We start from the raw sequence: 72089 nt of genomic DNA on the forward strand, positions 1-72089 counted from the left end.
CAAACATGAAATAGAGATTTTACATTCATTGATGTAATGAAGGGTTCATATTTGAAGAGAAACTGTTCATGTTTATAATCATTGTTAACAATCAACACATGGCAGGAACATCAAGCAAAGGAAATGGTGAAACAGGTGTCTTGTTGGAAGAATGAGATGAGAAGATGTGAGGAGGTGTGTCCGGTCCTGGTCATGGAACTCTTATTCAACCTGATGAACCACTTGGGGTGAGAAGGAAAGATGTAATTACACGGATTGTTCATGAGATTGGTTAATCATGTCAATAAGTTATACCAAGCAGATCCTCCCTTCGACTGGATCAACAAATATTAACATTTTAGACTCAATGAGGATCTCACATACCACAACCCAAACTCTTATTACTTCATCTTTTACCATGGTATCTTGAACAAAAGAACCCGAACGAAAGGGGGAGCACTCGGTGGAGTGCAAAACCTCCGCCGCCAACACTGCTGGGTCACTCAAGTGAACCTGATATCCTATTCATTCAATTTGACGTCAACAGTGCTCACAGAGTTATAGTTTGCAACTTTCCCTTTTACTTTTAACTTTTACATACTCAATTCATTCGTTATAACTCGATTCCTTGAGACAGAAATTGATTTTACGTGGGTATATCCACCTGAAGTTCCAAAATCAGCGGAAATTATAATTTTGGCATGTTTTTTGTTGGAAATCACTTTTAACATGGAGAAACGCATCGAAATTTTGTTGAAAAAAAAGTTGCAAAATTTTTTTCTCAAACAAATTTTTTTTGGGGGGGGGGGGGTTTGGAAATCACTTTAAACATGCAAAAATGCAAAAAAAAATTCAAATACTTTTTCAAAATGGCCACCATAGCGGCCATATTGGATTTTGAACCAAGTCCAAAATCTCATGGCATGATCCGTGGACCATACCTTATCCTCCCACCAAGTTTCGTCGAAATCCGTCGAGGAGTTTTTCGGTAATACTGTTCACAAACAAACAAACAAACAAACAAGCAGTCAGAGACTGGTACTTATGAAATCGTTAACTTGACCTCTCACCTTGTCTCATAAAAGCTGTCTGGAGAGAAGGGAGCGACGCAAACCAGAAGTTTCTACGATGATTCTGCACCAAACCATCAAAAATCATAACGTCGACCGAAGCAAAAATCTCCATTTCTCCACGTGAATTCACGGAATTATGTTTGACCTCACTGTGACCTTGACCTTTGACCGATTTTGACCAAAATCTAACCAGCACGAGCCATCACCCTCCTGAATCACGTGGTGTAATTTGACATTGGCAGCTTCTTCCGTTCTCGAGTTATCGTGCCGACAAACAAACAAACAAACAAACAGAAACGGAAGGCATCAATATATTTACGAAATCTTTAGATTTCGAAACTAACAAACATACAAACAGAAAGGGGTGAAAACAGTAACCTCCGATCTTCGATGGCGGAGGTTAAATATAAAGGAAAGACACAGCTCCTGTAACTGTTACAATAACTTTTACATTCCCCATGAAATGTGATGTTCCTCTGGGAGGAATCATCACCTGTTCTCACGGTGTCACAATGATGGTTTTGATTTCACAGAATCGGGAATAGAACCCAGAATAACAAACATCAATGTTGAGTGAGATACTAAACTACCTGTCTGACGGCTGTCTCCCATCAACGAGTGGTTCATGGATTGAGAGTACAAGGTGGGGTAGGAGGTAGAGGGGTGGGGGATAGGGGAGGGGTCGGGGGTTTATAGATCTGACACAATATTTCGTGCTGCAAATAATTAATGAACAAAACAAATACTGGGTCGAGCACATGGTTGGAAATCACACAGATTAGAGATTATATTGAGATATAATAAAGTTACTTAAACATTACATCTGACAAATGAACCCCATTGTTATTGTTACATTCCCGACAACGAATCGACATGTTGTTCATCACCACGTGTGATGTATCTTGAACGAGAGTGTGGATGGATGTTTCAACGATGTTTTCCTTCAATTAATTATTCTATACATTCAGGATAATTATCGTGTGGACGTCACAGTGTTACATCATTCAAAACCTTATCAAAGATTATCAATAAATATTTTTGTAGAGTTGGTGAAATTAAATACACATTGTGAGGAATCTCGGAAAACATTCATCACTCGACATTTGTGAACATTAAACCGGAACTGCACTAACCTCTTGGTGACCCATCATCTATCGACCTTCCTATCCACGGAAGAACCACCAACGGAATCTCCTGTGGAGAAACACCGATGGGGTGGAAATGTGAAGATGCAAGACATTGATTTGTGGAAAAGAAGTTGATGGGGGTTGGGGGGGTGGAGAGATGGTGGGGGTAAAGAGAGGGGGAGGGGGAGGGGTGGGGTGGGGGTGAAGATATGGTTTGGGTAAAGAGGGGGAGGGGTGGGCGTTTGGTGAAGAAAGGAAATGAAGATGACGTGTAATGAGGAGAGGAATGTAAAGATATTCATGGAGATATTGATTCTCATTTACTGTGAAATAGTTTGGACAAAAATTACTGAAAGAAAAAGTGAAATCTCGAATGTGTGAAAATGAGATTATCAGGAATGTCACGTTTATATTTACTTCGAAGGATTTTCACGTTTGTAAAGTGTTGAAGAAGAAGACACGTCAGGTCGTCCTCGCTGATCTGGTCCATCATGATCCTCTCCTGGTTCTGGTTCCTCCATCATGGTTGACGACACAACGAAGGCCAAAGAAAGGAGCATCGTACTCAATATCAGGAACTTCATGGTCCTGCAGCACATTCGAGTGGGTTTTGTGATGGAGGTGATCCAGAGATTATTACCCTCACCAAAGGAGAGGATGTTGCATTTGGGTCCTTTTGTCTGTCTGTCTGTCCGTCTGTCTGTCTGTCTGTCTGTCTGTCTTTCTGTCCGCACAGAACTTTCGTGTTTTTCTCCACAACCAGTTGTTGGATTGAGATGAAATTTTCGACATTGGTCCGACTATTCCGATACAATGTTTTAAAGATAATAACGACGTCGAAAGTCACGTGGTTTGGCAGCCATATTTTAAAAACGGAAACTCTGAAACTGCACAAAGGAAGAAATTGAAACTTGCCACACAGCAATTCTGATGAATGAGTGTGATTTTTGCGATGTCATCGGTGCTCTTGTTATGACGTCATAATTGCCTTCTTCTTCTTCTTCTTCTGCTGCGACAACCATTATCCCACTGTTTTTATGGAGTCAGCCACTTTGCCCGAGCCTTCATAACCGGCTGACCAGGCTTGATGGTTGACAAGTTATTGCTGGAATTTGGAAATTGTCCATGGTGCTGGGTGCTGGGGATAGCTCACCTACTCTTCACAAAGGACACCATGGAATGATAGAAGATTTGTCTCCCGACCATCACTATCTTTCTCTGTTTCACTTACTGCTCTCCAAATTCTACAAACTTAAACGCTTTCTTTGTCTTTCTTAATTCTTGCCATGAGGACTTGACATCCGAACATCCTCAAGCAGAATTTCTCAATATGGGAGACTTCAGTGGACAACACAGAGAATGGCTGAAATCTTCCCACATTTTAGTTGGGGGGGGGTGGGGGGAAATCTTCCCACATCGTCTTGACCACACTACCATTACCTTGGATTTGTTCTTCACTTCCAATCAGGTGCATTTCATCTATACAATTTCACTTCCGATTCGTTCTTCTAACCACAATCCTGTGAACATCCCTTTACTTTCCCCCACTTCTCATCCGAATACTCCGACGAAACGACAGTATTGGCATTTCAATAAAGCTGACTCGACTGGTTTACGAAACTTCTTTCTGACTTTCCCTGGAAAGACATCTCCCTCTCCTTGGGTGATGCCTCCATCTCTGCTGAATGTGTACCTGAGGTTATTGTTGCAGGAATGGAGGCTTATATCCCCTTCTCTTTCAAATCTATCTATCCGACCAATTCTGCTCTGCATCCATTCGTGTAAGGGATGTCGCATCTTGAACATGGAAAAACTCTTCTTCCTCTGACTCGTATTCAGCTTTCATATCCGCCAGAAATCATTGCAAACATGTTATTCGTGAGGTGAAGCATTCCTTTATTCAAACGAAATGTGACAACTTCTCATCTTCTTTCACTAATAGATCTTTCTGGTCCTGAGCTAAAAGTATCTCCACAACTTCTGTTGCTCTAACTTTCCTTCAGTTTTCCGTTCAGATGATGCTCTCGCTGTCTCTCCGACCAATAAAGCAACTCTTTTTGTTTCTCATTTCTCCTCCAAATCCACACTGGATGACTCGAACCTTCCATCTCCCTCTGCTGATCCCCTCATCAATCCAATGTCCCTCCCCATAATCTCTTTTCACGTAGTCAAAAAAATACATCTCTCTCTCTGGATATCAGCAAAGCCGACGGGCAAGATGACATTCCTCCCTGTGTCTCAAATGAATATGCTACAGAAGTTGCACCCCGTGCTTGCTCGTTATTTCGTTTTTGTGTAAAAACCCAAACTTTTCCTCTTTCCTAGAAACATGCCTCAGTACAACCTATTTTAAAGAAAGGTGATCGTTCAAACCCTTCCGACTACAGTCCGATTGCTCTGATTTCCACTGTTTCCAAAGTCCATGAATGTCTTCTCCATTCCCATTTTCTCAAGAATCTTGAATCTCACAGTCTTCCATCTGACCACCAATACGACTTTCGCAAGGCAATGTATACAGGTGATATCCTTTCTGACATTACGAATGTCGGGGCCTCTTTTCGAGATGATGAGGAATCCTTTGTTGTCGGCCTTGATATCTCAAAATCCATTGACAGAGTTTGGCATCGGGACCTGATTTCCAAGCTTCCCTCTTTCACCTTTCCTCCTTCACTCTGCTCTCTCACATCGAGCTTTCTCTCCGACCACTCTGTCTCTGTGATTGTTGATGGTTCATCATCTCCCCCTTCCCCATCAACAGCGGTGCAACTCAGGGTTCCTTCTGTCCCTAACACTTTTCCTTCTTTTTGTCAATGACCTTCTTTCTTCCACAAATAACCAAATGCACTCGTATGCTGACGACTAAACATGACATTCCTCAATGTCTTTTACATGTGCCCCATATTCCCACACTCGATCGACATCTCGTTTCATCACAGCCACCTCTTTAAATTCGGATTTGGACAAGATCCCAGTGGGGCAAATGTAATCAAGTTAAGTTTATTGTTTAAAAAACTCAATCTCTCTCTCTCTCTCTCTCTCTCTCTCTCTCTCTCTCTCTCTCTCTCTCTCTCTCTCTCTCTCTCTCTCTCTCTCTCTCTCTCTCTCTCTCTCTCTCTCTCTCTCTCTCTCTCTCTCTCTCTCTCTCGCTCTCCCACTCTCTGTCTCTGTCTCTCTCTCTCTCTCTCTCTCTCTAAAACTCCTCTCAACTCTCCAATCTCCCTTGAAACCTCCAAAATTACACCATGTGATGAAATAAACCTCCCAGGTATGACTCAAACATCATGAGCCTGGTGTTGGCGCAGTGGTTAGGGCAGCGGCTTGGGATCCAAGAGGTCCTGAGTTCAAGCCCCGTTGGGCCACTGAATTAATACACCAGGGGGTTGACTAAGCCTTTCATCCTTCCGAGGCCGGCGAAATGAGTACCAGTGTACTGGGCCGGTGTATACCCCGGTTAAAATAGGTGTACCAGATCCCTGTGTCGTAAGAGGCGACCAGGGTTGCGTCAGGAAGGGCATCCGGTGTAAAAGATGTGCCAAATCACTATGCAGATCATACGGATGATCCGCTGTGGCGACCCCGAACGGGAGCAGCCGAAAGAAGAAGAAGAAGAGTATTACTCAAACATCATATTTACTCCTGCCTTCTTTGGCCTTACTCTTCTCCTCCTGCCTGGCTGCTCCACCTTCAACATCCTTCTCCCGATATACTCTGCTTCCCTCCTGTGCACATGTCCAAACCATCTCAATCTCGCCTCTCTCACTTTATCTCCAAACCGTCCTAACTGCGCGGTCCCCCTCATATACTCATTCCTTATCCTGTCCATCCTTGTCACTTCCAACGAGATTCGCAGCATCTTTAACTCTGCCACCTCCAGCTCCACTTCCTGTCTTTTTGTTTGCACCACCACCTCCAAACCATACAACATAGCTGGTCTCACTACCGTCTTATATACTTTCGCCTTCACTCTTGCAGCTACCCTTCTGTCTCAAATCACTCCTGCAACTCTTCTCCAACCACTCCATCCTGCCTGCACTCTCTTTTTCACTTCTCTCCCACACTCTCCGTTACTTTGGACAGTTGATCCCAAGTATTTAAACCCATCCACCTTCCCCACCTCAACTCCTTGCAACCGCACCATACCACCACCCTCCCTCTCATTTACGCACATGTACTCCGTCTTACTCCGACTGACTATCATTCCCCTTCTGTCCAGTGTGTACCTCCACCTCTCGAGGCTCGCCTCAGCCTGCTCCCTACGCTCCCTGCAGATCATGATGTCATCCACGAACATCATAGTCCATGGGGACTCCAGTCTGATCTCGTCCGTCAACCTGTCCATCACCATTGCAAACAGAAAGGCCTCAGAGTCGATCCTTGGTGCAGTCCCACTTTTACCTTAAACCGGTCCGTCATTCCTACCGCACACCTCACCGCTGTCACACTGTCCTCATACATATCCTGCACGATCCTCACATACTTCTCCACCACTCCCGACTTCCTCCTACAATGCCACATCTCCTCTCTTGGCACCCTATCATAAGCTTTCTCTAAATCCACAAACACACAATGTAACTCCTTCTCTCCTTCCCAAAACTTCTCCATCAACATTCTCAAATCAAACGTCGCATCAGTGGTGCTCTTTCCTGGCATAAACCCATATTGCTGCTCACAGATCGTCACCTCTCCTCTCAACCAAGCTTCCACTACTCTTTCCCACAACTTCATGGTGTGGCTTAACAACTTTATCCCTCTGTAATTTCCACAGCTCTGCACAGCACCCTTATTCTTGAAAATCGGAACCAGTACACTTCATCTCCACTCCTCCGGCATCCTCTCACTTTCCAAGACTTTATTAAATAATCTGGTTAACAACCCCACTGCCATCTCTCCTAAGCACTTCCATGCCTCCACTGGTATACCATCTGGGCCAACCGCCTTTCCACTTTTCATCGTCTTCATAGCAGACCTCACTTCATCCTTACTGATCCACCCCACTTCCAGATTCACTATCTCCACCTCTTCCAACCTTCTCTCTCTCATTTTCTTCATTCATCAGCTCCTCAAAGTACGCCATCCACCTTCTCAACTCAACTTCTCCTCGCTCGTCAGCACATTCCCATTTGCGTCCTTTATCACCCTAACCTGCAGCACATCCTTCCCAGCTCGGTCCCTCTGTCTTGCCAATCTATATGAATCCTTTTCCCCTTCTTTTGTATCCAACTTCTCATAAAGCTCATCATATGCTTTTTCATTGGCCTTTGCCACCTCTCTTTTTGCCTTTCGCCGCCACTCCTTGTACTCCTGCCTACTTTCTTCATCTCTCTGACTATCCCATTTCTTTTTTGCCAACCCCTTCTTCCTCATACTTTCCTGTACTTCCTCATTCCACCACCAACTCTCCTTATCATCCTTTCTCTGTCCAGATGTATCACCAAGTACCTTCCTAGCTATCTCACTCACAACTCCTGCTGTCGTTGCCCAATCATCCCACCCATCTTTACCACCATCCAACGCCTGTCTCACCTCCTCCCTAAATTTCATGCAACAGTCTTCCTCCTTCAGCTTCCACCATCTGGTCCTTGGTTCAGCCCTCACTCTCTTCCTCAACCTCACCTCTAAAGTCATCCTACAGACCACCAATCGATGCTGTCGAGCTACACTCTCCCCTGCCACCACCTTACAGTCACTAATCTCTTTCAGGTTGCATCTCCTGCTTAAGATGTAATCCACCTGTGTGCACTTTCCTCCACTCTTGTATGTCACCCTGTGTTCCTCATTCTTCTTGAAATACGTATTTACCACTGCCATTTCCATTCTTTTTGCAAACTGTACCACCATTTGCCCTTCCACATTTCTCTAGTTGAGACCGTACCTACCCATCACCTCATCATCCTCTTTATTCCCTTCCCCAACATGCCCATTGAAATCTGCTCCAATCACCACTCTTTCATCCTTGGATACACTCTCCAGCACTTCATCTAACTCACTCCAGAAATCTTCTTTATACTCCATCTCACACCCCATATGTGGGGCATATGCACTGATGACATTCATCATCACCCCTTCAATTTCCAACTTCACACTCATCACTCGGTCAGACACTCTCCTCACTTCCAATACCCTCTTGACATAATCTTCCTTCAGGATTACCCCGACACCATTTCTCCTCCCATCCACACCATGGTAGAACAGTTTGAAACAACCTCCAATGCTCCTCGCCTTACTCCCCATCCACTTGGTCTCTTGTACACACAGAATGTCCACCTTTCTTCTCTCCATCATATCAGCCAACTCTCGCCAGTCGTCGTCCCAACATTCAGAGTTCCAACTCTCACCTGCACACTTCTACCCTTCCCCCTCTCCCACTCCCTCCGGACTCGCCTTCTCCGTCTCCTTCCCCTCCTTCGCCCAGCAGTAGCACAATTTCCACTGGTACCCTGCTGACCACCGGTACCGGTGGCGGTCGTTGGTAACCCGGGCCTCGACCGATCCGGTATGGAAATTCGTTTTGTTGTCCGCATAATGATTTGGCATAGGTTTTTACACCGCATGCCCTTCCTGACGCAACCCTGGTCGCCTCTTATGACACACAGGGATATGGTACACCTATTCTAGCCAGGGCATACACTTGAATATAACCCCTCATCTCACACCTCATTGCTTGTATATAACCCTTCATCTCACCGCTCATCGCTTGTGTATAACCCTTCATCTCACACCTCCTTGCTTGTATATAACTCTTCATCTCACCGCTCATTGCTTGTATATAACCCTTCATATCACCGCTCAATGCTTGTATATAACCCCTCATCTCACCCCTCATCACTTGTATATAACCATTCATATCACCACTCATTGCTTGTATATAACCCTTCATATCACCGCTCAATGTTTGCATATCACCCTTAATCTCAATGCTCATCGCTTGCATTTCAGCCCTGTGGCTTTTTGCTCATCGCGTCCATTGTATCGTTCATCGGGTGCAGTCAGTTGCTGATTCAGTTGCCCATCATATCCATTCTGCTGCTCTATTTGCATACATTTTGTCAACTCAACAAATCAATTTGCACTTAAAACTGGGCCTTCATAAGCACCATATCGAATTGTAGTGGCTATGCTGGCTGCTACCCTGCTGGATTATTTCAACGGGTGCCGCATTTTCCAGTGGCTAAGGGTGGGCGTTGTGCCCCTCCTTCATAAAAGCACCTTCTCAGTGCCCTCAATCATTGCTTCGTTTGGGTCCTGGGTCATTGATGCAACATTTGCATCCTCTATATCATTCATATAACCCACCAGGATCTGCCTCCGTTGGTCCGCCATTGTCCATACCAATATGTTTAAATATAATTTTGACAAACGGCTTGTAATTTAGAGCTGCGTGGAGCACACCTCAGGTCCAATTCCAAACTACTGACACCAAACTGTTGCGGACCTGGGGTCGCGGAGGTACTCCGAAGGTGGGGGTATCCCTGGTTCTCCCCGGACTCACCGGGAATGGCAGGTTATCGCACCCGAAATACTTCGTGTCACGGCGTGTTGCAAAACGACTGCAAACGCCATGTAGTTTGAATACGTGATAGGATTCTCCATGTGACACCGTTCACCTAAGAACACATGATCTCCCTATTGGGGAATCACATCCTTGGAAATTATGCTTTTGTTATCTTTATTGGATTGTGATTAATGCGGCTGAGCTTTCTGATAATTAGTGGGGAATTATAACCTCCCGACAAATCAACATATGGACCTTCCTGGACAAATGGAAGAAAGTACAACCACGGGCAGATTGGAAATATAACAATAACAAGGCAAATGTGTCCAAGAGCCGCATCCTAAAGGTTTTGTCTTCACCAGAAGAAGAAGAATATAAGTTGTCCGAAGGACTATTTTGAAGCATCTTGTTTTGGATGAAAGATTCATTTTCGAAGGTCAAAACATCCGCATTTTTATCACAACAACAATAACAACAACTTCCGATATTTCATCACGTGCCTTGATGGAGCCAATAGCGAGACCCGTCATGGAGGCATGACGAGAAAATAGTGTATTTCCGAAATTACAATGCATTCATTGGAATCATCTTTAAATCATAACGTGAACTTTTCGAAACTTTAAAGCAAATGTCCGAATATATTTAAAAGTTCATGAAAGACGCTCTCAAAAAGGAACCCTCAATGCTAGGATGTGTAGCGGTGTTTAGTATTTAAGGAGATCCGGATCCTGGATATAAAAGAGCCGTGTGCTGAATCCTACAAGTTTTGTCTTCACCAGAAGAACAAGAAGAAGAACAAGAAGAAGAACAAGAAGAAGAACAAGAAGAAGAACAAGAAGAAGAACAAGAAGAAGAACAAGAAGAAGAACAAGAAGAAGAACAAGAAGAAGAACAAGAACAACAAGCTCTCTTCGAGCCAGCGTTCGCAACACGAGACGTGGCGAAAAATATATTTACAATGAGCGATGAGGTGTACTGGAGGGAGGGAGGAACTTAAAAGTTTTCATGGTGTCAAAGGGAAACTGGGGCAGTGAAAGGGGGAATGCAATTCAAAGAGTGTAAGCAAGGTGTGTATATATCTAAAAAGGGAAAACAAATGTATAAGTTGTAGACTTAACTTATGCCTTATCTACCGGTTAACAAATGCTGGTGTACTTAGCACACTTTGAACGCCAGGACAGTAAAACAAGTACGCCTTGTGATGACGGCTGTCACGGAATACGTCATCACGCGCTGATGTCTGTTCTCTAAACTGGTTGACAGGTGATGCTAACTACCCAGCCGAACACATTTAATTAAACAACAACCCCGATAGGGAAGTGCTATTCTTATTGTTCCTCACGGAGATAACTATTGTAAAAGTCCACATACGAGCGATCGTTGTATGTAAACATTTGCGGGTTTGTGCAAATGCGCGAACTATCGCGTGGCAGTCCAATTTCCGGTCTACTTCCGCTTTGCGTGGAGATAAAGTGTGGCAGAATATTGGGTCGCCAAAATAGGTGACCCTTATTGTCAGTAATTCTGTCTGTTTGTTCGTTTGTTATCAGCATAATTGGTCGTAAACGTGGGCCGATTTTGACCAAACTCGGGTTGGAGGTACATCTTATGACCTAGTGCTTTGGAAATTGTGATGGTTCCTTGGGACGCTTTGGTTCCCTTGCAACAACCGAAAAAACCTTCAAAATCGGTACCATTCACGCGAAATCAATTCCAAAAGCCATTATCCCACGTGGGGTTATGAAATTTTAAAGGAATGATCTACAGGTGATGCCCTATCAAATATATTCCGGTTTTTGTGATACATGGAATACTTTACCCACAGCGCCCCCTACAATTAGGGTATGTGTGAAAATTGGCGAAAATTGAAGGCCCCCAAGCGACCAGGTGAATGCATCGATTCGAATGAAACTTTGCAGGTTCATGGTATTCATCGAGTACTACAACTTTGCCTCAGGACATATTGACCGATTTCGCTTAGGTCAGGGGTCAAAGGTCAATAAGAGCAAAAATCGATAATATGCGAGAGCTGGAGGTGCCTTCGCACCAAATGCTACTCCTCCTAGGGTTATGGACAGATGGTCATGAAAATTCACACTAATCGTCTGGAATACATTATGCATAAATGATCGAGCCGGATTTTCGATTTAGATCTTTGTTCACCCACAGCACCCCCTCGAACTTTGGGGATTTCCAATTTCAAACCGCATTTTCGGTACTTTTCATTCAAATTGATACCGAGTTGTTAACAGCAGATGGAACTGGATGAGATTTGATATGCATAATCTTAAGGTGATTCCCTATCCGCTGTATGACATCCATTTTGCTCTATATCTTATAGTTTCCAAATGGCAACCCTCTCAACTTGGGTGTCCGAGGGCCATTGAGCATTCCTGCTGAAACTTCAAAGTACACTAGCTCCAAGATGATGGAACCGAATCGAATGAAACTTTACATGCTTATAGACAGTAACGAGTACTACAACTTTGCTCGTTTGCATCATGACCTCTTTCGAATAGTTCAGGGGTCAAAGGTCAATAAGTGCATTTTTTGGTCAAAATGTCTTTTCAAGTCCCCTGACCGGCAAAACGGCTCAACCGATCCAAACAAATTTTTGCACGTGAATACTCCCCGATGAGTCATACAAGTGTGCTCATTTGCGTAATGACCTATCTCCAATAGGTCAGCGGTCAAAGTGTCGCAATAATAACAGTCCTGCTCGGCGACCCATTGCCACCAACCGGCTTGTTTGAATATTGTTTCCTTCAAATTTATTCGATTTTGAATCTGATCATTCCAAATGGAAACTCCTTCGATCTATTTTCTATCCCCGTCGACCACCGATCGGGCGAGATATGAGGAAAAGTTGAAAGTTTGCGTGGGTGAAGTGGAGATTGTTCTGCCTGATCCTTATTCCATTCCGACCAGTAGGTGGATATGTAATCCAAGGCAGCTTCCCCCGCTCCAGTACTCTAGCATATATAATTACCTCATTCGAACACCAGGACCATTCATGGGAGAAGTGCTATAGGCCTATAAATCACTGGATGCCTGTATTTATTTCATTTCTGGCCATGTTCATGAGGTGCTCCAGAATGAAATACCCGCAGTTAGTGCTGTTGTTTTCATTAAGGGATTGGTTGTACCCAGACAGCGCGTGACCGACAAACCAAATGAACCATGGCCTTTGCCTCGATAAAACACATGACTATGTCATAGTGGCCCATTGCAATTGTATGGCAGGTTTGGGCGAGTGCCGGAGCCACGTGGCTGCAATCCTTTTGGCAATCGAAGTCGTCACGTGTAGTGGGGTTTATTCAGATGAAGACTGTACGAGTGTGAAGTGCATATGGAGCAAGTACTATAAAAAGGACGTAGTTCCATCCAGGGCTGAAGATCTGGATCTGAGTCATCCCCATCACGGTTTTACATCACATAAAAAAGGTTGAGGAAGAGAAAGGGTCCCCGAATTAAGGAAAGAAACAAACGAGAATCCTAATCCTGAAACTTGTCAGATGAATTTTTGCACTTGATTTTTCTCAATTCACTTTTTATCCTGTCTTTTCAAATAACCACCTACCTACCTGATATGAAAAATCCCTTCCTGAGTTTGGAAGGTGTGGCCCTGCCTGGAAGTGGAACCGGACCCCAGGCCTACTCTCGACCCGTCACCCACGTTCCACGCGACACGCACGACACAGACAAGACACGTCTCTTGTTTGTTGATATTCATTCAACAAAGTGGTGAATTACCACATTGATTCAAGAGTATAATGCTTTTGCAGTTAATCTGACGAAAGCATATTCTTTCGCATAATATTCAGTGCATTACAAGAACATCTTACCTTTCTGTCCTCGAATATCGACATATTTCGAGAGAAACTCGCCCACAAATCCTTCCTTCTGTGCATGTGTACCGGATGTCAGAGTTTTACCTGGCTCACAACTTCCGGATTGTGTGACGTCATGGCGATTGCTCATATTCAGTGAGGTGGCCGAGGATCTTCTGATAAAGGATATAATTAAATAAAGTCGTTCGTTATCTTCAAAAGGAATGTTTTAATAAAACCCAAACACAATAAACGACCACGAGATGGAGCAGTGGAGTCATCTCCCACCGAACACCCGGAATTTAGGTCATTACCCTTGGATAACTCCAAAGGTCACGGTTCCCTCAGCGGACCGTGGACGCCAATACCTCGACTGCGTGGGGTTGGGTTAATTGCCGAATTTCAACACACCTCAGTTCCCACGCAGTCCAGCTACCGGGGAAACCACACCCTCGATGGGCTCTGTCAAACTGGGTCACTTATGACCTCGGTTCAGTATAACCGAGCGGAATTTGCAGAGTCCGTCGGACCCAAATGAACAATTTATGGCCCGAACAGCCTTAACCAGTTCTCAATACTCACGTTGCTTGGCCAATGAAGGAAAGCACAGAAACATTTAACAGGGAATTTATTTTGCAATAATAATCGGGGAGGAAAGCACACAAAGAGCTGAGTTAAACAAACTGAAAGCAAAGCGGGCATGTATTCTAGTTATCAACACATACTTATTGAAATAACTAAGCTTACGGACTGCTGTCTGTCTGTGTGCAAATGGCTTCCACATCCGCAACACTACCCCCTCCGGTTTTTACAGACTCGTCCTGAGTCGTCAAATTCTCGTGTGGAATGCATGTGTTGGTTTTTTCCCCGAGTACGTTTTACCTACGGATCCCTGAGTGCGACATTTGTATACATGTCCCAAAAATAAATAACCTGGTGCACAACGTAACTAAACTATCAGACTCACACGGACGACTTAACTAAAATTTCCAGCGCCAAGACAGACACACAGGTGGGTCAAGAACTTATTTACATTTTTAACTACTACTTACACTAACCATGGCCCAGGACCTGTGATCTGTGGAAGGAAAAAGTCACAGTATAGTCAATCGTGCAAAATACGCAGAGGTGGGCACATGGACTGCACAATTGCACTCCCAACGGTGCAGCCGCCTTCAGGGCAGTCCCTGAAAACACCTGAATATCGATGGTCCTGGCACACATGGCTAAGATGGTGACACAGGGGCAAATGCAACAAGGGCAGCAGGCATGGGGTCAAGGCAAAGGCAGGCAAGTGAGGCATGGCAAGGCAAGTGAGGACCAGCAGCTGCAGCACAACAGGCCGGGATATTAAGCTGGCCGGCCTCTGGTATGGTCCCGTGAGGTTGTGTGGAGGGAGTGCGGTGGTGACAGCCGCTCCGAAAACAGGCTCGGAACCACCCTACCGTCTCCCCCCCAACCTATCGCCTTTGCCTGTCTTTGTCCATACCCACTCCCTTAGTTTGCAACAAGAAAACAAATTTAGACCTCTTTTTATTTTTTATTACTATTTTTTTTCCATTTATGATTGCTGTAACTAACCCTCCTACTGTCTTTGTCTGGCTAACTTATCCTGTCAACCTGGCCAACTCCCAACCCCGAAGATCCTTTTTAGAGGGGAATAAGGGAGAGACTCGTGTCCTGCCTCGAGGCCCAACAAAGCCTCAAAATAGCCTCCTCATAGTCCAGCAATCTTTTCCGGGTGGGTCCAGCGGCCTTCAGAGAGCGAAGCGATGGATGGCGTGAAGGGGTACATTTCCTATCTATCCCAGCATTTATTACACCTTAAAATATCCCCGGAGCTTTTCAACCTGGCTGTCTCTTTAGACTATTGGTTCCAGAAAGCATGATTCCTTTCGCCTGTGTTGGTGTTCCTTATAAATTTGGGCCTGGCCCTCAAATTTTCTTTCATGCCCTTGCACAATTTTGTGGCTGGGCAACGTGGCTCACTTGGCAGGCATTCCCCTTGGTGAGGTACCTTCATGAAAAAATCGTTACTCGGCGGACAAAAGTACCATTTTCTCACCAAAGAACCGCATCAACTTAAGAACTATGAAAAAGTCATGCTCCAAAAAAATATTCGCTTGCCGGAAGGGTCTTTTATGACGTCATTATGTTTAATTACATAATAATACAAACAAATCAGGAAAATATGATCACAGAATGCTATGGTTAGATTTTAAGCTGCTGCAGTTATTTTCTCCAGGTCAAGGAATATGCTGTTAATCATTGCTCGTAATAAAAAAACTGACCAATTAGGTGCTATGACGTCATCATCTCTGTATGAAAAATCTTGGTGATGATACAACACAATATTCTCGTGAAACAGATGAGACAAATAATAAAAGTGTGCTATTACAATATCTATTGCACCTCACATTGGAAGTCTGGTATTACCATAAGGATACATTAATATGTGAATAATGTAAAACTGTGTGGGCTACTCAGGAAGCACTTTCTTTATAACTGTTTTTTTTTTAATTAAAAATTTCATTGCAGTAGCTTTATTTACTTCATTGCAATGGCGATGGAGGAAAATGTCTTAAATATCACATCATAGCATTTTATGGTCCAATTTTGATACTGACTTAGTTTTACATGGTAAATAACACTGGGCTGCATTTGAAATGTATTTTTTTTCAGAGGGCAAGGTTTTCTCAACGGTTGTTATATGTCTTTTGCATGATCAATTCAGAAATGTATCTAATTTCGCTCAATCAGGTCAAGTTTTTATGCTGTCTCAATTTTTGGGAAAAAAATAATCAAAATATTTGTTTTTTTAAATTGCATTTTTTAAATTCAAAATCAGACTTCCATTGACAGAAAATGTACAAACTATACATATAATGACACAGAATGCTTTGAATGATGGAACACTATGACGTACACACGATAATTTACCTGCATGTGTCGAATAATTGAAGGAAAACATCTCTGAAACAAGCATCCACACTCTTGTTCAAGATGGATCACATGAGGTGATGAACAACATGTCGATTCGCTGTCGGGAATGTGACAATTCCAATTGGGCTCATTTGTCAAATGTAACTTTTAAGTAACTTCATTATATCTCAACATAATCTCCGACCTGTGTGATTACCAACCATGTGCTCCACACAGTATTTGTCATGTTCATTAATTATTTACAACACGAATAAATGTGTCAGTGATCAGAGTGTGGGGTGTGACACCCACCTTGTATCTTATACTGTTAATATTTGTTGATCCAGTCGAAGGGAGGAGCTGCTTGGTATAACTTATTTAAATGATCAACCGATCTCATCAACAATCCATATAATTCCATATTTACTTCTCATCCCAAGGAGTGCACCACTCAAAACAGAACACAGACCAGGACCGGACACACCTCCGCAAATCTTCTCATCTCATTCTTCCAACAAGACACCTGTTTCACCATTTCCTCTGCTTGATGTTCCTGCTATGTGTTGATTGTGAACAATGATGATAAACATAAACAGTTTCTCATCAAATATGAACCCTTTATGCATAAATGAATGTAAAATCTCTATTTCATGTTTGTCCATCGATCATGTATCTGTAGCTTACAATAAACTCTTCAGATAGTTACCTTTGTGTTTTCATTAAGAAAGGGTGTGTTGGGGAACGAAGACCATCCTGAAGTGAGAGGACCGCATCGAGTCCCGGTCAGTGGACCTAAGTGAACTGCCAGAATGTGCAGGAATCTCAACATATTGTTACGTTGGAGAAGGTTACGGACGAGGTGACATGGACGGGTACGACGCTGTCCCCTCGAGTATAATTGCCTTTGATTCGGCCATTTTCGAAGCACATTTGGCCAGCAGGTTTGAGTGGAAAATGTTGCACAAGTTCCTGAAGAAGGTTGTTTTGTGTGCAACAAGGAGGATGATCTGGGCCACGGGAGGAATCGTGGTGTGCAGATTAAAAATTGTCCGTTGAACGACATGTGTGCTTCCATGCTTGGTGTGAATTATGGCTCACACGAAAGGGTGAGAGTCGAGGTCAGAGTGCGGACCATAGAGATATTTATTAGACCTAATTACAAGTCGCATAAAATGCAATTCGTCCCGTTGAGCCACAAGACATGAGGGAAGGACTAACTTCACGAATACTCATGAAATAACTGCTTGTGGATCACTGCATGTTGGGTGCCATTGCCTTAGAGGCATGCGGTTTTGAAGAACCACAACAATATATACCTCTCGCCTGTCTCGCCAGACTAAAAAAATATTTGAATTACTCTTTCATACACAGTTTATAGTTTGCTTCTGATGTGTGCACAAGCACTTTATACCCATCCTGTGTTGTAATATCCCAAGTGATGTATTTAGGTTTGTTTGAAATATGTTTGAAAGTAAATCTTTATTTTATATTTTCTGCTTACTCAGAGCATCCAGGTTAACCTGGCATCGACTTACTAACTGTGGAAGAAATGAACTCAATTTCCACTCAGGTTCAGCATACAAATGAGAATGTTTAATTACGTAAGCGCAGACAAACAGGAGAGAAAAAAAATCGATCAATGAAACTCTCTCTCTCTCTCTCTCTCAAGGAAAACCCTTTACCCAAGTCTTGTATGTCGAATGGGGACAAGTGGGGGGAAATGATTGAACAAGCAGGATAAAAGAGAAATAACCTTTCATCGGGGAGAGAGTAACTGTTCCCATCGTTTGACATCAAAATAACTGCTTTCTGCAACAGGGAAAGGAGTGAAACAAGCCGGTAGGCGACGAGGGATTCACTTGGATCGAAGCGCTGGATACGATGCTTTTCATTCTGACCGATCCACCGACGAAGATTCATTGCCAAGACGTTTTGGTTCACATACAATTGTTCCTCCACCTGGCAAGATTTTTCCTTTTGCGTATTTTGCCAACTGGCACTCCTCAAAAAAAATGACGGTAAAGAGACACCATATTTTTGAAGGATTACCATTTGAAAAATAATCGGTTTGCTGGTTTGTGCTGTGGAGTCTCACGCTACACACACACACACACACACACACACACGAACACACACACACACACACACACACACACACACACACACACACACACACACACACACACACACACACACACACACAAACACACACACACAGAGACAGAGGGAAACCCCGACAATAAGAAATATGTAGTATATATATATATATATATATATATATATATATATATATATATATATATATATATATATATATATATATATATATATATATATATATATATATATATATATATATCGAATCCAACAGTCTCAACAAGGTCGGCAGGACAAAGCACAACAGCCCCTTCAGAAAACAACAATCAGAAAAGAGCACAACATCCCCTTCGAGGTTCCCCAGGGTTTGGAAGTACTGAAAGTTCCACAGATCAAGGGAGTAAATCATCACTTCGGCACGTTCCGAGCATTGATAAAGAACAACATTACATGAACTGGCACTGGTCACAGAACCTCAGAGGCTTTTACAATCCATCTCCACAAAAAGGAGGAGGAGGAGATCGGGACCATACTGGTGCAAAGCGTTGTTGCTGGTGAAGCAGTCCTGCCTGGCTATTGGGCCAGGCTATCAAATAGTTGCTGGCTATTGGGCACAATCCTGGACGGGTCACCACTCCGACACAGTGTACCAGCATGCTGGCATTCATTTTGCCAACCTCGGGAAGGATGACAGGACACAAAAGACATGCACGATATTCATTAAATTTGTGAACTCAATAAGAAATATCAAAAGTTATATTTTTTCATGCACTAATTGAAAAACTTAAGTCTTCCTGGAACTTATGCAACATTTCCAGGTTATCACATCGTTTTAATCAAAAAACGACAAATCAATATCACAAATCAACATCAACTGAAGCCTGATGTTTGTTTTCACAGAAAGCAAATATAACAGAATACATGGATAATCATGTTTACAATGGAATCCTCTCAATTGCAGCATTTACCGAAGTTCAAATAATATTTTATGAGTGAGGAACAATGGCTTTATTCATTCACAACAATTACCAATGCGTAAAGAGGAAATCTTCAACACGAACAAATTGATTAAATACAACTCGGGTCATATCATCAATTTAGCTTCTGATAAAAGGACAATTCGCTCTGCTTCACATCACTCGGAGATCATCTCAACACCTGTTCACCTGATTTTGATCCATCATGTTCATTTGATTGGAAAGTGTCGGTAATTTTGGGGAATCGTTCGTTCTCATGAGATTAGTTTTCTCATCCGTGATTATCTTGTTTGACGCATCGAGTTCTGCTGGTTTATTGTAATGAGGGATGTTTTTGTCATTTTCAAACGAATGGTGAGAGTATTTTATTGCATTCTCGGTGAGCAATCCAGTCAGGTAATGGGGTCATCCTCCATTATGAACATGGTCATCCTCCATTATGAACATGGTCATCCTCCATTACGAGCTCGTTCCTCCGTTCATCTGAACTGGAGGGAGGGGGGAGTGGCGTAGGGGGTGGTGTGGTTATCATGTGTCTATACGTGTGCAACAACTACTTTCAAGAAACACAAGGAAATTAGACGCAGGTGGAGGCCATTCACCCCATCATACCTATGCCACATAAATGCCGCACAAATTTACGAACACAAGATAAAAAAAGAAATGCACTTGGTAGAGCGTATACCTCCACCTCATCATTCCTGATCCAAGAGAACATATCGGGCCCAATACATTTTTGAAATTTCATGCAAGATATCATTTTTGGCCCGATCTCTTAATGGTGAAGATTCAGTAAAACTGGTTGAAATGGGGTAAACCTCTTGGGACCTATGACATCCATGCTGAACTTCTCAAGCCCGGAGGAAATGCTGAAATCATGTTGTTGCATGGAGTTATGTGCTCTGCTTGGCACACAGGCATCATCCCAACTGATTGGAAGAGGGCAGTGGCAAATCTGGTGGGGTTTCCTGGTTGCCCGGAACCCCCACCCCCCAAACAAAAAAATATTTCCGATTACAGTGGAAAATCCAGGGGTTCCCTGGTCACCCAGAACTCTTTCTAGTATGTCATATAGTTGCTCGTATGTCATATAGGCACGACCATTACTCAGTTAGGTCTCACTTGTCATGATATTGTTACGGTGTTGGAAATTCACAGAATACCATTCAGATTCTCCAGTGATCAGTTATTTCGATAAGTACGTGTTTCAGGTTAGATTCCCCCACCGATGTATAACGGGTCTTGTTTGTGTGCCGGGTTGTGGATCTTTGAGATAGCCTTTATTGTTTTCTGTCTTTTATTTTCAATAAAATCTCAACAATGCTTTCAACTCCAAAACACCACCAGATTATTGACAGTGCCATCAACATCGCGACACCATCACGCCCTCCTCAGCAACAGCGGCAAAATGCCGTTGTCGCAGACATGCCATGCCACATTGGAAGCCACATTCCACCGTCCGTGTGCAATCAGCCATGAAACTGCTGATTAGCATAATCGGATCAAAAAGAGCTATGCCTCGGAAAAAGCCAGCCAATCATAAATGGGGTTTCCACCAGGGGGGAAAGGGCAGAGGTGAAAGTCGGCAGAGCCAGCAGCAGGTGAACATTCGAAGGGTGGGCACCCCCACCCGATAAAAAGGACGGAGTTGCATCGCCAGAGCCAGTTCCAGTTGGAGTTGAGTTGGTGTGGAACGTCAAGAGCGAGTTGAGCGGGATAGAGGCCCAACGTAAGAAGGACGGAGTTTGGAGTCGCTGAAGAGAAGGCGCATCGAAGCTGCTTCGCAGTCCGGAAAGACGGCCTTCAGAGCTTCGAGCGGCGCTGAGGAGTGAACGGGTCCTAAAAGAGCATCAACTCCAAAGAGAGCAAGGCCCGTTCGCTCCTCTGAAGCGTCGTCGGCCAAGCCCGATCGACCAGGCTGCGGAGAAGGCCAAGTGACCAAAGAGAGCAGCCCACCAAGCTGCTCAAGCCGCTCAAGCGACTGGCGTGTTTTGCGACGTCCCAGGTGAAACAGAGACACAGGGGTCGCTGACCCGAAGACCGTCGAGTCGCCACCAAGGGGCGGCCAGGTAACCGGTCTGGTCTCTTGGAGTCCTTCAGTCATCCCGGCTCTGAGTACCATTAAAGGATCATGAGCCCTATTTCTTTTCCTTGGGTTTTGCATGGAAGTCTGTGGCACCTTGTCCAATGAAGTAGGAATTGTGATAAAGTGCCTGATTGCTTGTACAGTCTTGCATAGACCTCAACTGTGGGCTTTTTGCTCGTGTCTTGTCCCCACCCCCCCCCCCCATTGATTACATGCTTAATGTGAGTAAATTCCCCATTGTTTGAATGTCCACCGGCTCGTGTGTCATTTTCTGCCATTGACTGCCACGGCGCGGGGCGATGTTAACTGGCTATTAACGTCGATAAAATTGACAATCTGGTCCGACGACACTTGGCGATTTAAAATCGCTCGGCTTCGCACATGGAACGAGCACGCTTAAGCGGCTCATTTCCGTACAAGTCCCGTCGAAGTATAAACTCTCAGTATTTCTGCCCACGTGAATAGTTAGATATATTGATAATTTGGTGATTAACCCTGTAGCGCGTGGACAGAATAATTGACAAGTTTATGGTGCGTTAAAAGGCACCTGCAGCTGGTTTTCAGGCTTTTCCGGAAAGCTACGACTGGATTCCGGCCTTGGGTGGGCGCGCGACTGCGATTGGACTAAAGCGGTCGTGCGAACGCTGACGCCGGCGGAAATCTATAACAATATTGAAGATTGAAACTTAAAGTTTATTGAATTCAAGCTATTTTATTTTTAGTTATGCATTCAAATATTAAAGTTAATTAACTTTTATATTTTTTGCACAATACATGCATATCAAAGAATATGTGAATGTGCATTTATTTCAAAGCTGCAATAAAGTTTTCATAACGTTCATATGACTTAGATTTTCTGTTATTTGGAAAACCCCCCTACCCAATTCCTGGATTTGCCCCGAGAGGGGCCTTGTTGTCCCTCTCTGGAAAGGGAAGGGTGATCGCCAGGAATGCAACAACTACCGAAGGGTGCCGCTACTTTCAGTGCTGGGCAAGGTCTTTGCTCGGATAATTCTTTACAGGCGTCCCCATCATTTACTTGAGCACCAACGTCCAGAGCAGTCAGGCTTTACACCAAAGAGGTCAATGATTGACGGTATCCTGTCCGGGTCCTCATCAAACGCAGATGAGAGTTTCGGCAGGGGTTGCTTGCATCCTGTGTCGATCTCTGCAAACTGTTCGATTTAGTGAACCGGGATGCCCTCTGGAGGATTCTTTGTCTTTGTGAGGTGCCACCAAAACTGATCAATCTGATGTCTGGACTATACTCTGACACTGAGAGTCCTGTGAGATGTGGTGGTACCAACTCTGACTTATTTCCAGTTGTTACTGGAATTCTTCAGGCGTGTGTGCTGGCCCCAATACTTTTCAGCACTTGTATGGACTGGATTTTAGGGAGGATGTCGGAAAGATCAAGCTGTGGTGCATCGTTTGGGAATGTCAAGATCTCGGACCTTGATTTCGCAGATGATGCAGTCATCTTTGTGGAGACTTTAAGATATCCTTTTGGGGGCCCTCGTGGTGCTGAATGAGGTTTCGGAGCCGCTGGGATTACGGGTTTCTTGGGTCAAAACTAAGATCCAGGCTTTCAATGACATCTTGGATGCTGCTGTCCTGTCTGTGTCTGTTTGTGGTGAGGATGTTGAGGTCGTGGAGAGATTCACTTACCTTGGCAGTGATATTCATATCTCTGTTGGCTGTGAGTCAGATGTCAATAGACGCCTGGGTCGGGCCTGGGGCGTCATGGATTCACTGGATCATGGGGTGTAGCAATGCCGGTACCTGTGAGGGAGGACGAAAGTCCGAGTCTTCAGGTCCTTGGTGCTTCCAGTCTTGCTCTATGGATGCGAGACTTGGAATCTGACCAAGTATCTGAGATGGAGACCTAATTCCTTTGGTACCAGGTCTCTTTGGAGAATCCTTGGTTATCGCTGGTCAGATTTTGTGTCTCATGAGCCGTTGCTGAGAGAGACTCGGATGAGATTTGTTTCCTGCATGGTCCATGAGCGGAAGTTGCATCTGTATGGACATGTTGCTCGTTTTCCTGACGCTAATCCTGCTCACCAGATTCTCTCAGCGAGGGAGTTTCGTGAGTGGAGGAGGCCATTGGGCCGACCACGTTCTTTGTGGTTGCAGCAGGTTGACACAACATCTCAAGGAGATGGGGGTGGGCCTGGCATCTGCTTGCGGGAAGGCCAGACGGAGGCCCGTGGAGTACCGGCGGAAAATGGATGCAGTGACGCGCTGTTCTGGCACATTCTCCCATTCCTGACCTGACCTGAGGTGCTGAATGAGGAGTCGGAGGTGCTGGGATTACGGGTTTCCTGAGTCATAGCTAAGATCCAGGCTTTAACTGACATATTGGATGTGACTCTTGTCTCTACCTGTTTTTAGCGAGGATGTTGAGGTCATGGAGAGATTCATTTACCTTAGCAGAAATGTTCATTTCTATGCTGGTTTTGAGCCAGAGATCAATAGACATCAGGGTTGGGCCTGTGGAGTCATGGATTCAGTGGATCATGGGGTACGGCACTATTGGTACCTGTGCAGGAGGATGAAAATCGGAGTATTCAGGTCCTTGGTGCTTCCAATCTTGCTCAAAGGATGTGAGACTTGGACTCTGCCCAGGGATCCGAGATGGAGACTTAATTCCTTTGGTACTTGGTCTCTTTGGAGAATCCTTGGCTATCGCTGGTCGAACTTTGTGTTCAACGAGGGGTTGCTGAGAGAGATTCAAATGAGATTTGTGACCTGCCTCGTGGGTGAGAATCTGCGACGGTTGTATGGACTTGTGGGTCATTTTGCTGACGCTGATCCTGCCTGCTCACCAGAGTCTCTCAGCGAGGGAGCCTCATGAGTGGAGGATGCCAATCATCCAACCACATCACTCGTGGTTGCAGCAGCTTGATCAACATCTCAGGTAGATGGTGATGGGCCAGGCACATGCCTGTGGGAGGGCGAGACGGAGCTCCCCTTCGTCGGCTTATCTCCAAAGTGGGTTGAAAAGAAGCACTTGCAGAAAGTGGGTGCAGCGACACACTGCGCTGGTGCCGAATCCGATACTTGACCTTACCTGACGACTCTCCCTGTTCTATTTCTCAATGGGCCCACACTCGTCCTCAACTGTTCTTTTCCTCTGATATACTTAAAGAATGCCTTGCTATTATGCTTAATATTCTGAGCCATTTCCATCTCATACTCTCTTTTGGCTTGCCGAGTTATTTTCTTAATTTGCCTCTGTTTACTCCGATAGTGATGTGCTTACTCTGCACTCCACACCCTTGCTCCTTGAACGTTCCCCATTTTTGTGATGCTAATTGTATGATGTTAGCTTCTCCTCATGTACATCATCCAACTTTCTTCTCACACCCTCAAGACTTGCCTTCCTGAAATCTAATCGGCTTACTCTACTCTCTTGAACTCTAACCCTGATCAGAAACCTTGCACACACAACGTTATGGTCACTTAATCCTAAATACTCCGCCACCTCAACGTCCTCCACCATATTGGGATCGTCACTTAAAAGGAGGTCAAACACTGCACTCCCCCTCATGGGCCTATCTCCAAAGTGGGTTGAAAAGCAATCCTGGACGAAAACTAGGAAATCCTCATCTGCTCTGCCCTTTCCCTGTTCTTTCACCAATCTATCCCTGGCAAGTTAAAATCTCCCATAATCAATACTCTTCCCTCACCACATGCCCTTTTGCATTCTGAATGTACTCCGACTTCCTCCTCTTCCTTCACACCCAGAGTCCGATAAAAGCATTCTCCCAGTATCTTCATGTTTTTGCAATCTCAAATCTCTTTCCATACAGAATCCTCAACATTTATTCCTTCCTTGCCGTCACCCATTTCTCTTCATGCAATGCTGTCCTTTACCCAGATTGCTACTCATCCTCCTATTCTCTCCTTCCCATCACACCAATACACCTGGGTGCCTTTTAATCCTGTCCTCCAGTTACTGTCCTCCTTAAACCTTGTCTCACTCACTGCAACGATATCGAACTCCTCGCTATCGACTTTGGCTTCAAGCTTATCCATTGTAGTGGGGCAGATAACAGCAATTTTTGAGAAGAATCGTGCAATTGATGATCAGGTCAGGTCAGGTATGGGAGCATGTGCCAGAACAGCGCGTTGCTGCGTCCACTTTCCGCCGGTACTCCAGGGGCCTCCGTCTGGCCATCCCCCAGGCAGATGCCAGGCCCATCCCCATCTCCTTGAGATGATTGTCAACCTGCTGCAACCACGAGGCATGTGGTCGGCCCACTGGCCTCCTCCACTCATGAGAATCCCTCGCTGAGAGAACCTGGTGAGCAGGATCAGCGTCAGGAAAACGAGCCACATGTCCATACAGCCGCAACTGACGCTCACGGACTATGCAGGTAACAAATCTCATCCGAGTCTCTCTCAGCAACCGCTCGTTGGATACAAAATCCGACCAGCGATAGCCAAGGATTCTCCGAAGAGACCTGGTACAAAAGGAATTAAGTCTCCATCTCAGATCCTTGGTCAGAGTCCAAGTCTCGCATCCATCGAGCCAGACTGGAAGTACCAAGGACCTGAAGACTCGGACTTTCGTCCTCCCGCACAGGTACCGGCAGCGCCACACCCCATGATCCAGTGAATTCATGACTCCCCAGGCCCGACCCAGACGTCTATTGACCTCTGACTCACAGCCAACAAAGACATGAATATCACTGCCAAGGTAAGTTTGATGATACAAGCATCAAATTTGGCACATTTGTTCTCCAGGGGATTTTAATCAAATCTGCCTGATTGGCCATTTGAAAATCCAAAATTTTGAAAAATTAGGAAAATTTTTTTTTTTAAGTCATGATCACGAATCGATGTTGGATGCTGGCTGAGAGTGGTGAATGCTTCAGAAACATCATCAAAGACGTTCCAATTCTGCCATGCAGTTTTCTTCAATTTACCGTGGAAGGCAGACACGATGTCGCATCCAGTGAACGCATCGAAGTGTGGGATCCCTCTGACTTTCTCATGCCCGATTGCAGAAACTACCTCATGGACTGGAATCCATCGTGCCTTGGCTCCTTGGCCAAAAGCAATCCACATGTTCTGTCACCTCTCGTTGAATGTCGAGCAGTGTGACATTATCAGATTGTATTTTCTTTCTGAAATCTTGATTTCACTGCCAGCACATCAGCTAGAAATGCAAGCAATTCTGCATTTGTTTTGTTTGTCAGGAGAGTTTCAAATCCTTCGGCTTGTTTGTCATGAGACTGTTGCATATAAAATACGAATGCATGCCATGATTCAAGAACAGAATGCACCAGGGAAAATGTGTACTCACTCCAACGAACTTCAAATACTTTTGGAAGGGACCGACATGCGAGATCATTTGTACTGGCTAATTCTTTCAGCTGTCGAGTTGTCAGACCAGAAGTGTGAAAAAAGCTTGACAATCCACTTAGTTTCTGCAGCAAGTGGCTTACTTCGGACACAAGATTCGCGACTGACTCCCAGGCTAACTGATTGTGATGAACAGCACACCAGATTTTCAGTTTTGGGATTTCAGAGTCAATGGAAGCAAATAATGCCCACAGACCATTTCTTTCTCCAGTATAAACACTGGCTCCATCAGTTAGTATTGATGACATACTTTGAAAAATATACTCTGGAGTGGGTTCACCAACTGTGTTTTTGCAGGCCGTCTTAATTGTATTAAAATGTCCTTGTGCGCCTATTATATCAGGTTCTGCTGCACCGAAGAACACTGTTTCATCTTCACTAGTTTTCCTAACCACCTTTGCTGTCACAAAGATCTTGTCTAGCTGAGTTTGGTCAACTGACCCATCGCATCGACGGGATATTGTGATGGACTGTTCTATCTTATTTGAAAGCGAGGCCCTGTCTGCTTCCACAATGGACTTTCGCATCTCCAGGTGGCTAACAGTTGAGACATACTGCAAGTTTTGATCAAGTTTTGCCTCCTCAGAGTCATCATTAAAGTCAAAAGACTGTGACTTCCTGCTCACCACTACTTTCAACGGAAAATAATTTGCAGATAAAGTAAGCTTTTTGTCATCTCCATAAACATGAATGAACAAACTATCAATCTTATGAGCTCGCTCTTCATTAGTTTTTGAAATATCCTTAGCCATTGGGGCTTCTTTCCTCACCTGAGTTTTTGAAAGACTATCATATATTTTCTTAAGCAACACAGCTTTACTGGTATCAGAACTAAAATGGGCTTCCACAACAGATTCTCTGTAAATTGTGCCAGTGTAAATGGCAATGGAAGGTATCTTGCCTTTAAAGGTAAACTTTTTGACTGCATCAGTCTTTCCTGCATAAATCACAATGAACGTAATGTCACCCATTTCTGTGGATGTGAATTAACACATCTCTTTCATTTGCAGTACCGGGAGTTCATTGTTATTTTCTTCCCCTTTCTGCGATTTTGGCAAGTGTTCTCCACAAGAACCGGTGCTGGGCTCAGGATCAGTGGTTGGATTGTCCTGCCCACTGGAACTTGTCCTGGATTTGGGCTCTGTGACTGGCTTTACCTGTGTACTCGTAGAACTGGAGTCAGTATTTTCCCTTTCCCCCCTCTCCTTTTCAGACTGCACTCATTTTCTTTGGTCCATTTTTGGGTGAAATTTGACTCAATTTGATTATTGGACAACCTGAAACAAAAAACATACTTGTAGTCTGTCTGCCGAATGAGGTGACCTCAAAGTCCCTGATAAAAAAATTTTCTCTGTGTTTTATTGTAGTATAGGGTCTAAATTAACATCCCAGCGTGGGTGTGAAGCTCTCACCATTGGGCATTTTGAGAAATCCAAGATGGCGCCCAAAATGGCTTCCGCTTTTAGAAATACGACAATGGTACCCCTAAATTATGCTAGAGAGACATGTAATACATCAAAATAGGGGTTTTAGAGGATGCTCAATTCAGAAATTTAGCCTAGAAAACTGGGTAGTTGTTATTTTTTGAGTTATTGGCGATTTTGGGAAGAAAAACATGCGCGGAGAGGCCCTTGGTGTCCAACACAAAATGTCATGTGACTTCACTGATATCACAGCAACTACATATATTATAGTAGGCCTATATAAGCCCAGTTTCTTCTTTGTAATTTGTTGCAGAAAAAGAGATTTCCTGCTATGTACAGGCATAATATGTGTTAAGCAAGCACTGCATCATTCAGGGCAATTTGACGCTGTTTTGCTTAAAATTATCTGAATTGTGGAAATCCAACTGCTTCATGATTTTCAAAACTGATTTTGTAACAGAGAACAATTTTTCAGGTCTTTCTGCATGATGGTGGTGGTGATGGTGCTTTTTAGAAGTAGATGCATGTGCATGTGTGTGGAGAAAAGAAAAAGGCTTCAAGTTTCAATGTGTGAGCAGAGACGTAAGTGCTTCTGAATTTTGAAGATATATATATATATATATATATATATATATATATATATATATATATATATATATATATATATATGTATATATATGTATATATATATATGTCAAATTTTGTGGAAATATGTGACAGATCTGCTTTCTTGTGTGACAGATCTGCTTTCCAAAACTTAATTCATCATGTTTATTTACAGGAACTTCTGGTGGTGGTGGTAGTGGTGCTTAGTAGATGTAGATAATTTGTTGTGTACGTGTACCCTGAATGAACAATGTGTGGAGAATGTGTGTTCAAATTCAAGTATGGAAAAGATTGTGAACAGGAATCAAAGGCTCTGCAGAAAAACATTGGACCTGAGAGAATCTTGTCAATTATAGATGCAAGTCAGAAATATGGAGATGAGTTGTACATCATATTGCTTGGAGAGCTATCAGCAAATCCAAACTTGATAATTTTCTATCACAAAAACTGTGTCTCCAGGTATACTTCCAAGTCAAATCTGGCAAATATGAATTGCAGAATGTTCCAGAACAACTCCCAAGAAAACTACGAAAGTCTTGTGTTCAATTCAATTTTAGAGAACAGGTCTTTATTGTGGAGAGATTTGTGACCTTGAAAAGGACCCAAAACACCCTGGGAGATGGAGACCTGCCTTCCTCTGCCGCTCCACATACGCTGAGCATGATAAAAAGCCCTACAAAGACTTTTTGCTTGAAAGATACAGAGTACGAAATGATGAATGGGCCATTCAGGTCAGGCTTCGGCTGGAGGGGGATGCTGCAGATGCCAGATATCACAGGGACTGTATGTGAAAATTCATGGCCCTCCGAAACATCCAACCAACAGGAAGAAAATCAGAAACTGATGTGGTTGATACAGAACTACAGGCTGTCTTCAGATCCATGCTGGAGAACAAGGACAGTCTATGGAATTCAGTTGAATTATATGATGTTTACAGCAGTTGTAGTGTGATGTCATTGTCACACTCAAGTGTCATTGAGAAGGTGAAGGAAAGGTTCTCTGATGATGTCATCGTTTTGTCATCCCCTGGCTATGCAAACATCATCGCATTCACGAACTGTGCTTCTTCTGTTTTGAAGATCGTGAAGGATGAGAAAGAATATGATGATTTGGAACACAGGTTGAAAGATTATAATCAGGACATGATTGAAATTATTGCTTTAACACAGATATTGTGATTATGTTACTTTAATAATTAGTATGGTTTACAAAGGTATGTGATTATAATGATTGTAATGATTGTAATAGTGTGAAATGCTGGTTCAACTTTGTCATTATCGGCTTGTCTTTTATTTGTAAATTTGTGTAACTTTCAAAAAATGGTATTTGTAAATTTTGAAATATTTTCTGAAAGTAGTTTTGAATATCAATTGCAGGAGTAATTACTTTTAAGTTTTGTTTGCATGTTGTATCATCAAACCACATTTCATGTCGTAAACGAACGAAGATGCTGTTCTCTGACGTTACAAAACTGGTACTCAGGTCATTATGATGTACATTTATGGAAAAAAAAACTATTAAAGATACCAGTTTCTCGTACAGAAATTTGGGTTTCTCACCTAATGAAACCTCCATTTTGATGAATCACATGCTTTTCTAGCAAAATTTGAGGGCACTATAGTGGCATTTCTATAAGCGGAAGCCATTTTGGCCGCCATCTTGGATTTTTCAAATTGCCCAAGGGTGAGACTTTGCCACCCACCCAAGGATGTAAACTTCGACCCTATACTACAATAATCTACAGAGAAAAAAACTTTCTCAGAGACTTTGAGGTTAGGGTAAAATTTCCAGTTTGGCAGACAGATAAGACTATTGTATTCCTCTTTAGAAATGGTTCTGTAATCATCTGAGCGATGGTTCTGTAAACTGACCGAATAATTAAGGCGCAGTTTTGGGCGACGAGCGTATGAGGCATTTAGTAGTTGGCAAGGCTGTTCCAAATTTCTGCACGTTTTGAATGCACTTGGATATTACGGTCATAGTTTCAGTTGATGATACTAATTTTATAGACTCCAGTGAGGCATCCTGTGTTGTGTACCCAGCCAAAGGATAAAAAGGAACTTAAAATCTATGAAATGTTAAAAAACAGCTGCCATTACAAATGCTTCTCAGACTCAGAGAATCTCAAACACTGGGCCATGGCACCTGCCTCAAAGATTTGCGCAGTTCCAAAATCTCCTTAAAATAAACGCTGTTATGCTGTAACACGTGATGCTATGCAATGCAACGTCGCATGATTCTGCAAAACCCAAGGCAGCACCACATCACGGGATGGAGCACCACGTCACGCGATGGAGCACCACGTCACGGGATGGAGCACCACGTCACGGGATGGAGCACCACGTGGTGAACCACAGGTCAACCCAACACGAAGCCGCACGTCGTGACTCGATGTCACAACTCCCTTTCCACAGGATTTACTACACCAGTGGCGAGATGATGTGAATGGGAACTGCAGTGGTGATGGGATCAATCTGTCCAAGAGAGTATGATCTTATGGAAGAATTCCCATGGGAAAGAAAAGGGAATGAACAATAAAATGAAGAAAAGGGAAAGTAAAGCAAATGTGACCGCGCGATTTTCCTTCCCTCCTAAAACAAGATAATAATCACTGACGATTTCTTCCATGGACCATCTTGTGTTTTGGAGGTTCAAGTACTTGGTGTCACGTGGACGATGTCTGCTGACGCGGATTGGTCACACTGAAACATTGTGCTTCGAAAATGGCCGAATCAAAGGGAATGACACTCGAGGGGACGGCGTGGTACCCGACCATGTCATGAAAACACAAAGGTGAGGAGCTGAAGAGTTTATTGCAAGCTACAGACACATGATCGATGGACAAACATGAAATAGAGATTTTACATTCATTGATGTAATGAGGGGTTCGTATTTGAAGAGAAACTGTTCATGTTTATAATCATTGTTAACAATCAACACAAAGCAGGAACATCAAGCAAAGGAAATGGTGAAACAGGTGTCTTGTTGGAAGAATGAGATGAGAAGATGTGAGGAGGTGTGTCCGGTCCTGGTCCTGGAACTCTTATTCAACCTGATGAACCACTTGGGGTGAGAAGGAAAGATGTAATTACACGGATTGTTCATGGGATTGGTTAATCATGTCAATAAGTTATACCAAGCAGATCCTCCCTTCGACTGGATCAACAACGATTAACATTTTAGACGCAATGTGGATGTCACACACCCACCACAACCCAAACTCTTATCACTTCATATTTTACCATGGTATCTTGAACAAAACAACCCGAAATATAAAGGAAAGACACAGCTCCTGTAACTGTAACAGTAATCTTGACATTCCCCCAGAAGTGTGATGTTCCTCTGGGAGGAATCATCACCTGTTCTCACGGTGTCACAATGATGGTTTTAATTTCGAGGAATCGGTACTAGAACCCAGGATAACAAACCTCGATGTTGAGTGAAACACTAAACTACCTGCCTGACGGCTGCCTCCCATCAACGAGTGGTTCATGGATTGATAAGTACAAGGTGGGGTGGGGGATGGAGGGGTGGAGGGGTCGGGGTTCATATATCTGACAAAATAATTTGTGCTGTAAATAATTAATGTACATAACAAATGCTGGGTCGAGCACATGGTTGGAAATAACACAGATTCGAGATTATGTTGAGATATAATAAAGTTACTTAAACGTTACATCTGACAAATGAACCCCATTGTGATTGTTACATTCCCGACAACGAATCGACATGTTGTTCATCACCACGTGTGATGTATCTTGAACGAGAGTGTGGATGGTTTTTTCAGCGATGTTTTCCTTGAATTATTCGATACATTCAGGTTAATTATCGTGTGGACGTCACAGTGTTACATCATTCAAAACTTTAGCAAAGATTATCAAGAAATATTTTTGAAAAGTTGGTGAAATTAAATACACATTGTGAGTGATCTATGAAAACATTGATCACTCGACATTTGTGAAGTTTAAACCGGAACTGCACTTACCTCTTGGTGATCCATCATCAATCAACCTCGATATTTACCGTAAAACATCCAAGGGAACCTCCTGTGGAGAAACACCGATGGGGTGGAAATGTGAAGATGGAAGACATTGATTTGTGGAAAAGAAGTTGATGGGGGTTGGGGGGGTGGAGAGATGGTGGGGGTAGAGAGAGGGGGAGGGGGGAGGGGTGGGCGGTGGGGGTGAATATATGGTTTGGGTAAAGAGGGGGAGGGGTGGGCGTTTGGTGAAGAAAGGAAATGAAGATGACGTGTAATGAGGAGAGGAATGTGAAGATATTCATGGAGATATTGATTCTCATTTACTGTGAAATAGTTTGGACAAAAATTACTGAAAGAAAAAGTGAAATCTCGAATGTGTGAAAATGAGATTATCAGGAATGTCACGTTTATATTTACTTCGAAGGATTTTCACGTTTGTAAAGTGTTGAAGAAGAAGACACGTCAGGTCGTCCTCGCTGATCTGGTCCATCATGATCCTCTCCTGGTTCTGGTTCCTCCATCATGGTTGACGACACAACGAAGGCCAAAGAAAGGAGCATCGTAGTCAATATCAGGAACTTCATGGTCCTGCAGCACATTAGAGTGGGTTTTGTGATGGAGGTGATCCAGAGATTATTACCCTCACCAAAGGAGAGGATGTTGCATTTGGGTCCGTTTGTCTGTCCGTCTGTCTGTCTTTCTGTCCGCACAGAACTTTCGTGTTTTTCTCCACAACCAGTTGTTGGATTGAGATGAAATTTTCCATATTGGTCCGACTGTTCCTCTACAATGTTTTAATGATAATAACGACGTCGTAAGTCACGTGGTTTGGCAGCCATATTTTAAAACGGAAACTCTGAAACTGCACGAAGGAAGATATTGAAACTTGCCGCACAGCAATTCTGATGAATGAGTGTGATTTTTGCGATGTCATCGGTGCTCTTGTTTTGACGTCAAAATTGCCTTCTTCTTCTTCTTCTTCTTCTTCTTCTTCTTCTTCTTCTTCTTCTTCTTCTTCTTCTTCAGCGACAACCATTATCCCACTGTTTTTATGGAGTCAGCCACTGGGAAGCTTTGCCCGAGCCTTCATAACCGGCTGACCAGGCTTGACGGTTGACAAGTTATTGCTGGAATTTGGAATTTGGCCATGGTGCTGGGTGCTGGGGATAGCTCGCCTACTCTTCACGAAGGACACCATGGAATGAGAGAAGATTTGTCTCCCGACCATCACCATCTTTCTCTGTTTCACTTACTGCTTTCCAAATTCTACAACCTTAAACGCTTTCTTTGTCTTTCTTAATTCTTGCCATGAGGACTTGACATCCGAACATCCTCAAGCAGAATTTCTCAATGTGGGAGACTTCAGTGGACAACACAGAGAATGGCTGAAATCTTCCCCCATTTTTGTTGGGGGGGGTGGGGGAGGGGTTGAAAATCTAACGTTTCCCTTTCTAAAGGATTTGGAATAAATTATCACGCACCCTTAACATATCCCAGATCGCCTTGACCACACCACCATTACCTTAGATTTGTTCTTCACTTCCAATCAGGTGCATTACATCGAAACAATTTCACCTGCAATTCGTTCTTCTGACCACAATCCTGTGAACATCCCTTTACTTTCCCCAACTTCTCATCTGACTACTCCGACGAAACGCCAGTATTGGCATTTCAATAAAGCTGACTTGACTGGTTTATGAAACTTCTTTCTGACTTTCCCTGGAAAGACCTCTCCCTCTCCTTGGGTGATGCCTCCATCTATGCTGAATATTTCGCTGAGGTTATTGTTGCAGGAATGGAGGCTTATATCCCCTTCTCTTTCAAATCTACCTCTCCAACCAATTCTGCTCTGCGTCCATTCGTGTAAGGGATGTCGCATCTTGAACATGGAAAAACTCTTCTTCCTCTGACTCGTATTCAGCTTTAATATCCGCCAGAAATCATTGCAAACATGTTATTCATGAGGTGAAGCATTCCTTTATTCAAACGAAATGTGACAACCTCTCATCTTCTTTCACTAATAGATCTTTCTGGTCCTGAGCTAAATATCTCCAACAACTTCTGTTGCTCTAACTTTCCTTCAGTTTTCGTTTCAGATGATGCTCTCGCTGTCTCTCCGACCAATAAAGCAACTCTTTTTGTTTCTCATTTCTCCTCCAACACCACACTGGATGACTCGAACCTTCCATCTCCCTCTGCTGCTCCCCTCATCAATCCAATGTCCCTCCCCATAATCTCTTTTCACGCAGTCAAAAAACACTTCTCTCTCTGGAAAAAAGCAAAGCCTACGGGCAAGATGCCATTCCTCCCTGTGTCTCAAATGAATATGCTACAGAAGTAGCACCCCGTGCTTGCTCGTTATTTCGTTTTTGTGTAAAAACCCAAAAACTTTTCCTCTTACCTGGAAACATGCCTCAGTACAACCTATTTTAAAGAAAGGTGATCATTCAAACCCTTCCAACTACCGTCCGATTGCTCTGATTTCCACTGTTTCCAATGTCCATGAATGTCTTCTCCATTCCCATTTTCTCAAGCATCTTGAATCTCACAGTCTTCCATTTGACCACCAATGCGACTTTCGCAAGGCAATGTCTGCAGGTGATATGCTTTCTTACATTACGAATGTCGGGGCCTCTTTTCGAGATGATGAGAAATCCTTTGTTGTCGGCCTTGATATCTCAAAAGCCATTGACAGAGTTTGGTATCGGGAACTGATTTCCAAGCTTCCCTCTCTCACCTTTCATCCTTCACTCTGCTCTCTCACATCGAGCTTTCTCTCCGACCACTCTATCTCTGTAATTGTTGATGGTTCGTCATCTCCCCCTTCCCCATCAACAGCAGTGAACCTCTGCGTTCCGTTCTGTCCCTAACACTTTTCCTTCTTTTTGTCAATGACCTTCTTTCTTCCACAAACCACCAAATGCACTCGTATGCTGACGACTCAACATGACATTCCTCAATGTCTTTTACATCTGCCCCATATTCCCTCACTCGATCGACATCTCGTTTCATCACAGCCACCTCTTTAAATTCGGATTTGGACAAGATCCCAGTGGGGCAAATGTAATCAAGTTAAGTTTATTGTTTAAAAAACTCAATGTCTTCCCATCTCTCTCTCTCTCTCTCTCTCTCTCTCTCTCTCTCTCTCTCTCTCTCTCTCTCTCTCTCTCTCTCTCTCTCTCTCTCTCTCTCTCTCTCTCTCTCTCTCTCTCTCACTCCTCTCAACTCTCCAATCTCCCTTGAAAGCTCCAGAATTACACCAAGTGATTAAATAAACCTCCCAGGTATGACTCAAACATCATATTTATCCGAGAATCCACATATTATGCAAATCACTACATCTTCTTCTTTTTCTTCTTTCGGTTTGCTCCCGTTCGGGGACGAAACAGCGAATCATCCGTCTCCATTTCGCTCTATCCCCCACATCTTCCATTGACACTCCAACCACCCACATGTCCGCCCTCACCGTATCCATGAACCTCTTCTTTGACCCTCCTCTTCTCCTCCTGCCTGGCCGCTCCACCTTCAACATCCTTCTCCCGATATACTCTGCTTCCCTCCTGTGCACATGTCCAAACCATCTCAATCTCGCCTCTCTCACTTTATCTCCAAACCGTCCCACCTGCGTGGTCCCCCTCATATACTCATTTCTTATCCTGTCCATCCTCGTCATTCCCAACGAGAATCGCAGCATCTTTAACTCTGCCACCTCCAGCTCCGCTTCCTATCTTTTTGTTCGCACCACCACCTCCAAACCATACAACATAGCTGGTCTCACTACCTTCTTATATACTTTCCCCTTCACTCTTGCAGCTACCCTTCTGTCTCAAATCACTCCTGCAACTCTTCTCCAACCACTCCATCCTGCCTGCACTCTCTTTTTCACTTCTCTGCCACACTCTCCGTTATTTTGGACAGTTGATCCCAAGTATTTAAACCGATCAACCTTCCCCACCTCAACTCCTTGCAACCGCACCATACCACCACCCTCCCTCTCATTTACGCACATGTAATCCGTCTTACTCCGACTGACTATCATTCCCCTTCTCTCCAGTGCGTACCTCCACCTCTTGAGGCTCGCCTTAGCCTGCTCCCTACTCTCCCTACAGATCATGATGTCATCCGCGAACATCATAGTCCATGGAGACTCCAGTCTGATCTCATCCGTCAACCTGTCCATCACCATTGCAAACAGGAAAGGGCTCAGAGTCGATCCATGGTGCAATCCCACTTTTACCTTAAACCGGTCCGTCATTACTACCGCACACCTCACCGCTGTCACACTGTCCTCATACATATCCTGCACGATCCTCACATACTTCTCCACCACTCCCGACTTCCTCATACAATGCCACAACTCCTCTCTTGGCACCCTATCATAAGCTTTCTCTAAATCCACAAACACACAATGTAACTCCTTCTGCCCTTCCCTATACTTCTCCATCAACATTCTCAAAGCAAACATCGCATCAGTGGTGCTCTTTCCTGTCATAAACCCATATTTCTGTTCACAAATCGTTACCTGTCCTCTCAACCGAGCTTCCACTACTCTTTCCCACAACTTCATGGTGTGGCTTAACAACTTTATCCCTCTGTAATTTCCACAGCTCTGCACATCACCCTTATTCTTGAAAATCGGAACCTGTACACTTAATCTCCACTCCTCCGGCATCCTCTCACTTTCCAAGACTTTATTAAACAATCTGGTTAACAACCCCACTGCCATCTCTCCTAAGCACTTCCATGCCTCCACTGGTATACCATCTGGGCCAACCGCCTTTCCACTCTTCATCGTCTTCATAGCAGTCCTCACTTCAACCTTACTGATCCACCCCACTTCCAGATTCACTATCTCCACCTCTTCCAACCTTCTCTCTCATTTTCTTCATTCATCAGCTCCTCAAAGTACTCCATCCACCTTCTCAACACACTCTCCTCGCTCGTCAGCACATTCTCATTTGCGTCCTTTATCACCCTAACCTGCAGGATATCCTTCCCAGCTCGGTCGCTCTGTCTTGCCAATCGGTATAAATCCTTTTCCCCTTCTTTTGTTTTCTTTTGTCGTCATATGCCTTTTTCTTAGCTTTTGCCACCTCACTTTTTGCCATTCGCTGCCACTCCTTGTACTCCTGCCGACTTTCTTCATCTCTCTGACTATCCCACTTCCTTTTCGCCAACCCCTTCTTCCTTATACTTTCCTGCACTTCCTCGTTCCACCACCAAGTCTCCTTATCTTCCTTCCTCTGTCCAGATGTCACACCAAGTATCTTCCTAGCTATCTCCCTCACCACTTCTGCTGTAGTTGCCCAATCATCCCACCCATCTTTACCACCATCCAACGCCTGTCTCACCTCCTCCCTAAATTCCATGCAACAGTCTTCCTCCTTCAGGTTCCACCATCTGGTCCTCGGTTCAGCCCTCACTCTCTTACTCAACCTCATCTCTAAAGTCATCCTGCAGACCACCAATCGATGCTGTTGAGCTACACTCTCCTCTGCCAACACCTTACAGTCACCAATCTCTTTCAGGTTGCATCTCCTGCTTAAGATGTAATCCACCTGTGTGCACTTTCCTCCACTCTTGTATGTCACCCTGTGTTCCTCCTTCTTCTTGAAATACGTATCTACCACTGCCATTTCCATTCTTTTTGCAAACTCTACCACCATTTGCCCTTCCACATTTCTCTTGTTGAGACTGTACCTATCCATCACCTCATCATCCTCTTTATTCCCTTCCCCAACATGCCCATTGAAATCTGCTCCAATCACCACTCTTTCATCCTTGGATACACTCTCCACTCACTCCAGAAATCTTCTTTATACTCCATCTCACACCCCATATGTGGGGCATATGCACTGATGACATTCATCATCACCCTTCAATTTCCAACTTCACACTCATCACTCGGTCAGACACTCTCCTCACCTCCAACACCCTCTTGACATAATCTTCCTTCAGGATTACCCCGACACCATTTCTCCTCCCATCAACACCATGGTAGAACAGTTTGAAACCACCACCAATGCTCCTCACCTTACTCCCCATCCACTTGGTCTCTTATACACACAGTATGTCCACCTTTCTTCTCTCCATCATATCAGCCAACTCTCGCCATTTGCCAGTCATCATCCCAACATTCAGAATTCCAACTCTCACCTCCACACTTCCACCCTTCCCCCTTTCCCACTGCCTCTGGACTCGCCTTCCCCATCTCCTTCTCCTCCTTCACCCAGTAGTGGCACAATTTCCACTGGTACCCTGCTGACCACCGGTACCGGTGGCAGTTGTTGGTAACCCGGGCCTCGACCGATCCGGTATGGAAATTCGTTTTGTTGTCCGCAAAATGATTTGGCATAGGTTTTTACGCCGGATGCCCTTCCTGACGCAACCCTGGTCGCCTCTTGCGACACACAGGGATATGGTACACCTATTCTCACCGGGGCATACATGCAAATAACTACATCTGCCTCAGAGAAATGAGGAGTCCTGTTCACATGTTGATGAAGCTTCCCCTCTGTACAGTTGCTCCAACGATATAAAAGATTGATTCACCATTGTATGGAGAACTGCTCTCACATCTGGGGAGGTTCCAGCTCCACGAACAAACTGGACAGAATTGAATCCAAAGTTATTCGACGTGTGAACTCCAACAATGTGACCTCAAAACTCGACCCGCTCAAATTTCGCCGCATGGTCGGGTCTCTTTCTCTTTTCGACAGATATTACTTCGGTGTATGCTCGCAAGAACTTGCTGTTTGTGTACCTCCACCATTTCCGAGAGGAAGAAATCCTCGACAAGCCACTGCATCACGTGATTATTGTTTGGCCATTGGCAATTCAAGGGTGGGCCATGATGATGTTTGTTTCTTCCCCTCCACTGCCAAACTCTGGAACTCTTAACCTTCTCATCTCTTCCCAAACACGGATGATCTTCCCCTTTTCAAAAAGCCGATTTTTTACTTTCTCAAAAACTCTTAAACTATTCTCTATTTCCTTACTTTTCCATTCATGCAATTCATTTAATTTAGGCTTGGCCTCGTTGAGGACGATTCAGTGCGTGTCTGCAGCCTTCAACATAAAAAAGGGGAATGTTAGGACAGCCTCGGAGTACACACACTCACCTCGAAGCTGTCGAGCCCTCAAGGATATCCTCGGGGTACGCACACTCACCTCAATGCTGTTTGGCCTGTAAGGATAGCCTTGGGGTACGCACACTCACTTTGAAGCTGTCTTGCCTGGAACGATAGCCTCGGGGTACCCACACTCACCTCGAAGCTGTCTAGCCTGTAAGGATAGCCTTGGGGTACGCGCACTCACCTTGAAGCTGTCTCGCCTGCAAGGATATCCTCGGGGTACGCACACTCACCTCAATGCTGTTTGGCCTGTAAGGATAGCCTTGGGGTACGCACACTCACTTTGAAGCTGTCTTGCCTGGAACGATAGCCTCGGGGTACCCACACTCACCTTGAAGCTGTTTGGCCTGTAAGGATAGCCTCTGGGTAAGCAGCCTCACCTCGAACCTGTCTCACCTGGAACGATAGCCTCGGGGTACGTGGGGTACCTTGAAGCTGTCGAGCGGGGGTTGGAATCCTGCCTTCGCTGTGAAATATCATCCTGGTGCTTCACAAGCAGGGAGATTTATCAATGCTGATAGTTTATGCCGTCCTTTTGATGCAAGCCAAACTGGGTATCCCATCTGGGAGAAAGAGTCAGTCGACGTTCAAGACCCCACAGTGTTCTTCATGAAAAATAGACAGAGACATTCCAAAACACCCAGAAACAAAATGCCAATCACTGCCCTCACCTCCGGGGACACTGAATCAGCGGCACATCTGTGGCCTCACAAAGAAGAAGCGTGAAGTCGTTACACAATGCAGTTAAATTTCCGAGGTTTTACCCAAACCAGCATGTTTCACAACACAGTTCATCGTTTTCAGATCGCCGTGACTACGCAAACCGAAGACCCTCCTTCATATTTACAGAAGAGTTTATTCGAACTTGGTATCGAGAAGGTAATAAAATAGTCTCACCAGAAGTTTGAAAGTAACTTTAAAATCTCTCATTACAACGAACCAACAGAACTGTAATTATCGAACAAGATAATCTCGGACAAGAAAACTAATCTCATGAGAACGAACGATTCCCCAAACTTACCGACTCTTTCCAATCAAGTGACACAGGACGGATCAAAATCAGGTGAACAGGTGTTGAGATGATCTCCGAGTGATGTGGAGCAGAGCGAATCGTCCTTTTATCAGAAGCCAAATTGATGATTTGACCCGATTTGTGTTTCTCAATATGTAAATCAATCAATGCCAGGTAAACCTGGATGCTCCGACAAAGCAGAAAATGAAAAAGAACGATTTACATTTCAAACAAACCCAAATACATCACTGAGGATATAACAATACAGGATATGCATAAAGTGCTTGTGTGCACAATAGCATCAAACTATAAACATCAGATGAAAGAAAAATAGGACTACGGGACCTGAAGCTCACCTGGATCAGCAGAAACAGTGAAAGACGTCATAAAACTTGGAACTTTGTTCATCTGCTGAATCTGGTTCGATATTTAATTTTCCATCCTCGTTCATGAGCGTCTGTGTCGCCGAAGCAGCTTCTTGAGCAAGTGTTATACTAGGTGGTTTGCCATTGCCTTCCCAGCAGAAGATCGGGCAGGAATTTATAACTTGGTCATGGTGCCGGTGATAGCTCGCCTTCTCTTCCTGAAGGGAATCGTTGGGATCTTTAATATGCATCAACGAATGTCGGAAGACAAGACGCACAGTCGTCCATCGGAGGAACGACACACACATTGATGATTCATTCTGTGAAACACCAGAATGTCATTTTGTAGCTTGGCCGAAATTCAGGTGAACAGGTGTTGAGATGATCTCCGAGTGATGTGGAGCAGATTGTCCTTTTATCAGAAGCTAAATTGATGATATGACCCGAGTTGTATTAAATCAATTTGTTCGTGTTGAAGATTTCCTCTTTACGCATTTGTAATTGTTGTGAATGAATAAAGCCATTGCTCGTCACTCATAAAATATTATTTGAACTTCGGTAAATGCTGCAGTTGAGAGGATTCCATTGTAAACATGATTATCCATGTATTCTGTTATATTTGCTTTCTGTGAAAACAAACATCAGGCTTCAGTTGATGTTGATTTGTGATATTGATTTGTCGTTTTTTGATTAAAACGATGTGATAACCTGGAAATGTTGCATAAGTTCCAGGAAGACTTAAGTTTTCCAATCAGTGCATGATGAAATCTAACTTTTGATATTTCTTATTGCGTTCACAAATTTGATGAATATCGTGCATGTCTTTTTGTGTCCTGTCATCCTTCCCGAGGTCGGCAAAATGAATGCCAGCATGCTGGTACACTGTGTCGGAGTGGTGACCCGTCCAGGATTGTGCCCAACAGCCAAGGAGACTGCTTAACCAGCAACAACGATCTGCACAGAGTATGGTCCCGATCTCCTCCTCCTCCTTATTGTGGAGATGGATTGTAAAAGCTGCCGAGGTTCTGTGACCAGTGCCAGTTCATGTAATGTTGTTCTTTATGAAAGCTCGGAATGTGCCGAATTGATGATTTACTTCTTTGATCTGTAGAACTATCTGTATTTCCAAACCCTGGGGACCCTCGAAGGGGATGTTGTGCTCTTTTCTGATTGGCTGTGCTTTGTCCTGCCGACCTTGTTCACCTCCGCCATCGAAAATGGACGGAGGTTGCTGTTTTCACCCCTGTTTGTTTGTTTGTTTGTTTGTGAACTGTATTACGAAAAAACTCCTGGACGGATTTCGACGAAACTTGGTGGGGGGATTAGGTATGGTCTAATGATCATGCCATTAGATTTTGAACTTGGTCCAAAAAAAACTTCGGAAATTTTGCAACTTTTTTCAAAAAAAATTCGATTTTATTTGAAAGATATTTGATTTTTTTGTTGCATATCTACATGTTTCAGTGATTTCCAACCCCCCAAAAAAATTGTTAGAGGAAAAATAAAAATTTCTACATGCGCGTCGATCTAGTTTTGATTAATCAATCGTGGTTCAGTGGAGTCTGATCCGTTTTTACCGACGATGAATAGGATATCGGGTTCACTTGAGTGACCCAACAGTGTTGGCGGCGGAAGTTTTGCACTCTGCCGAGTGCTACCCCTCGAGTTCAGACTGTTTCACTCCTTTCCCTGTTGCAGAAAGCAGTTATTTTGATTTCAAACGATGGGAATAGTTACTCTCTCCCCGATAAAAAGTTATTTCTCTTTTATCCTGCTTGTTCAATCATTTCCCCCCACTTGTCCCCAGTCGATATACAAGACTTGGGTAAAGGGTTTTTCAGAGAGAGAGAGAGAGAGAGAGAGAGAGAGAGAGAGAGAGAGAGAGAGAGAGAGAGAGAGAGAGAGAGAGAGAGAGATATTCATTGATGGATCTTTTCTCTCTCTCCCGTTTGTGTGCGCCTTCGTAATTAAACATTCTCATTTGTTTGCTGAACCTGAGTGGAAATTGAGTTCATTTCTTCCACAGTTAGTAAGTCGATGCCAGGTAAACCTGGATGTTCTGAGTCAGCAGAAAATATAAAATAAAGATTTACATTTCAAACAAACCTCAATACATCACTTGGGATATTACAACACAGGATATGTATAAAGTGCTTGTGCACACATGAGAAGCAAACTATAAACTGTGTATGAAAGAGTAATTCAAATATTTTATTAGTCCTGGAGGGACAGTCGAGCGGTATATATCGTTGCGGTTCCACAAAACCACATGCCTCGAAGGCAATGGCACCCAACATGCAGTGATCTCCAGGCAGTTGTTTCATGAGTATTCGTGTACTTAGTCCTTCCCTCATGTCTTGCGTCTCAACGTTACGAATTGCGTTGCGTGGGACTTGTAGTTCGGTCGAATAAATATCTCGATGATCCGCACTCTGATCTCGACTGCAAACCCTTTCGTTTGAGCCATAATTCACACCAAGCATGGAAGCACACACACATGCCGTTCAACGGACAATTTTTCATCTGCACACCACGATGCCTCCCGTGGCTCAGATCTTCTTCCTTGTTGCACACAAAACAACCTTCTTCAGGAACTTGCAATATCACAAAAAAATATGACAAATCAATATCACAAATCAACATCAACTGAAGCCTGATGTTTGTTTTCACAGAGAGAAAATGTAACAGAATACATGGATAATCATGTTTACAATGGAATCCTCTCAACTGCAGCATTTTACCGAAGTTCATATAATATTTTATGAGTGAAGAACAATGGCTTTATTCATTCACACCAATTACAAATGTATAAAGAGGAAATCTTAGAAACGAACAAATTGAGAAAATACAAATCGGGTCTTATCATCAATTGAGCTTCTGATAAAGGGACGATTCGCTCTGCTCCACATCACTCGGAGATCATCTCAACACCTGTTCACCTGATTTTGATCCACCATGTTCATTTGATTGGAAAGAGTCGGTAAGTTTGGGGAATCGTTCCTTCTCATGAGATTAGTTTTCTCATCCGAGATTATCTTGCTTGATACATCGAGTTCTGCTGGTTCGTCGTAATGAGGGATTTTAAAGTTACTTTCAAGCAAATGGTGTCTATTTTATTGCTTTCTCGGTAAGCAATCCAGTCGGGTAATGGGGTCATCCTCCATCATAGAAACTTGTTCCTCGGTTCATCTGAACTGGAGGGAGTGGAGGGGGGGTGTCATGTGCATGTACGTGTGCAACAACTCCCTTCAAGAAACACAAGGAAATTAGACGCAGGTGGAGGCCATTCAGCCCATCAAACCTGTGCCACATCAATACCGCACCAATTTAACAACACAAGATAAAACTATGACACTCGGTAGAGCGCATTCCTCCACCACATAATGATTGATCCATGAGAACACAACGGACCCAATACATTTTTGAAATATTCATGCCACATATAGTTTTTGGCCCTTTCTCTCAATGGTCTCTTGTCTGTACCTGTTTTGGTGAGGATGTTGAGGTCATGGAGAGATTCACTTATCTTGGCAGTGATGGTCATTTCTCTGCTGGCTGTGAGCCAGAAATAAAAAAACATCTGGATCGGGCCTGTGGAGTCATGGATTCACTGGATCATGGGGTACGGCACTGTCAGTGCCTATGCAGGAGGACGAAAGTCTGAGTCTTCAGGTCCTTGGTGCTTCCATTCTTGCTCCATGGATGCGAGACTTAGACTCTGCATCAGGATCTGAGATGGAGACAATTCCTTTGGTACCAGGTCTCTTCGGAGAATCCTTCGCCATCGCTGATCGAACTTTGTGTTCAACGAGTGGTTGCTGAGAGGAACTCAAATGAGATTTGTTACCTGCATCGTGCATGAGCATCTGCTGCAGCTGTATGGACTTGTGGGTCATATTCCTGAGGGTAATCCTGTTCAGCAGATTCTCTCAGCGAGGGAGTCGATTGAGTAGAGGAGGCCAATGAGCAAACCACGTGCCTCGTGGTTGCAGCAGGTTGATCAACATCTCAAGTAGATGGGGATGGGCCAGGCACATGCCTGCAGGAGGGCCAGACGGAGTCCCTTAGAGTACCGGCAGAAAGTGGATACAACGACACACTGCTCTGGTGCCTGCTCCCATACTTGACCTGACCTGACTACTCTCCCAGTTATATTCCTCAATAGGCCCACATAACACGAGTTTTAACTTGTTCTTTTCCTCTGATATACTTATTGAATGCCTTGCTATTATGCTTAATATTCTTAGCCATCTCCTTCTCATGCTCTCCTTTGGTTTGCCAAGTTACTCTCTCAATTTACCTCTCTTTACTCCAAGAGTGATGTACTTACTCTGCACTCCACACCCTTGCTCTTTGAATGTTTCCCATTTTTCTGATGCTGATTGTCTGTTGTTTGCTTCTCCCAATGTACATCATCCAACTTTCTCCGAACACCCTCAATATTTGACTTCCTGAAATGGAATCGTCTTACTCTACTCTCTTGAACTCTAACCCTGAACAGAAACCTTGCACACTCAACGTTATGGTCACTTACTTCTCAATACTCCTCCACCATATTGCGATCGTCACTTAAAAGGAGGTCAAACATGCACTTCCCCTCGTGGGCTTTAATCCAAAGTGGGTTAAAAAGCAATCCAGGACAAAAACGAGGAAATCCTCAACTGCTCTGCCCTTTCCCTGTTCTTTCACCCAATCTATCCCTGGCAAGTTAAAATCTCCCATAATCAATACTGTTCCCTCTCCACATGCCCTTTTGCATTCTTAATGTACTCCTCCTTCCTCCTCTTCCTTCACACCCAGAGTCCTATAAAAGCATTCTCCCAGTATCTTCATGTTTTTGCAATTTCAAATCTCTTCCCGTACAGAATCCTCAACATTTATTCCTTCCTTAACGTCACCCATTTCTCTTGATGCAATGTTGTCCTTTTCCCAGATTCCCCCTCCTCCTCCTATTCTATCCTTTCCATCACACCAATACATCTTGCCCTGTCATTTTCATCTTTATATCATCACCAATACATCTTTTTCATCACCAATACATCTTCTAATCCTATCCTCCAGTTACTGTCCTCCTTAAACTTTGTCTCACTCACTGCAACTATATCGTACTCCTCGCTGTCCACTTTGGCTTCAACCTCATCCCTCTTTCAATTTAAACTTGTGGCATTGGTATGGAATACCTTTAACTTTTCCCTTCCTTCTTCACCTGATTTTCTTCCCTGGCCTTAAAAATCACAATTACATCCTCAGTTCCTTCTTCAATCGCTTCCCCACCCTCCACTGACCTAAAAAAGCCTGAATTCCTTCATTTTCCACTGCAAACCTTGCTGCCCCCCTTTCTATTTTGCAAATTGCCATCATTCTGGAAACACTTCCTTTGACCCGCAATAATTCCCACTGCTTCCTTTGTTGCGTTCAATACACCTTCGTTTCGGTCGTCATCGGAATCAACCAGATGGATCGCTCCAACAACTTAGAGCGGCCATGCACCACCACCCACAAGGTTGTGAAAGAGCTCTCAGTCTGTCAATCCTTCTCGGGCGGGCAGGGGCCAGGGGAGGGGAGGAAGGGCGGGCTTTGGGCAGAGTAAAGGAAAATAAGATGACATTCAATGACGAGAGAAGAATGTAAAGACATGGAGTTGTTGATTCTCATTACTCTGAAATATTTTGTACAAAAATAACGAAACAACAAGAAGGGCACTCGGTGGAGCGCTTACCTCCACCACGAAATGCCTGATCCACGAGAACATATCAGGCCCAATACGTTTTTGAAATATGATGATATTCAGGACTTTGTCGTTTTTGGCCCGATCTGTCAATGGTGAAGAATGACTTAAAAAAATAATTAACTCTCGTATCCAGTTCCAGAATCGGAAGTATCAATTCTCGTATCGGAAGTGTTTCGTCTATTTAATGTGGCCTGGTGTTGGCTTCCAGCTTCAGGTGGTTGGTTTGAGACCTTCGTGTAGGAGTTCTTAGCCCCTGTCGACTGTTGAATTAACACCAGGTGTGGTTGACAGCCTGTCATCCTTCCGATGTCAGTGAAAGGAGTGCCAGTGTCTGTATGTACTGGGGTAATTCCCAGTTGGAGTAACCCGTGCTGGAGTGGAGGCCTGTCCAGGACTGCACTCCTTTCCAATGAAACTGCCTCCTCAGGGGTGAAGCAACATCATCAAAAGTGGTGGAGGGTGAGGGTGACAACTTGTAACAAAGTTACCATCACCACGACTTATGCTGTTATGATAAACATGAGGGGCTTGGTGGTTCGAGGTCATATCCCTCCCCTACCCCAGGAATTTATGAAATCCGAGTAATCAGTTAATGTTATTTGGTGAATTTTCTGGACTCCTGAAGGGTGAGGCGTGGGTGGGGGTGAATAACAAATATTTCAGGGTTCAACGAATTTAAAAAGCGAAAGAATTGTCGTTGTTTGTGTATATTTTTGAAAGTTGTGAATTTCAGTAAAATATGATGTAAAATTCATAAATCCAAAACTTAATTAAATGCACTTCACGAGTTTTATCCGTTTGTTCATCTTCAGTCAAATTGACGAAATACTTCACATTCTCCAGATGCATACAGGACTCGAAGCTGGGACAGCTTCGAGGTGAAGAGTGTGCATACCTGGAGGCTATCCTTGCAGGTGAGGACAGCTTAGAGGTGAGTGTGCATATTCCGAGGCCATCCTTACAGGCCAGACAGCTTAGAGGGAGGTGTATATCCAGAGGCTATCCTTACAGGCTGGACAAATCAGAGGGAGTGTGTATGTCCAGAGGCTATCCTTACAGGCTAGACAGCTTAGAGGGAGTGTGTATATCCAGAGGCTATCCTTACAGGCTAGACAGCTTAGAGGGAGTGTGTATATCCAGAGGCTATCCTTACAGGCTAGACAGCTTAGAGGGAGTGTGTATATCCAGAGGCTATCCTTACAGGCTAGGCAGCTTAGAGGGAGTGTGTATATCCAGAGGCTATCCTTACAGGCTGGACAACTTAGAGGGAGTGTGTATATCCAGAGGCTATCCTTACAGGCTAGGCAGCTTAGAGGGAGTGTGTATATCCAGAGGCTATCCTTACAGGCTAGACAGCTTAGAGGGAGTGTGTATATCCAGAGGCTATCCTTACAGGCGAGACTGCTTAGAGGGAGTGTGTATATCCAGAGGCTATCCTTACAGGCTGGACAGCTTAGAGGGAGTGTGTATATCCAGAGGCTATCCTTACAGGCTGGACAGCTTCGAGGGAGTGTGTATATCCAGAGGCTATCCTTACAGGCTGGACAGCTTCGAGGGAGTGTGTATATCCAGAGGCTATCCTTACAGGCTATGCAGCTTAGAGGGAGTGTGTATATCCAGAGGCTATCTTTACAGGCTGGACAGCTTAGAGGGAGTGTGTATATCCAGAGGCTATCCTTACAGGCGAGACAGCTTAGAGGGAGTGTGTATATCCAGAGGCTATCCTTACAGGCTGGACAGCTTAGAGGGAGTGTGTATATCCAGAGGCTATCCTTACAGGCTGGACAGCTTAGAGGGAGTGTGTATATCCAGAGGCTATCCTTACAGGCGAGACAGCTTAGAGGGAGTGTGTATATCCAGAGGCTATCCTTACAGGCTAGACAGCTTAGAGGGAGTGTGTATATCCAAGGGCTTTCCTTATAGGCTCTGCAGGTTGCAGGCGAATGTGCGTACCTGACGCACACACTCACACACACCAACATTAATTATTATAGTTGTGGTGAACATAAAGTGCAGTGCTGGGCATGTGGTAAAATTGCTTCAAAATAGTTTTTTCACTCTTTTCAAGGTAATTATTTAAGGCCTGATTATATTTTATACCACCAGGAATACCAGTAGGTTATATTTTATACCACCAGGAACACCAGTAGATTATATTTTATACCACCAGGAACACCAGTAGGTTATATTTTATACCACCAGGAACACGTGTAGATTATATTTTCACGACCTCGGTTGACACGTTGACCTCAAGGTTCACAAAGTCGTCTCCAAGCTGTCGAGCCTGGGTTTGAATCTCGGCCCAGCTATAAGATGCCATTCTGGTGTTTCACAGACTGACTGAATCATCAATGTGTGTGTCGTTCCTCCGATGGACGACTGGGCGTCTTGTCTTCCGACATTCGTTGGTGCATATTAAAGATCCCAACGATTCCCTTCAGGAAGAGAAGGCGAGCTATCACCGGCACCATGACCAAGTTACAAATTCCTGCCCGAACTTCTGCTGGGAAGGCAATGGCAAACCACCTGGTATAACCCTTGCTCAAGAAGCTGCTTTGGCGACACAGACGCTCATGAACGAGGATTAAAATCAAATATCGAACCAGATTCGGCAGATGAACAAAAGTTCCAAGTTTTATGACGTCATTCACTGTTTCTGCTGATCCAGGTGAGCTTCAGGTCCCGTGGTCCTATTTTTCTTTCATCTGATGTTTATAGTTTGATGCTATTGTGCACACAAGCACTTGATACACATCCTGTATTGTTATATCCTCAGTGATGTGTTTTGGTTTGTTTGAAATGTAAATCTTTCTTTGTAATTTTCTGCTTTGTCGGAGCATCCAGGTTTACCTGGCATTGATTTACTAACATATTGAGAAACACAAATCGGGTCAAATCATCAATTTAGCTTCTGATAAAAGGACGATTCGCTCTGCTCCACATCACTCGGAGATCATCTCAACACCTGTTCACCTGATTTTGATCCGTCCTGGTCACTTGATTGGAAAGAGTCGGTAAGTTTGCGGAATCGTTCGTTCTCATGAGATTAGTTTTCATATCCGAGATTATCTTGTTTGATAATTACAGTTCTGCTGGTTCGTTGTAATGAGGGATTTTTAAGTTACTTTCAAACTTCTGGTGAGACTATTTTATTACCTTCTCGATAACCAGGTTCGAGTAAACTCTCCTGTAACTATGAGGGAGGGTCTTCGGTTTGCGTTGTCACGGCGATCTGAAAACGATGAACTGTGTTGTGAAACATGCTGGTTTGGTTTAAACCTCTGAATTTGAACTGCATTGTGTAACGACTTCACACATCACTTTCACAATGCCACACAAGGCATTCTTCTTTGTAATGATACAGGGTCGATGAGGCCACAGATGTGCCGTTGATTCAGTGCCCCCCCTGGAGGTTTGGGCAGTAATTTGCATTTTGTTTCTGGGTGATTTGGAATGTCTCTTCTATTTTTCATGAAGAACACTCTGGGGTCATGAACGTCGACTGATACTTTCTCCCAGATGGCATACCCAGTTCGGCTTGCATCGAAAGGACGGCACAAACTCTAAGCATTGATAAATCACCCTGCATGAGAAGCACCAGGATGACATTTCACAGCTAAAGCAGGATTCCAACCTCCGCTCGACAGCTTCAAGGTACCCCTGCGTACCCTGAGGCTATCCTTACAGGCGAGACAGCTTCGCGGTGAGTGTGTGCACTCCGAGGCTATCATTACATCCCTTTTTTATGTTGAAGGCTGAAGACACGCAGTAAATCATCCTCAACGAGGCCAAGCCTTAAATAAATGAACTGCATGAATAGAAAAGAAAGGAAAGAGAGAATAGTCCAAGAGTTTTTGAGAAAGTAAAAAATATGCTTTTTGAAAAGGGGAAGGTCACAAGTGTTTGGGAAGACATGAGAAGGTTAAGAGTTCCAGAGTTTGACAGTGGAGAGGAAGAAACAAACATCATCACGGCCCACCCTTGAATTGCCAATGGCCAAACAAAAATCACGTGATGCAGTGGCTTGTCGAGGATTCCTTGCTCTCGGAAATGGTGGAGCCACACAAACAGCAAGTTCTTGTGAGCAAACACCGAAGTAATATCTGTCGAAAAGAGAAAGAGACCCGACCATGCGGCGAAATTTGTGCGGGTCGAGTTATGAGGTCACATTGGTGGAGTTCACAAGTCGAATAACTTTGGAGTCAATTCTGTCCAGTGTGTTCGTGGAGCTGGAACCTCCCCAGATGTGAGAGCAGTACTCCATACAAGGACGAATTAATCCTTTATATAGTTGGAGCAACTGTTCAGAGGAGAAGAATCTTCAACATCTGAACAGGACTCCTTGTTTCTCTGAGGCAGACGTAGTTATTTGCATAATATGTGGATTCCAGGATAAATATCATGTTAGAGTAATACCTGATAGGTTTATTGTATCACATGGTGTACTTGTGGAGCTTTCAAAGGAGATTGGAGAGTTGAGAGGAGTTTTAGAGAGAGAGAGAGAGAGAGAGAGAGAGAGAGAGAGAGAGAGAGAGAGAGAGAGAGAGAGAGAGAGAGAGAGAGAGAGAGAGAGAGAGAGAGAGTAATGGGAAGAAATTGAATTTTTGAAACATTAAACTTCACTTCGTTACATTTTCCCCACTAGGAGATCTTGTCCAAATCCACATTTAAAGAGTTGGCTGTGATGAAACGAGATGTCGATAGAGTGAGGGAAGATGGGGCAGATGTGAAAGACATTGAGGAATGTAATGTTGACTCGTCAGCATACGAGTGCATTTGGTTACTTGTGGAAGAAAGAAGTTCATTGACAAAAAGAAGGAAGAGTGTTGGGGACAGAACGGAAGCCTGAGGTTCACCGCTGTTGATGGGGAAGGGGGAGATGATGAACCATCAACAATTACAGAGACAGAGTGGTCGGAGAGAAAGCTTGATGTGAGAGAGCCGAGTGAAGGATGAAAGGTGAAAGAGGGAAGCTTAGAAATCAGATCCCCATGCAAAACTCTGTCAAAGGCTTTTGAGATATCAAGGCCAACAACAAAGGATTCCCTATCATCTCTCAAAGAGGCCCCAACATTCGTAATGTAAGAAAGGATATCACCTGTAGACATTGCCTTGCAAAAGCCGTATTGTTGGTCAGATGGAAGACTGTGAGATTCAAGGTGCTTGAGAAAATGGGAATTGAGAAGACATTCATGGACTTTGGAAACAGTGGAAGTCAGAGCAATTGGACGGTAGTTGGAAGGGTTTGAACGATCACCTTTCATGAAAATAGGTTCTACTAAGGCATGTTTCCAGGTAAGAGGAAAAGTTTGGGTATTAAAACAAAAACGAAACAACGAGCAAGCACGGGTGCAACTTCTGTAGCACATTCATTCAAGAAACAGGGAGGAATGTCATCTTGGCTGCAAACTTTGCTTATATCCAGAGAGAGAGAAGTATTTTTTTTTGATTGCGTGAAAAGAGATTATGGGGAGGGACATTGGATTGGTGAGGGGAGCAGCAGAGGGAGATGGAAAGTTCGAGTCATCCAGTATGGAGTTGGAGGAGAAAACAGAACCAAGAAGAGTTGCTTTTTTGGTCGGAGAGACAGCGAGAGCATCATCTGAACGTAAAACTGAAGGAAAGTTAGAGCAACAGAAGTTGTTGGAGAAACTTTTAGCTCAGGACCAGAAAGATCTATTCGTGGAAGAAGATGAGAGGTTGTCACATTTCTTTTGAATAAAGAAATGCTTCACCTCACGAATAACATGTTTGCAATTATTTCTGGCGGATATGAAAGCTGAATACGAGTCGGAGGAAGAAGAGTTTTTCAATGTTCAAGATGCGACATCCCTTACACGAATGGACGCAGAGCAGAATTGGTCGGAGAGATAGATTTGAAAGAGAAGGGGATATCAGCCTCCATTCCTGCAACAATAACCTCAGCTATACATTCAGCATAGATGGAGGCATCACCCAAGGAGAGGGAGAGGTCTTTCCAGGGAAAGTCAGAAAAGAATTTACGTAAACCAGGCGAGTCAGCATTATTGAAATGCCAATACTGGCGTTTCGTCAGAGCAGTCGGATGAGAAGTGGGGGAAAGTAAAGGGATGTTCACAGGATTGTGGTCAGAAGAACCAATTGGAGGTGAAATTGTATAGTTGTAATGTAACTGATTGGAAGTGAAGAACAAATTCAAAGAATTGATAGTGTGGTCATGACGATCTGGGATATGGGAAGGGTGCGTGATAATTTGTTGCAAATCATTTAGAAAGGAAAACGTGAAAGCTTCAACCCCCTCCCCCCGCCCCCCCCCCCCCACCATCTGTGTGGGAAGATTTCAGCCACTCTCTGTGTTGTCCACTGAAGTCTCCCACACAGAGAAATTCTGCTTGAGGGTGTTCGGATGTCAAGTCCTCATGGCAAGAATTCAGAAGTCAAAGAAAGCTTTTAAGTTTGTAGAATTTGGAGAGCAGTAAGTGAAACAGAGAAAGATAGAAATGGTCGGGAGACAAATCTTCTCTCATTCCATGGTGTCCTTCGTGAAGAGTAGGCGAGCTATCCCCAGCACCCAGCACCATGGCCAAATTCCAAATTCCAGCCATAACTTGTCAACCGTCAAGCCTGGTCAGCCGGTTATGAAGGCTCGGGCAAAGCTTCCCGGTGGCTGACTCCAGAAAAAGGTGGGATAATGGTGGTTGCTGAAGAAGAAGAAAAAGAAGAAGAAGAAGAGGAAGAAGAAGGAGAATGCAATTATGACGTCAAAACAAGAGCACCTATGATATCGCAAAAATCACACTCATTCATTGGAATTGCTGTGTGCCAAGTTTCAATTTCTTTCTTTGTGCAGTTTCAGAGTTTCGTTTTTAAAAATATGGCTGCCAAACCACGTGACTTATGACGTCATTATTATCATTAAAACATTTTACAGGAAGAGTCGCACCAATGTCGAAAATTTCGTCTCAATCCAACAAGCGGTTGCGGAGAAAAACACGAAAGTTCTGTGCGGACAGACAGACAGACAGACAGAGAGAGATGGACGGACCCAAATGCAACATCGTCTCCTTTGGTGAGGGTAATAATCTCTGGATCACCTCCATCACAAAACCCACTCTAATGTGCTGCAGGACCATGAAGTTGCTGATATTGACTACGATGCTCCTTTATTTGGCCTTCGTTGGGTCGTCAACCATGATGGAGGAACCAGAACCAGGAGAGGATCATGATGGACCAGATCAGCGAGGACGACCTGACGTGTCTTCTTCTTCAACACTTTACAAACGTGAAAATCCTTCGAAGTAAATATAAACGTGACATTCCTGATAATCTCATTTTCACACATTCGAGATTTCACTTTTTCTTTCAGTAATTTTTGTCCAAACTATTTCACAGTAAATGAGAATCAATATCTCCATGAATATCTTCACATTCCTCTCCTCATTACACGTCATCTTCATTTCCTTTCTTCACCAAACGCCCACCCCTCCCCTCTTTACCCAAACCATATCTTCACCCCCACCGCCCACCCCTCCCCTCCCCCTCTCTCTACCCCCACCATCTCTCCACCCCCCCCAACCCCCATCAACTTCTTTTCCACAAATCAATGTCTTCCATCTTCACATTTCCACCCCATCGGTGTTTCTCCACAGGAGGTTCCCTTGGTTGTTATACGGTAAATATCGAGGTTGATAGATGATGGGTCACCAAGAGGTAAGTGCAGTTCCGGTTTAAACTTCACAAATGTCGAGTGATGAATGTTTTCATAGATCACTCACAATGTGTATTTAATTTCACCAACTCTTCAAAAATATTTCTTGATAATCTTTGACAACGTTTTGAATGATGTAACACTGTGACGTCCACACGATAATTATCCTGAATGTATCGAATAATTCAAGGAAAACATCGTTGAAACAAAGATCAACACTCTCGTTCAAGATACATCACACGTGGTGATGAACAACATGTCGATTCGTTGTCGGGAATGTAACAATTACAATGGGGTTCATTTGTCAGATGTAACGTTTAAGTAACTTTATGATAACTCAATATAATCTCTAATCTGTGTGATTTCCAACCATGTGCTCGACCCAGCATTTGTTATGTTCATTAATTATTTGCAGCACGAAATATTGTGTCATGTATATAAACCCCCGACCCCTCCCCCCTCCCCCACGCCTCTACCCCCTACCCCACCTTGTACTCTCAATCCATGAACCACTCGTTGATGGGAGACAGCCGTCAGACAGGTAGTTTAGTATCTCACTCAACATTGATGTTTGTTATTCTGGGTTCTATTCCCGATTCTGTGAAATTAAAACCATCATTGTGACACCGTGAGAACAGGTGATGATTCCTCCCAGAGGAACATCACATTTCATGGGGAATGTCAAGGTTATTGTAACAGTTACAGGAGCTGTGTCTTTCCTTTATATTTAACATCTGCCATCGAAGATCGGAGGTTACTGTTTTCACCCCTTTCTGTTTGTTTGTTTGTTACTTTCGAAATCGAAAGATTTCGTAAATATATTGATGCCTTCCGTTTCTGTTTGTTTGTTTGTTTGTTTGTTTGTTTGTTTGTCGGCACGATAACTTGAGAACGGAAGAAGCTACTAATGTCAAATTACACCACGTGATTCAGGAGGGTGATGGCTCGTGCTGATTAGATTTTGGTCAAAATCGGTCAAAGGTCAAGGTCACAGTGAGGTCAAACATAATTCCGTGAATTCACGTGGAGAAATGGAGATTTTTGCTTCGGTCGACGTTATGATTTTTGATGGTTTGGTACAGAATCATCGTAGAAACTTCTGGTTTGCGTCGCTCCCTTCTCTCCAGACAGCTTTTATTAGACAAGGTCAGAGGTCAAGTTAACGATTTCGTAAGTACCAGTCTCTGACTGCTTGTTTGCTTGTTTGTTTGTTTGTGAACAGTATTACCGAAAAACTCCTCGACGGATTTTGACGAAACTTGGTGGGAGGATAAGGTATGGTCCACAGATCATGCCATTAGATTTTGGACTATGGTGGCCATGCCGCTATGGTGGCCATGCCGCTATGGTGGCCATGCCGCTATGGTGGCCATTTTGAAAAAGTATTTGAATTTTTTTTGCATCTCTACATGTTTTAAGTGATTTCCAACCCCCCCCCCAAAAAAAAAAAAATATTTGTTAGAGAAAAAATATTTTGCAACTTTTTTTCAACAAAATTTCAATTTTTTCTCCATGTTAAAAGTGATTTCCAACAAAAAAAACATGCCAAAATTATAATTGCGGCTGATTTTGGAACTTCAGGTGGATATACCCACGTAAAATCAATTTCTGTCTCAAGGAATCGAGTTATGACGAATGAATTGAGTATGTAAAAGTTAAAAGTAAAAGGGAAAGTTGCCAACTATAACTCTGTGAGCACTGTTGACGTCAAATTGAATGAATAGGATTTCAGGTTCACTTGAGTGACCCAGCAGTGTTGGCGGCGGAGGTTTTGCACTCCACCGAGTGCTCCCCCTCTCGTTCGGGTTGTTTTGTTCAAGATACCATGGTAAAAGATGAAGTAATAAGAGTTTGGGTTGTGGTCTGTGAGATCCACATTGTGTCTAAAATGTTAATATTTGTTGATCCAGTCGAAGGGAGGATCTGGTTGGTATAACTTATTGACATGATTAACCAATCTCATGAACAATCCGTGTAATTACATCTTTCCTTCTCACCCCAAGTGGTTCATCAGGTTGAATAAGAGTTCCATGACCAGGACCGGACACACCTCCTCACATCTTCTCATCTCATTCTTCCAACAAGACACCTGTTTCACCATTTCCTTTGCTTGATGTTCCTGCCATGTGTTGATTGTTAACAATGATTATAAACATGAACAGTTTCTCTTCAAATATGAACCCTTCATTACATCAATGAATGTAAAATCTCTATTTCATGTTTATCCATCGATCATGTACCTGTAGCTTACAATAAACTCTTCAGCTCGTCACCTTTGTGTTTTCATTAAATGATCGGGGACCACGCCGTCCCCTCGAGTGTAATTACCTTTGATTCGGCCATTTTAGAAGCACAATGTTTCAGTGTGACCAATCCGTGTCAGCAGACATCGTCCACGTGACACCAAGTACTTGAACCTCCAAAACACAAGATGGTCCATGGGAGAAATCCTCGGTGATTATTATCTTGTTTTAGGAGGGAAGATTAATGGCGGGTTCACATTTGCTTTACTTTCCCTTTTCTTCATTTTATTGTTCATCCCCTTTTTTCCCATGGGAATTCTTCCATAAGATCATACTCTCTTGAACAGATTGATCCCATCACGACTGCAGTTCCCATACACATCCTCTTGCCACTGGTGTGGTAAATCCTGTGGTGAGGGAGTTGTGACTTCGAGTCACGACGTGCGGCTTCGTGTTGGGTTGACCTGTGGTTCACCACGTGGTGCTCCATCCCGTGATGTGGTGCTCCATCCCGTGATGTGGTGCTGCCTTAGGTTTTGCAGAATCATGCGACGTAGCATTGCCCAGCATCACGTGATACAGCATAACAACACACGTGTAATGTTTCAGGCAGGCAAAGCAGTTTGAGTGCTCCATCAATCTTTTTTTGTGTTCCACACACAGAAACCTCAGAGCTTCTTCGTGCTGCAGCTTCGTTGCCGCCTCCTGATGATCGCGCTCCCGTTGATCTGATACATGAATCCATGACATCTCCCCCCTCACATTAAGTGTGAAAATGCATTAAAGATGAACACAAGACTCATGAAGACACTAGTATATAATACAAACATCATGAATATTGGCCACAAATCAATGCGGATTTGACCCTTTGGAACTCTGGATGATCGTTGGGGCACAAAACCGACAGAAGGCCCGCTGGTGATGCTGCAACAACAATATTGGGATCAGCCTCAGGAAGTGGTGCAGTATCATCTACATCAAATACCTCACTCATCACAGGTTCAGGAAGTGGCGAGACATAATTTGTGAAGATGACAGGATCACAAGACCGATACCAGACATGATCAAGGTGCCTCCAGACGACTCGACTGCCCTCGAGGTTAATCTTGTGGGACAACGGTCCCTCGTTTTTGTGACCCCTCCCTGGTAGCCAAGCCTTTCCACGACCAAAGTTTTTCACAAACACCGGGTCCCTGAAGTTTATAGAGCGCTGTATAGCATGTTTCTCATGATGAAGTCTCTTTCCACTGATTTTGAAACACGACTGATGCCATGTCTCGTCTGAGACAATCCAGTTTGGGGAAAGGACATCTGGCCACACGTTCGGCTTAGCGTCTCCCTGCGGTCCCCCTGCGGTCCCCCTGCGGTCGCCTTGCGGGCACCTTGCGTCTGCCTTGAAAATTATATGGCCACCGCAGGGACGCCCTAAGGTCACTGTGGGACATCTAATCAAAGACCGTACGGCACCCCCACGTTTTCGGTCTCCACAATTTATAAATACGCCGTACAGCTCCCCGAAAAATAAAAACATATGTGACTGCTACATTGTGTGACCGTGCAAATACTGCGGCCGCTTTATAATTGCTAGTGCCCGTACATTTTGAAGACCCTCCGGCCGCCAAGCCAAATGTGACTTCGGCCTTACCTCGTGTTTTCACCTTCATTTGTGATGTTTGTTTTTTTAATCATCTTGTGTTTTAATTAATAACCAAAAAATCAATCCGATCACGTGGTGTGACGGACTGTCGGGCAAGGATTGAATTTCACAGCAAAACCGGTTCAGGCCCCCCGAACAAACGGACGCCACCGTTGTCAGACGGAATGAAAACCCGTCATTCTTGTTACAAAAACAGCTAAAATTGATGAAAAAGCGGCCGAAATTGAAACCAACACAGTAATTACGCTCGCAATAGCAAATATAACCGAAACCAACAAGTTTATTCGACACGCAAGAACGGTCGTGACAGACAAAAGAACGGTCAATCCCAAAATAGAACGCTGGGGAATGGAAGCAACATCGGTTACTTCAGTCGGGAAACGGCGGAGACCGAAGCAAAAGCGATTCCTTCCGATTACCAGAACGTGGGAAACATGGCGGCTTGAAAATTTCTTGAAGTTATGGTAAGTTAACTTTAACATCGTCTGCCTTGGATATATCATGTCTGTTAATGAAACCCCGTTTGTGGTGCGGGATATTATACAAGCAAGGATAAGTGCACCCTCTTGACTTAATGTGTGGCTGACATTTCGTGAAATTCGTGCTCCCGTGCTGCAGCGAGTAGTGACGATTGATCGTTTATATTTGCAAGAGGTAAAATTTGATCGTAATAATAAATTGCGAATTCCAAGAAAATAACAAAGTTAATATGAATTAAAACTGTATAAAGATCCCATACACGATCCCCATTGTTGAACTGGGCATACACAACTCGCGATCCTTCACTCAGGGGCTCGAAATACAGGCAAACCAAACATTATCATCACAACAAAATTCGGTTTAATAAATTGTTACAACTACATCAGGTACTACCCACTATATATTATCTATATTACATTTATGTTCGAGGCACAAGCACTAAAAATTAACATACCGTAACAGGTCGTTCCACTGCATCCGCCATCTTGTTCGCACGACAGTAACCGGAATGAACCGCTTTTGTTTCGCTCTCGGACGTTTCGCGACGGAAATAACCAATCTTGCTTCCGTTCCCCACCAATCTATTTTGGGATTGTCCGTTCTTGTTTCCGTCAAGACCGTTCATGCGTATAGAATAAACATGTTGGTTTCCATTATATCTGCTATTGCGACCGTAATTACGATGTTGGTTTCAATTTTGGCCGCTTTTTCATAAATTTTAGCTGGTTTTGAAACAAGAATGACGGGTTTTCATTCCGTCTGACACCGTTGGCGCCCGTTTGTTAGGGGGGGCCTGCGGTTGTAATTTAGAATATCCATGATTACCTCAGCCCGATGCGTTTGATGAAAATGATTGTGGTTCTGCGGGCATCATGTTTGATGAGCTGCCCTGGGGGCAGCGCTCTCGCAGAGTGCGCGAGCGATCGGAACCCAGGACGGAGCTCGAGCCTGTGTGGACCTTTGGATGTGGTGATTGTACCAGTTTACATACAATACACCGCCACCTAAGGTCATTTACTCATCTTATTTTACCTTGGGAATTTGGGAATAAACTTGGGAATAAACATGGGGAAATTAAGTTTAAAGTGTCTTGAAAGTGGGTTTTCTTTGGGTCCACGAAAGGATTAATTCACTCCATTATTTCTTATTGGAAAAATATTTTTTGAATCCGAACTTTTTGCAATCCAAACAGCCTCCTGGACCGAATTATATTCGGATTCTGGGGGCACCACTGTATAGGCAAACACCCATACTCCGATCTCTAGCGGTTGCGCACAGTGGACGCACGGTCGACGCAGACTGCCACGGAGGTCGTACGTAAGTGCACGGCGGGCGTAGTGGAACTGTGCGTCGACCCTGCGTTGCACGCAGGTAGTCACACAGACCGTAAGGCCACCATACGGCGACCGTGGAAATATTGCTGCCGCCGTAATTTTTGTGGGGTTGGGAAAATTCATTTTTCATTGAGAAGAGCTTATGGCAGCCGCACGAATAATGCAAGCCCACCGTACGCCTTACGTACGGTCGATGTGGAACACATCTACGTCATCGCTTGGCTTGTCGAATTGCTACGGCGAACGTAGAAACGAAAAAAAGTTTTAACTCCGCGCTATAATTCCATGGCGCCCCTAAGACCTGTCAAATCTAACCAAACGGCGTAAGGCCTCCCTGAGGCCACCTTAGTTTCTCTGCGGCCACCACACGTTTCTGTCAATTCAGAGGGCGTACGGCCGCCGTATCCTCGCCGTAGAGCAAATGTGACCTTGGCCTTAGTAAATCGATGCCAGCTAAACCTGGATGCTCTGATTAAGCAGAAAATAACAAATAAAGATTTACATTTCAAAGAAACTCAAATACATCACTTGGGATATTACATCACAGGATGTGTATAAAGTGCTTGTGCACACATATGAAGCAAACTATCAACTGTGTTTGAAAGAGTAATTCAATTTTTTTTAGTCCTGGTGAGACATTCGAGAGGTACATATTGTTGCGGTTCGACAAAACCGCATGCCTCTCAGGCAATAGCACCCAACATACAGTGATCCCCAGGCAGTTATTTCATGAGTATTCGTGTAATTCGTCCTTCCCTCATTTCTTGTGGCGAAACGGGACGAATTGTGTGGCGTGGGACTTGTAGTTCGGTCTTATAAATATCCCCATGATCCGTACTCTGACCTCCACTCTAACCCTTTCGTTTTCGCGATAACACACACCAAGCATGGAAGCACTCATGCTGTTCAACGGACAATTTTCAATCGGAACACCACGATGCCTCCCTGTCTTGGATGATCCTCCTTGTTGCACAAAAAACAACCTTCTTCAGGAATTTGCGCACAATTTTCTGTTCAAATCTGCTTGAAACTCAAAACCGTGCCGAGGCTCGTGGGCATCTGAGCAGGTTTCCAATCGCGGAGCCTGGCGAGGCATGGATGGAGCTGCTGTGGCCCAATAGAGGAGCAGGATTTGGGCCACAGCACATCGCTTTCTGATCCTCGCCCCATGCTTCACCTGGGGCATATAAAGGGAGCAGTGCGGATCCATTGGGAGTCCTTCTTCGAGGTATAACATTCTTCGTGTGTGGTTGCCGTCCTTTGAGAGCAAACGAGTGGACTCCCTGCAGTGCTGTAAACGTGCCACCAGCCCCACAAAGCCAGACGGATTCAGGACCAGCCACAGACGGCAGACCAGTGTGGAGTGCACGTTGCCACGAGTCTCGGCGAATAAATAAGGAGATAACGCACCATATCACGAGGTGGGAATGCTCAGGTGGAGCATCACAAGGAGGTACATGCTTACAAATACAGATCTTTACACATTGAGGTTTGGGATCTTCCTTCTCACACATCTGTTCTCCTCTCTCCATGGACACCCCTCTATGCCGTCTACTGTGGATGCACAAAGAAGAACGCGTTACTGATTCACAATCACATTTTCCTCTGGCATGTCACTGCACCCCTCACATCGCACACATCACACCACCCACCCCCACACGGTAGTCACCAGTATCTTTCCCACTTATCCCCCCACCCCTCCTCAAGCGTCCTGGGCCACGTTGGTCAGATGGCTATGCAAGGTATTCTGAGGGCACTTATTCTCACCTTTCTCTCCCTTTCTAAGCTATCTAAATTTCCTTGTGTGTGTGTGTGTGTGCGTGCGTGTGTGTGTGTGTGTGTGTGTGTGCGTGCGTGCGTGCGTGCGTGCGTGCGTGTGTGTGTGTGTGTGTGTGTGTGTGTGTGTGTGTGTGTGTGTGTGTGTGTGTGTGCGTGCGTGCGTGCGTGCGTGCGTGCGTGCGTGCGTGCGTGCGTGTGTGTGTGTGTGTGTGTGTGTGTGTGTGTGTGTGTGTGTGTGTGTGAGATGGTGCCTGTCCAAGCTGAAGTAAGATTGTCGAAGATAGTTTGGATAATCCTACTGTGTCCGCTTTTGTAAGTTGTTATGTTTTGCCGCAGCCCACGAATTCCTTGCTGTGCCCTGCTGTACATAAAACAAAACCCCATTCACTGTGCCACATCCCTTTCTTCACATCTGTTGGAAATAAATGTGTTGTATGGAAATGTTCCCAGCGCCTTTTCGTGTTTTCTTTCATTCGTCCAGCATGGCCTGCACCCTAGTTTAGCAAGGACATTATTCCCCCAACGATCTGTTTCCTAGCCGGTATGTGTTGGGCAGTTCCACTCGGCTGCATCCAATCTGGTAAGGTGATCGGTTTAAGCAAATGCATTCCGAGGGGGTGTTCCCCGGTAATTAGATCGCATGAGCTTTAGGTAAGCGGAATTAGACAGAGGACCTTAAGTCACGTGGTGGATTTATTGGCGTTCGTGGTCGATTTGCGACCCGCAGCATCACAAAGTGATTCATGTGTGATGGACTGCAATTCTGGTGAATCTGTTGGGAACCCTATGTAGTTCACCCCTCATGGTCTTTGCCCCTAACCCCGGGCCGCAACAATATAAAATTGGTGAAACAAAATGAGAAAAACTCGTAAAATAAACCACAAGAAGATACACCTTGTAAAGTGAACCTCATGAAGAGACACCTCGTAAAGTAAGCCACACAAAGAGACACCTCGTAAAGTAAACCACACAATGAGACACCTCGTAAAGTAAACCACACAAAGAGACACCTCGTAAGGTAAACCACACAAAGAGACACCTCGTAAAGTAAACCACAGAAAGAGACACCTCGTAAAGTAAACCACACAAAGAGACACCTCGTAAGGTAAACCACACAAAGAGACACCTCGTAAAGTAAACCACACAAAGAGACACCTCGCAAAGTAAACCATACAAAGAGACACCTCGCAAAGTAAACCACACAAAGAGACACCTTGTAAAGTAAACCACACAAAGAGACACCTCGTAAAGTAAACCACACAAAGAGACACCTCGTAAAGTAAACCACACAAAGAGACACCTCGCAAAGTAAACCACACAAAGAGACACCTCGCAAAGTAAACCACACAAAGAGACACCTTGTAAAGTAAACCACACAAAGAGACACCTCGTAAAGTAAACCACACAAAGAGACGCCTTGTAAAGTAAACCACACAAAGAGACACCTCGCAAAGTAAACCACACAAAGAGACACCTCGCAAAGTAAACCACACAAAGAGACACCTCGCAAAGTAAACCACACAAAGAGACACCTCGTAAAGTAAACCACATGAAGAGACACCTCGTAAAGTAAACCACACAAAGAGACACCTCGTAAAGTAAACCACACAAAGAGACACCTCGTAAAGTAAACCAAACAAAGAGACACCTCGCAAAGTAAACCACATGAAGACACCTCGTAAAGTAAACCACACAAAGAGACACCTCGTAAAGTAAACCACACAAGGAGACACCTCGTAAAGTAAACCAAACAAAGAGACACCTCGTAAAGTAAACCAAACAAAGAGACACCTCGCAAAGTAAACCACATGAAGAGACACCTCGTAAAGTAATCCAAACAAAGAGACACCTCGTAAAGTAAACCAAACAAAGAGACACCTCGTAAAGTAAACCACACAAAGAGACACCTCGTAAAGTAAACCACACAAAGAGACACCTCGTAAAGTAAACCACACAAAGAGACACCTCGTAAAGTAAACCACACAAAGAGACACCTCGTAAAGTAAACCAAACAAAGAGACACCTCGCAAAGTAAACCACATGAAGAGACACCTTGTCGAGTAAACCTCACGAAGAGACACCTCGTAAGGTAAACCACACAAAGAGACACCTCGTAAAGTAAACCACACAAAGAGACACCTCGTAAGGTAAACCACACAAAGAGACACCTCGTAAAGTAAACCACACAAAGAGACACCTCGTAAAGTAAACCACACAAAGAGACACCTCGCAAAGTAAACCACACAAAGAGACACCTCGCAAAGTAAACCACACAAAGAGACACCTTGTAAAGTAAACCACACAAAGAGACACCTCGTAAAGTAAACCACACAAAGAGACACCTCGTAAAGTAAACCACACAAAGAGACACCTCGCAAAGTAAACCACACAAAGAGACACCTCGCAAAGTAAACCACACAAAGAGACACCTTGTAAAGTAAACCACACAAAGAGACACCTCGTAAAGTAAACCACACAAAGAGACGCCTTGTAAAGTAAACCACACAAAGAGACACCTCGCAAAGTAAACCACACAAAGAGACACCTCGCAAAGTAAACCACACAAAGAGACACCTCGCAAAGTAAACCACACAAAGAGACACCTCGTAAAGTAAACCACATGAAGAGACACCTCGTAAAGTAAACCACACAAAGAGACACCTCGTAAAGTAAACCACACAAAGAGACACCTCGTAAAGTAAACCACACAAAGAGACACCTCGCAAAGTAAACCACACAAAGAGACACCTCGTAAAGTAAACCACACAAAGAGACACCTCGCAAAGTAAACCACACAAAGAGACACCTCGTAAAGTAAACCACACAAAGAGACACCTCGTAAAGTAAACCACATGAAGAGACACCTCGTAAAGTAAACCACACAAAGAGACACCTCGTAAAGTAAACCACACAAAGAGACACCTCGTAAAGTAAACCAAACAAAGAGACACCTCGCAAAGTAAACCACATGAAGAGACACCTCGTAAAGTAAACCAAACAAAGAGACACCTCGCAAAGTAAACCACACAAAGAGACACCTCGCAAAGTAAACCACACAAAGAGACACCTCGTAAAGTAAACCACATGAAGAGACACCTCGTAAAGTAAACCAAACAAAGAGACACCTCGCAAAGTAAACCACATGAAGAGACACCTCGTAAAGTAAACCACACAAAGAGACACCTCGCAAAGTAAACCACACAAAGAGACACCTCGCAAAGTAAACCACACAAAGAGACACCTCGTAAAGTAAACCACATGAAGAGACACCTCGTAAAGTAAACCACACAAAGAGACACCTCGTAAAGTAAACCACACAAAGAGACACCTCGTAAAGTAAACCACACAAAGAGACACCTCGTAAAGTAAACCACACAAAGAGACACCTCGCAAAGTAAACCACACAAAGAGACACCTCGTAAAGTAAACCACACAAAGAGACACCTCGCAAAGTAAACCACACAAAGAGACACCTCGTAAAGTAAACCACACAAAGAGACACCTCGTAAAGTAAACCACATGAAGAGACACCTCGTAAAGTAAACCACACAAAGAGACACCTCGTAAAGTAAACCAAACAAAGAGACACCTCGCAAAGTAAACCACATGAAGAGACACCTCGTAAAGTAAACCACACAAAGAGACACCTCGTAAAGTAAACCACACAAAGAGACACCTCGTAAAGTAAACCAACAAAGAGACACCTCGTAAAGTAAACCACATGAAGAGACACCTCGTAAAGTAAACCAAACAAAGAGACACCTCGTAAAGTAAACCAAACAAAGAGACACCTCGTAAAGTAAACCACACAAAGAGACACCTCGTAAAGTAAACCACACGAAGAGACACCTCGTAAAGTAAACCACACAAAGAGACACCTCGTAAAGTAAACCACACAAAGAGACACCTCGTAAAGTAAACCACACAAAGAGACACCTCGTAAAGTAAACCAAACAAAGAGACACCTCGTAAAGTAAACCACACAAAGAGACACCTCGTAAAGTAAACCACACAAAGAGACACCTCGTAAAGTAAACCACACAAAGAGACACCTCGTAAAGTAAACCAAACAAAGAGACACCTCGTAAAGTAAACCACACAAAGAGACACCTCGTAAAGTAAACCACACGAAGAGACACCTCGTAAAGTAAACCACACAAAGAGACACCTCGTAAAGTAAACCACACGAAGAGACACCTCGTAAAGTAAACCACACGAAGAGACACCTCGTAAAGTAAACCACACAAAGAGACACCTCGTAAAGTAAACCAAACAAAGAGACACCTCGTAAAGTAAACCACACAAAGAGACACCTCGTAAAGTAAACCACACAAAGAGACACCTCGTAAAGTAAACCACACAAAGAGACACCTCGTAAAGTAAACCAAACAAAGAGACACCTCGTAAAGTAAACCACACAAAGAGACACCTCGTAAAGTAAACCACACGAAGAGACACCTCGTAAAGTAAACCACACAAAGAGACACCTCGTAAAGTAAACCACACGAAGAGACACCTCGTAAAGTAAACCACACGAAGAGACACCTCGTAAAGTAAACCACACAAAGAGACACCTCGTAAAGTAAACCAAACAAAGAGACACCTCGTAAAGTAAACCAAACAAAGAGACACCTCGCAAAGTAAACCAAATGAAGAGACACCTTGTCGAGTAAACCACATGAAGAGACACCTTGTCGAGTAAACCACATGAAGAGACACCTTGTCGAGTAAACCACATGAAGAGACACCTTGTCGAGTAAACCAAATGAAGAGACACCTTGTCGAGTAAACCACATGAAGAGACACCTCGTCTTCTCAGAAATCATAAGAATAAAATGATTCTTACGTTTGTCAAAGGAATCGAAGTTCAACACATCAAAGAATCAAGAGCAGCAAAGTAACCACAAATAAGGCGAGAACAACTCACGAAGTGCAAGATCATGAAATACAAAATGCACTGAAAGCTGCACCGACGAGAACACGTCACAGCCGACTCATGAACATATTGTGGGACAAGCTACAAATGGCCACGTAATGACGTAATAACATCAATGACGTACCGGGCATGGGAGGCTCAGCGGGAATGAATATGGGGTGGTGTTATGGATTCACCTTTTTATCGAAACTGAACGAATTTTTTTGAATAATAAACAAAAGAAAACGTCACAATATTTGAAATCTGTCTGGATAGATTCAAGATAATGTTTTTTGGGTGTGGGGGTGGAGGGATGGTGGGGGTAGAGAGAGGGGGAGGGGGGTGGGGGTGAATATATGGTTTGGGTAAAGAGGGGGGAGGGATGGGCGTTTGGTGAAGAAAGGAAATGAAGATGACGTGTAATGAGGAGAGGAATGTGAAGATATACATGGAGTTAGTGATTCTCATTTACTGTGAAATATTTTGTAGAAAAATTACTGAAAGAAAAAGGGAAATCTCGAATGTGGGAAAATAAGATTATCGGGAATGTTACGTTGATACTTACCCATGATGAAATGGATGAGTGTAAATTATTGACGAAAAAGGCACATCTGGTTGTCCTCGCTGATCTGGTCCATCATGATCCTCTCCTGGTTCTGGTTCCTCCATCATGGTTGACGACCCAACGAAGGCCAAAGATAGGAGCATCGTACTCAATATCAGTAACTTCATGGTCCTGCAGCACATTGGAGTGGGTTTTGTTATGGAGGTGTACCAGATTGTCGGTGTTATTTTGGATCAACAACCAAGGTTTGTAGAACATCGAATCCCCGTATAAACCACAACGATCAAACAAAAAAACCTGGAGTTGTGTCGAGTCGGTTGTCTTATTTAACAGCGAAGTTGGGATTTCAGGGATTTCAGACGAAGTTCAGAACATATTCAGTTTCACAAATATTGAACCTTTGGATTAGTGGGGCGGTTAAGGAGGTACTTGAGGCAGAAATGTGTACTTTGGATTGAAAGCATGAAACTTAGTACATATATGTCGTTGCCCCCACTGATTATTTTAGTTGTGGATCCAGGTCAGTACTGCCCCCCTGGTGGCTGTTGTTGAAGGTTTTTCAAAATGGCCTCCCAGTTTCCATAAACTCCCATATCTTTTAAGCTCTCCATCATATAAGCATGATTTTGGGAACTAAATATATGGATTTAAAGTCAGCATTTTCACTTGGTAACGGAAAAATAGATTAAATATTTATTTAAATTTCAATTCTAATTCGGCATTTCGTCCTGACCAAAGGACTCATCAGGCTAATTTTTAGAACTATTATATTGTAGTTCATAGTACCAGAGCTGATGTTAATTTAACTACTTGCTCGATGAAATAAGGCTTAACATTTATTTATATATCATAAATTAAAAAGTCAATTATCAAATACGCTCTTGTATGCACATGTGGTTAGTCTAGGAAACAGCTGCCATCACAGTAGTCGAGGTCTGTGCACTGGACACTGACCTTGGACACAGTAGCAGAGGGCTGGTCTTGTAACACTTGCACAGACCCTTGCATGCTTTTTTGCAGTTTCAATGTATCAGCTCATAGCATGCATCTTGAGCTTGTCCAATAGTTGTCCACTTTGGTTTGCATGAGCCATCCTTTTCAGTCCAGCCCCAGTCTGCAGGACTTGGAAGTCTGGGCTCCTTTTTCAGAACTTGCCCCCATACATGTCCTCCTTGGTAGACTGCTCTAAGCACATGCTGTTGAAGAACTGCTTGTGTTGGTGGAATATTCTCCAAAGCTCTGGATTTTCTTGCAAAGAGATGCAGCCTGGCCTCATTTACCATGGACAATCCACATGTCCTGTCGTACATAAGAGCAACATGTTTCTCCAACAAATCAAATATGTTGTCAGGGATACTTGAAGGGGCATCTGTCAGTTGCATGAATGCATCAGTGACATCTGGAAATACAGTCAACGAAATGCAGAGCATGTGTACCATGCTCTGCGTTTGCCTCTCCCTTCAAAGAAGGAGGTGGTGTCACTCCCAGTAAATGAATGACACATTGCTCCTCCTGGACCTTTTGATGGACCCGATCCAGCAGCAATTTCATGTGATGCAATGTAACTGTGATGCTTCCCTGTACCAAATGATATCCATATTTCATTTGCTGGAATATTATGCAGGTTTGACACAATGAGTACCACCACATCTGTATCTGATGTTCTGACCATGATATTTTTATGTCCTTCATGTGCAACATCAAAAAGATGCAGCGCTATCCTCTTGTCTGCTTCCTCATGTGAGCAAGGTTCAAAGAGATTTTTGTCATCTCTCACTGGTGATGAAAGTACTTGATCATCATTATTGCTGTAAACCTCTTTGCCTTGGAAATCAGTGGTTGTAATCTCTTTTGCCAGCATGTGACATAGCTCTGTTTTGTTCTCACTGACACGAAGAAAGCTTTGCCAGTTAGTTGGCACCTTTGATGAAAGACAATTCTCCTCCTTACTCCCTTTCCCCTCTTCTCTCTTGTTGCTCACTTCAGGCTGTTTGGGTTGTGAACATCCCACACAATATCAAGTGGATGCACAAGATTAAGGTGGTTGGATATATGGTAGGGACACAGTCTTGGTGTAATCATCAAAAGTCTGGGAGGTCCTGGTGACAACATTTGAACTATGACTGCAGCATCCAAAACTAGTGCAGTCACTTGTGGGATTGATTCTGGTGATTCTGCTCGAGATTCAAGTACTGTAAGTAGATCTGCTTTGTTGTCAGATCTCATGCCACCAGTCTTGGCAAGTGCTGGGGGCCATGGCTGGTTTTCATGCTTGAAGAAGTCTTCAAGATTTCCTTCCCTGGTTTGGCATGCAATATACGAGGTATAATCTGTCAGTACCTGTGCAGGAGGATGAAAGTCAGTCTTCAAGTCCTTGGTACTTCCAGTCTTGCTCTACGGATGTGAGTCTTGGACTCTGACCAGGGATCTTAGACAGAGACTTAACTCCTTCGGGACCAGGTCTCTTCAGAGAATCCTTGGCTGTCACTGATTGGACCTTGTGTCCAATGAGCACTTACTGAGAGAGATTCAAATGAGATTTGTTACCTGTATAGTATGTGAGTGTCAGCTACGGCTGTATGGACATGTGGCTCGTTTTCCTGATGCTGATCCTGTTCACCAGATTCTCTCAGCGAGGGAGCCTCGTGAGTGGAGGAGGCCAATGGGACGACCACATCCCTGGTGTTTGCAGCAGGTTGATCAGCATCTCAAGGAGATGGGGATTAGCCAGGCATCTGCCTGGGGGGTGGCCAGACAGAGGCCCTTGGAGTAGCGATGGAAAGTGGATGCAGCAATGCGCTGCTCCAGCGCATGCTCCCATATCTGACCTGACCTGAACAGGACATCTCAAAAAGCTATGAGCAGATTTGGACGAAACTTGGTGGACAAATTGGGTGTGTGAAAGGGACAAATCAATTCGGTTTTGATAAAGATCCGAATCTGGATCCGGATAGAGAATTTAAAAAAAAATTGAAGTGATTCTTCACCATTGAGAAATGGGGCCAAAATCGATGTACAACACGATATTGTATTTTAAAACGTTGTGGACGAGTTATGACAAAACTATGTGGATGTGTTGGTTGGGTAACTTGAAGAAGCCGATTCGATTTTGGTTGAGGTCGTGATCCAGATTCGGCCTATCAGTGGGATATAAAATGTAAACTATTCAGCCTGGTGGAGGTATGTGCTCCACTTTGTGTCGTTCTAATGTATTTGTGTAATCTCACTCCTCATTTTTTACCTCCACCAACCAAGGTGGGTGAAAGGCTATGTTTTCACCCCTGTCTGTTTGTCTGTGTTTATTACTTGTGAAAATGGAAGATTTTTCAGGTATATTAGTTGGGTGCTTGTGTTGTTCTGTTTGTCTGTTTGTAGGTCAATCGCCGAAAGGTCACAATTTCAAACCGATCTTCACGAAACTTCACCACATGCTCTGGTTCATCATAAGCAAGACGCCTGTTGTTTTTGAGGTCAAAATGTCAAAAGGTCAACTTAGGCCAAAGGTCAACAAATTTTTACATTTTTTCTAAAATTCTCAATTGTCATCCGAGTCACTCGAAATTTGAACAGAATTTGCATTTCATGTCAATGAATTCAACCACCAATTATTTTTGAGGTCATCATTGGCCAAAAAATCGGCCGAATTATGAAATTATCAAATTTCATGTGATTGACTTGAAATTTGAAGAGGAGTTGCATATTTGGTCATTGAATTCAACCACCAATTATTTTTAAGGTCAACTTAGACAAACAGGTCAACATAGGCCAAAGATCAACAACATAGGTTATATTTATAAAATCATCAATTTTCATCTGATTTAATTGAAATTTAAAGAATATTTGCGTATTTTGTCATCGAATTCAACCACCAATTATTTTTAAGGTCAAATTTTTGTGATGGATTTTGCAAGTATCGTGCTATTCATGACATCTTTCTTGTCTCTTTGTCTGTGAAGAGGATATCTCAGAAACTTGTTGACGGATTTGAACAAAACTTGATGGGCAGGTTGGGTGTGTAACAAGGAAGAATTGATTCGATTTTGGTGAAGATCCAGATTCAAATCGGGATCCGTGTATTAGTGATTCTTTATCACCATTGAGAGATAGGGCTAAAAACGATATATATTGCATGATATCTCAAAAGGTTATGACGGATTCTGACGAAACTTGGTGGACAAGTTGGGAGTGTGACATGCATGAATTAATTCGATTTTGATGAA

At 43.8% G+C, this 72089-nt stretch overlaps 4 long non-coding RNA genes across 4 annotated transcripts in view; 2 read left to right on the forward strand and 2 right to left on the reverse strand.

Annotated features, from left to right (window-relative positions):
• LOC147009881 (uncharacterized) overlaps nt 1–13540 on the reverse strand; it is a 13588-nt gene extending 48 nt beyond the window's left edge. The window contains exons 1-4 of the long non-coding RNA XR_015052907.1: nt 13517–13540; nt 2597–2767; nt 2186–2246; nt 1–221 (exon numbers count right to left, since the gene is read on the reverse strand). The exon at nt 1–221 is cut by the window's left edge and continues 48 nt beyond it. This is a non-coding gene — a long non-coding RNA (uncharacterized LOC147009881). The remainder of the gene's footprint in view (nt 222–2185; nt 2247–2596; nt 2768–13516) is intronic.
• Nucleotides 13541–31780: 18240 nt separating this feature from the next.
• Nucleotides 31781–41484, reverse strand: LOC147009882 (uncharacterized). The gene is made up of 5 exons (XR_015052899.1): nt 41470–41484; nt 41123–41293; nt 33386–33556; nt 32972–33032; nt 31781–32049 (listed from the first exon to the last, which is right to left on the reverse strand). It is a non-coding gene; the product is annotated as an uncharacterized LOC147009882 (long non-coding RNA).
• Nucleotides 41485–41601: 117 nt separating this feature from the next.
• Nucleotides 41602–48157, forward strand: LOC147009883 (uncharacterized). Its single transcript, XR_015052911.1, has 3 exons — nt 41602–41843; nt 42329–42441; nt 48053–48157. It is a non-coding gene; the product is annotated as an uncharacterized LOC147009883 (long non-coding RNA).
• A 1911-nt stretch (nt 48158–50068) lies between these two features.
• LOC147009884 (uncharacterized) lies at nt 50069–57168 on the forward strand. Its single transcript, XR_015052751.1, has 4 exons — nt 50069–50223; nt 54316–54486; nt 54838–54898; nt 56900–57168. It is a non-coding gene; the product is annotated as an uncharacterized LOC147009884 (long non-coding RNA).
• Nucleotides 57169–72089: the final 14921 nt, after the last annotated feature.

The sequence above is a fragment of the Eptatretus burgeri genome, chromosome 17 (genome assembly GCF_056783735.1).
Source record: "Eptatretus burgeri isolate ZD-2024b chromosome 17, Ebu_testis_v1, whole genome shotgun sequence".
NCBI classification, from domain to species: Eukaryota; Metazoa; Chordata; class Myxini; order Myxiniformes; family Myxinidae; genus Eptatretus; species Eptatretus burgeri.